General features: G+C 40.5%; 16 non-coding genes across 16 annotated transcripts; all 16 read left to right on the top strand.

The window, feature by feature from the left end:
• The first annotated feature begins 1,572 nt into the window (after positions 1-1,572).
• Positions 1,573-1,645, top strand: TRNAF-GAA (transfer RNA phenylalanine (anticodon GAA)). Its single transcript has one exon. It is a non-coding gene; the product is annotated as a tRNA-Phe (tRNA).
• Positions 1,646-3,316: 1,671 nt separating this feature from the next.
• Positions 3,317-3,389, top strand: TRNAF-GAA (transfer RNA phenylalanine (anticodon GAA)). The gene has a single exon. It is a non-coding gene; the product is annotated as a tRNA-Phe (tRNA).
• Positions 3,390-3,899: 510 nt separating this feature from the next.
• TRNAF-GAA (transfer RNA phenylalanine (anticodon GAA)) lies at positions 3,900-3,972 on the top strand. Its single transcript has one exon. It is a non-coding gene; the product is annotated as a tRNA-Phe (tRNA).
• Positions 3,973-5,647: 1,675 nt separating this feature from the next.
• Positions 5,648-5,720, top strand: TRNAF-GAA (transfer RNA phenylalanine (anticodon GAA)). Its single transcript has one exon. It is a non-coding gene; the product is annotated as a tRNA-Phe (tRNA).
• A 3,415-nt stretch (positions 5,721-9,135) lies between these two features.
• Positions 9,136-9,208, top strand: TRNAF-GAA (transfer RNA phenylalanine (anticodon GAA)). The gene has a single exon. It is a non-coding gene; the product is annotated as a tRNA-Phe (tRNA).
• Positions 9,209-10,879: 1,671 nt separating this feature from the next.
• TRNAF-GAA (transfer RNA phenylalanine (anticodon GAA)) lies at positions 10,880-10,952 on the top strand. Its single transcript has one exon. It is a non-coding gene; the product is annotated as a tRNA-Phe (tRNA).
• A 510-nt stretch (positions 10,953-11,462) lies between these two features.
• Positions 11,463-11,535, top strand: TRNAF-GAA (transfer RNA phenylalanine (anticodon GAA)). Its single transcript has one exon. It is a non-coding gene; the product is annotated as a tRNA-Phe (tRNA).
• A 1,091-nt stretch (positions 11,536-12,626) lies between these two features.
• Positions 12,627-12,699, top strand: TRNAF-GAA (transfer RNA phenylalanine (anticodon GAA)). The gene has a single exon. It is a non-coding gene; the product is annotated as a tRNA-Phe (tRNA).
• A 1,672-nt stretch (positions 12,700-14,371) lies between these two features.
• TRNAF-GAA (transfer RNA phenylalanine (anticodon GAA)) lies at positions 14,372-14,444 on the top strand. The gene has a single exon. It is a non-coding gene; the product is annotated as a tRNA-Phe (tRNA).
• Positions 14,445-21,928: 7,484 nt separating this feature from the next.
• On the top strand, positions 21,929-22,001 carry TRNAF-GAA (transfer RNA phenylalanine (anticodon GAA)). The gene has a single exon. It is a non-coding gene; the product is annotated as a tRNA-Phe (tRNA).
• Positions 22,002-24,832: 2,831 nt separating this feature from the next.
• TRNAF-GAA (transfer RNA phenylalanine (anticodon GAA)) lies at positions 24,833-24,905 on the top strand. Its single transcript has one exon. It is a non-coding gene; the product is annotated as a tRNA-Phe (tRNA).
• A 1,670-nt stretch (positions 24,906-26,575) lies between these two features.
• Positions 26,576-26,648, top strand: TRNAF-GAA (transfer RNA phenylalanine (anticodon GAA)). The gene has a single exon. It is a non-coding gene; the product is annotated as a tRNA-Phe (tRNA).
• Positions 26,649-27,739: 1,091 nt separating this feature from the next.
• TRNAF-GAA (transfer RNA phenylalanine (anticodon GAA)) lies at positions 27,740-27,812 on the top strand. The gene has a single exon. It is a non-coding gene; the product is annotated as a tRNA-Phe (tRNA).
• A 2,250-nt stretch (positions 27,813-30,062) lies between these two features.
• On the top strand, positions 30,063-30,135 carry TRNAF-GAA (transfer RNA phenylalanine (anticodon GAA)). The gene has a single exon. It is a non-coding gene; the product is annotated as a tRNA-Phe (tRNA).
• A 2,834-nt stretch (positions 30,136-32,969) lies between these two features.
• Positions 32,970-33,042, top strand: TRNAF-GAA (transfer RNA phenylalanine (anticodon GAA)). The gene has a single exon. It is a non-coding gene; the product is annotated as a tRNA-Phe (tRNA).
• A 5,551-nt stretch (positions 33,043-38,593) lies between these two features.
• On the top strand, positions 38,594-38,666 carry TRNAF-GAA (transfer RNA phenylalanine (anticodon GAA)). Its single transcript has one exon. It is a non-coding gene; the product is annotated as a tRNA-Phe (tRNA).
• Positions 38,667-60,948: the final 22,282 nt, after the last annotated feature.

Genomic DNA, 60,948 nt, shown 5'->3' with positions numbered 1-60,948 from the left:
CAATTCAACATAGACTTTGCTTTCTGTCCTCCTTTTAAACTTTCTTCCACCTATCTTGCCTTCAGGTTTGACAATGAATGTTTCCCATTTCGTCCTTTTTTGTAAAGTAAACTCTTGTCTGCATCACATTCCACTTCCCCTTGAACACAGATGTCAGTAGTCAGATGACATTGCTTACCTACTCATGCCAAATATATCTAGGTAATATAGTGCTAGTCCATTTCGAGTTAAAAAAACAACTACCTAACCTGGATCCCAAAAATGCTATTTACCCATTGCACCAGTTAACTGGGGAATGATACAGGACTCCTTAAAACATATCTCTACCATATGAGGTTAAAAATCCAGGTCCTGCATCTATTTTGTTAAATGGTTTAAATTAAAGTATGAAGACCACAGCTATAAGCAGGCCGCAATAGCTCAGTTGGGAGAGCGTTAGACTGAAGATCTAAAGGTCCCTGGTTAAATCCTGGGTTTCGGCACAGTTGAGAGGTGTCTTGCTTCTAACAAAATAGGTCTTGGAATCAGCTGTAGTACTTTTTTCTCTATCAACATTTTTATCAACTGATCTACAAAATGATCAATTCAACATAGACTTTGCTTTCTGTCCTCCTTTTAAACTTTCTTCCACCTATCTTGCCTTCAGGTTTGACAATGAATGTTTCCCATTTCGTCCTTTTTTGTAAAGTAAACTCTTGTCTGCATCACATTCCACTTCCCCTTGAACACAGATGTCAGTAGTCAGATGACATTGCTTACCTACTCATGCCAAATATATCTAGGTAATATAGTGCTAGTCCATTCAGAGTTAAAAAAACAACTACCTAACCTGGATCCCAAAAATGCTATTTACCCATTGCACCAGTTAACTGGGGAATGATACAGGACTCCTTAAAACATATCTCTACCATATGAGGTTAAAAATCCAGGTCCTGCATCTATTTTGTTAAATGGTTTAAATTAAAGTATGAAGACCCCAGCTATCAGAAGGCCGAAATAGCTCAGTTGGGAGAGCGTTAGACTGAAGATCTAAAGGTCCCTGGTTCAATCCTGGGTTTCGGCACAGTTGAGAGGTTCCTTGCTTCTAACAAAATAGGTCTTGGAATCAGCTGTAGTTCTTTTTCTCTATTCATCAAATTTTTTCCAACTGATCTACAACACAATCAATTTAACATAGACTTTGCTTTATGTCCTCCTTCTAAACTTGCTTCCACCTCTCTTACCTTCAGGTTTGACAATGAATATTTCCCATTTCATTTTTTTTGTAAAGTAAACTCTTGTCTGCATTACCTTCCACTTCCCCTTGAACACAGATGTCAGTAGTCAGATGACATTGCTTACCTACTCATGCCAAATATATCTGGGTAATATAGTGCTAGTCCATTCAGAGTTAAAAAAACAACTACCTAACCTGGATCCCAAAAATGCTATTTACCCATTGCACCAGTTAATTGCGGAATGATACAGGACTCCTTAAAACATATCTCTACCATATGAGGTTAAAAATCCAGGTCCTGCATCTATTTTGTTAAATGGTTTAAATTAAAGTATGAAGACCACAGCTATAAGCAGGCCGAAATAGCTCAGTTGGGAGAGTGTTAGACTGAAGATCTAAAGGTCCCTGGTTCAATCCCAGGTTTCGGCACAGTTGAGAGGTTCCTTGCTTCTAACAAAATAGGTCTTGGAATCAGCTGTAGTACTGTTTCTCTATTCATCAAATTTTTTCCAACTGATCTACAACACAATCAATTTAACATAGACTTTGCTTTATGTCCTCCTTCTAAACTTGCTTCCACCTCTCTTACCTTCAGGTTTGACAATGAATATTTCCCATTTCATGCTTTTTTGTAAAGTAAACTCTTGTCTGCATTACCTTCCACTTCCCCTTGAACACAGATGTCAGTAGTCAGCTGACATTGCTTACCTACTCATGCATAATATATCTGGGAAATTTAGTGCTAGCCCATTCAGAGTTAAAAAAACAACTACCTAACCTGGATCCCAAAAATGCTGTTTACCCATTGCACCAGTTAATTGGGAATGATACAGGACTCATTAAAACATATCTCTACCATATGAGGTTAAAAATCCAGGTCCTGCATCTATTTTGTTAAATGGTTTATTAAAGCATGAAGACCACAGCTATAAGCAGGCCGAAATAGCTCAGTTGGGAGAGCGACAGACTGAAGATCTAAAGGTCCCTGGTTCAATCCCGGGTTTCGGCACAGTTGAGAGGTTCCTTGCTTCTAACAAAATAGGTTTTGGAATCAGCTGTAGTACTTTTTCTCTATTCATCAAATTTTTTCCAACTGATCTACAAGACAATCAATTTAACATAGACTTTGCTTTATGTCCTCCTTCTAAACCTGCTTCCACCTCTCTTACCTTCAGGTTTGACAATGAATATTTCCCATTTCATGCTTTTTTGTAAAGTAAACTCTTGTCTGCATTACCTTCCACTTCCCCTTGAACACAGATGTCAGTAGTCAGATGACATTGCTTACCTACTCATGCCAAATATATCTGGGTAATATAGTGCTAGTCCATTCAGAGTTAAAAAAACAACTACCTAACCTGGATCCCAAAAATGCTATTTGCTCATTGCACCAGTTAATTGCGGAATGATACAGGACTCCATAAAACATATCTCTACCATATGAGGTTAAAAATCCAGGTCCTGCATCTATTTTGTTAAATGGTTTAAATTAAAGTATGAAGACCACAGCTATAAGAAGGGCTCAATAGCTCAGTTGGGAGAGCGTTAGACTGAAGATCTAAAGGTCCCTGGTTCAATCCCGGGTTTCGGCACAGTTGAGAGGTTCCTTGCTTCTAACAAAATAGGTCTTGGAATCAGCTGTAGTACTTTTTTCTCTATCAACATTTTTATCAACTGATCTACAAATGATCAATTCAACATAGACTTTGCTTTCTGTCCTCCTTTTAAACTTTCTTCCACCTATCTTGCCTTCAGGTTTGACAATGAATGTTTCCCATTTCGTCCTTTTTTGTGAAGTAAACTCTTGTCTGCATCACATTCCACTTCCCCTTGAACACAGATGTCAGTAGTCAGATGACATTGCTTACCTACTCATGCCAAATATATCTAGGTAATATAGTGCTAGTCCATTCAGAGTTAAAAAACACAACTACCTAACCTGGATCCCAAAAATGCTATTTACCCATTGCACCAGTTAACTGGGGAATGATACAGGACTCCTTAAAACATATCTCTACCATATGAGGTTAAAAATCCAGGTCCTGCATCTATTTTGTTAAATGGTTCAAATTAAAGTATGAAGACCCCAGCTATCAGAAGGCCGAAATAGCTCAGTTGGGAGAGCGTTAGACTGAAGATCTAAAGGTCCCTGGTTCAATCCCGGGTTTCGGCACAGTTGAGAGGTTCCTTGCTTCTAACAAAATAGGTCTTGGAATCAGCTGTAGTACTTTTTCTCTATTCATCAAATTTTTTCCAACTGATCTACAACACAATCAATTTAACATAGACTTTGCTTTATGTCCTCCTTCTAAACTTGCTTCCACCTCTCTTACCTTCAGGTTTGACAATGAATATTTCCCATTTCATGCTTTTTTGTAAAGTAAACTCTTGTCTGCATTACCTTCCACTTCCCCTTGAACACAGATGTCAGTAGTCAGATGACATTGCTTACCTACTCATGCCAAATATATCTGGGTAATATAGTGCTAGTCCATTCACAGTTAAAAAAACAACTACCTAACCTGGATCCAAAAAATGCTATTTACCCATTGTACCAGTTAATTGCGGAATGATACGGGACTCCTTAAAACATATCTCTACCATATGAGGTTACAAATCCAGGTCCTGCATCTATTTTGTTAAATGGTTTAAATTAAAGTATGAAGACCACAGCTATAAGCAGGCCGAAATAGCTCAGTTGGGAGAGCGTTAGACTGAAGATCTAAAGGTCCCCGGTTCAATCCCGGGTTTCGGCACAGTTGAGAGGTTCCTTGCTTCTAACAAAATAGGTCTTGGAATCAGCTGTAGTACTTTTTCTCTATTCATCAAATTTTTTCTAACTGATCTACAACACAATCAATTTAACATAGACTTTGCTTTATGTCCTCCTTCTAAACTTGCTTCCACCTCTCTTACCTTCAGGTTTGACAATGAATATTTCCCATTTCATGCTTTTTTGTAAAGTAAACTCTTGTCTGCATTACCTTCCACTTCCCCTTGAACACAGATGTCAGTAGTCAGATGACATTGCTTACCTACTCATGCCAAATATATCTGGGTAATATAGTGCTAGTCCATTCAGAGTTAAAAAAAACAACTACCTAACCTGGATCCCAAAAATGCTATTTGCTCATTGCACCAGTTAATTGCGGAATGATACAGGACTCCTTAAAACATATCTCTACCATATGAGGTTAAAAATCCAGGTCCTGCATCTATTTTGTTAAATGGTTTAAATTAAAGTATGAAGACCACAGCTATAAGCAGGCAGAAATAGCTAAGTTGGGAGAGCGTTAGACTGAAGATCTAAAGGTCCCTGGTTCAATCCTGGGTTTCGGCACAGTTGAGAGGTTCCTTGCTTCTAACAAAATAGGTCTTGGAATCAGCTGTAGTACTTTTTTCTCTATCAACATTTTTGTCAACTGATCTACAAAATGATCAATTCAACATAGACTTTGCTTTCTGTCCTCCTTTTAAACTTTCTTCCACCTATCTTGCCTTCAGGTTTGACTATGAATGTTTTCCATTTCGTCCTTTTTTGTAAAGTAAACTCTTGTCTGCATCACATTCCACTTCCCCTTGAACACAGATGTCAGTAGTCAGATGACATTGCTTACCTACTCATGCCAAATATATCTGGGTAATATAGTGCTAGTCCATTCAGAGTTAAAAAAACAACTACCTAACCTGGATCCCAAAAATGCTATTTGCCCATTGCACCAGCTAACTGGGGAATGATACAGGACTCCTCAAAACATATCTCTACCATATGAGGTTAAAAATCCAGGTCCTGCATCTATTTTGTCAAATGCTTCAAATTAAAGTATGAAGACCCCAGCTATCAGAAGGCCGAAATAGCTCAGTTGTAGGAGCGTTAGACTGAAGATCTAAAGGCCCCTGGTTCAATCCTGGGTTTCGGCACAGTTGAGAGGTTCCTTGCTTCTAACAAAATAGGTCTTGGAATCAGCTGTAGTTCTTTTTCTCTATTCATCAAATTTTTTCCAACTGATCTACAACACAATCAATTTAACATAGACTTTGCTTTATGTCCTCCTTCTAAACTTGCTTCCACCTCTCTTACCTTCAGGTTTGACAATGAATATTTCCCATTTCATGCTTTTTTGTAAAGTAAACTCTTGTCTGCATTACCTTCCACTTCCCCTTGAACACAGATGTCAGTAGTCAGATGACATTGCTTACCTACTCATGCCAAATATATCTGGGTAATATAGTGCTAGTCCATTCAGAGTTAAAAAAACAACTACCTAACCTGGATCCCAAAAATGCTATTTACCCATTGTACCAGTTAATTGCGGAATGATACAGGACTCCTTAAAACATATCTCTACCATATGAGGTTAAAAATCCAGGTCCTGCATCTATTTTGTTAAATGGTTTAAATTAAAGTATGAAGACCACAGCTATAAGCAGGCCGAAATAGCTCAGTTGGGAGAGCGTTAGACTGAAGATCTAAAGGTCCCTGGTTCAATCCCAGGTTTCGGCACAGTTGAGAGGTTCCTTGCTTCTAACAAAATAGGTCTTGGAATCAGCTTTAGTACTGTTTCTCTATTCATCAAATTTTTTCCAACTGATCTACAACACAATCAATTTAACATAGACTTTGCTTTATGTCCTCCTTCTAAACTTGCTTCCACCTCTCTTACCTTCAGGTTTGACAATGAATATTTCCCATTTCATGCTTTTTTGTAAAGTAAACTCTTGTCTGCATTACCTTCCACTTCCCCTTGAACACAGATGTCAGTAGTCAGCTGACATTGCTTACCTACTCATGCATAATATATCTGGGAAATTTAGTGCTAGCCCATTCAGAGTTAAAAAAACAACTACCTAACCTGGATCCCAAAAATGCTGTTTACCCATTGCACCAGTTAATTGGGAATGATACAGGACTCATTAAAACATATCTCTACCATATGAGGTTAAAAATCCAGGTCCTGCATCTATTTTGTTAAATGGTTTATTAAAGCATGAAGACCACAACTACAAGCAGGCCGAAATAGCTCAGTTGGGAGAGCGTTAGACTGAAGATCTAAAGGTCCCTGTTTCAATCCCGGGTTTCGGCACAGTTGAGAGGTTCCTTGCTTCTAACAAAATAGGTCTTGGAATCAGCTGTAGTACTTTTTTCTCTATCAACATTTTTATCAACTGATCTACAAAATGATCAATTCAACATAGACTTTGCTTTCTGTCCTCCTTTTAAACTTTCTTCCACCTATCTTGCCTTCAGGTTTGACTATGAATGTTTCCCATTTCGTCCTTTTTTGTAAAGTAAACTCTTGTCTGCATCACATTCCACTTCCCCTTGAACACATATGTCAGTAGTCAGATGACATTGCTTACCTACTCATGCCAAATATATCTGGGTAATATACTGCTAGTCCATTCAGAGTTAAAAAAACAACTACCTAACCTGGATCCCAAAAATGCTATTTACCCATTGCACCAGTTAACTGGGGAATGATACAGGACTCCTTAAAACATATCTCTACCATATGAGGTTAAAAATCCAGGTCCTGCATCTAGTTTGTTAAATGGTTCAAATTAAAGTATGAAGACCACAGACATCAGCATTCCGAAATAGCTCATTTGGGAGAGTGTTAGACTGAAGATCTAAAGGTCCCTGGTTCAATCCCGGGTTTCGGCACTGTTGAGAGGTTCTTTGCTTCTAACAAAATAGGTCTTGGAATCAGCTGTAGTCCTTTTTCTGTATTCATCAAATGTTTTCCAACTGATCTACAACACAATCAATTTAACATAGACTTTGCTTTCTGTCCTCCTTCTAGACTTGCTTCCACCTCTCTTGCCTTCAGGTTTGACTATGAATGTTTCCCATGTCATGCTTTTTTGTAAAGTAAACTCTGGTCTGCATTACCTTCCACTTCCCCTTGAACACAGATGTCAGTGGTCCGATGACATTGCTTACCTACTCAGGCAAAATACGTCTGGGTAATATAGTGCTAGTCCATTCGGAGTTAAAAAAAAAATGACCTAACCTGGATCCCAAAAATAGTATTTACCCATTGCACCAGTTAACTGCTGAATGATACAGGACTCCTTAAAACATATCTCTAACCTATAAGGTCAAATATCCAGGTCATGCATCTATTTTGTTAAATGGTTCAAATCAAAGTATGAAGACTACAGCTAGCAGGAGGCCAAAATAGCTCAGTTGGGAGAGCGTTAGACTGAAGATCTAAAGGTCCCTGGTTCAATCCCGGGTTTCGGCACAGTTCAGAGGTTCCTTGCTTCTAACAAAATAGGTCTTGGAATCAGCTCTAGTACTTTTTTCTCTATTAACATTTTTATCAACTGATCTACAAAATGATCAATTCAACATAGACTTTGCTTTCTGTCCTCCTTTTAAACTTTCTTCCACCTATCTTGCCTTCAGGTTTGACAATGAATGTTTCCCATTTCGTCCTTTTTTGTAAAGTAAACTCTTGTCTGCATCACATTCCACTTCCCCTTGAACACAGATGTCAGTAGTCAGATGACATTGCTTACCTACTCATGCCAAATATATCTAGGTAATATAGTGCTAGTCCATTTCGAGTTAAAAAAACAACTACCTAACCTGGATCCCAAAAATGCTATTTACCCATTGCACCAGTTAACTGGGGAATGATACAGGACTCCTTAAAACATATCTCTACCATATGAGGTTAAAAATCCAGGTCCTGCATCTATTTTGTTAAATGGTTTAAATTAAAGTATGAAGACCACAGCTATAAGCAGGCCGCAATAGCTCAGTTGGGAGAGCGTTAGACTGAAGATCTAAAGGTCCCTGGTTAAATCCTGGGTTTCGGCACAGTTGAGAGGTGTCTTGCTTCTAACAAAATAGGTCTTGGAATCAGCTGTAGTACTTTTTTCTCTATCAACATTTTTATCAACTGATCTACAAAATGATCAATTCAACATAGACTTTGCTTTCTGTCCTCCTTTTAAACTTTCTTCCACCTATCTTGCCTTCAGGTTTGACAATGAATGTTTCCCATTTCGTCCTTTTTTGTAAAGTAAACTCTTGTCTGCATCACATTCCACTTCCCCTTGAACACAGATGTCAGTAGTCAGATGACATTGCTTACCTACTCATGCCAAATATATCTAGGTAATATAGTGCTAGTCCATTCAGAGTTAAAAAAACAACTACCTAACCTGGATCCCAAAAATGCTATTTACCCATTGCACCAGTTAACTGGGGAATGATACAGGACTCCTTAAAACATATCTCTACCATATGAGGTTAAAAATCCAGGTCCTGCATCTATTTTGTTAAATGGTTTAAATTAAAGTATGAAGACCCCAGCTATCAGAAGGCCGAAATAGCTCAGTTGGGAGAGCGTTAGACTGAAGATCTAAAGGTCCCTGGTTCAATCCTGGGTTTCGGCACAGTTGAGAGGTTCCTTGCTTCTAACAAAATAGGTCTTGGAATCAGCTGTAGTTCTTTTTCTCTATTCATCAAATTTTTTCCAACTGATCTACAACACAATCAATTTAACATAGACTTTGCTTTATGTCCTCCTTCTAAACTTGCTTCCACCTCTCTTACCTTCAGGTTTGACAATGAATATTTCCCATTTCATTTTTTTTGTAAAGTAAACTCTTGTCTGCATTACCTTCCACTTCCCCTTGAACACAGATGTCAGTAGTCAGATGACATTGCTTACCTACTCATGCCAAATATATCTGGGTAATATAGTGCTAGTCCATTCAGAGTTAAAAAAACAACTACCTAACCTGGATCCCAAAAATGCTATTTACCCATTGCACCAGTTAATTGCGGAATGATACAGGACTCCTTAAAACATATCTCTACCATATGAGGTTAAAAATCCAGGTCCTGCATCTATTTTGTTAAATGGTTTAAATTAAAGTATGAAGACCACAGCTATAAGCAGGCCGAAATAGCTCAGTTGGGAGAGTGTTAGACTGAAGATCTAAAGGTCCCTGGTTCAATCCCAGGTTTCGGCACAGTTGAGAGGTTCCTTGCTTCTAACAAAATAGGTCTTGGAATCAGCTGTAGTACTGTTTCTCTATTCATCAAATTTTTTCCAACTGATCTACAACACAATCAATTTAACATAGACTTTGCTTTATGTCCTCCTTCTAAACTTGCTTCCACCTCTCTTACCTTCAGGTTTGACAATGAATATTTCCCATTTCATGCTTTTTTGTAAAGTAAACTCTTGTCTGCATTACCTTCCACTTCCCCTTGAACACAGATGTCAGTAGTCAGCTGACATTGCTTACCTACTCATGCATAATATATCTGGGAAATTTAGTGCTAGCCCATTCAGAGTTAAAAAAACAACTACCTAACCTGGATCCCAAAAATGCTGTTTACCCATTGCACCAGTTAATTGGGAATGATACAGGACTCATTAAAACATATCTCTACCATATGAGGTTAAAAATCCAGGTCCTGCATCTATTTTGTTAAATGGTTTATTAAAGCATGAAGACCACAGCTATAAGCAGGCCGAAATAGCTCAGTTGGGAGAGCGACAGACTGAAGATCTAAAGGTCCCTGGTTCAATCCCGGGTTTCGGCACAGTTGAGAGGTTCCTTGCTTCTAACAAAATAGGTTTTGGAATCAGCTGTAGTACTTTTTCTCTATTCATCAAATTTTTTCCAACTGATCTACAAGACAATCAATTTAACATAGACTTTGCTTTATGTCCTCCTTCTAAACCTGCTTCCACCTCTCTTACCTTTAGGTTTGACAATGAATATTTCCCATTTCATGCTTTTTTGTAAAGTAAACTCTTGTCTGCATTACCTTCCACTTCCCCTTGAACACAGATGTCAGTAGTCAGATGACATTGCTTACCTACTCATGCCAAATATATCTGGGTAATATAGTGCTAGTCCATTCAGAGTTAAAAAAACAACTACCTAACCTGGATCCCAAAAATGCTATTTGCTCATTGCACCAGTTAATTGCGGAATGATACAGGACTCCATAAAACATATCTCTACCATATGAGGTTAAAAATCCAGGTCCTGCATCTATTTTGTTAAATGGTTTAAATTAAAGTATGAAGACCACAGCTATAAGAAGGGCTCAATAGCTCAGTTGGGAGAGCGTTAGACTGAAGATCTAAAGGTCCCTGGTTCAATCCCGGGTTTCGGCACAGTTGAGAGGTTCCTTGCTTCTAACAAAATAGGTCTTGGAATCAGCTGTAGTACTTTTTTCTCTATCAACATTTTTATCAACTGATCTACAAATGATCAATTCAACATAGACTTTGCTTTCTGTCCTCCTTTTAAACTTTCTTCCACCTATCTTGCCTTCAGGTTTGACAATGAATGTTTCCCATTTCGTCCTTTTTTGTGAAGTAAACTCTTGTCTGCATCACATTCCACTTCACCTTGAACACAGATGTCAGTAGTCAGATGACATTGCTTACCTACTCATGCCAAATATATCTAGGTAATATAGTGCTAGTCCATTCAGAGTTAAAAAACACAACTACCTAACCTGGATCCCAAAAATGCTATTTACCCATTGCACCAGTTAACTGGGGAATGATACAGGACTCCTTAAAACATATCTCTACCATATGAGGTTAAAAATCCAGGTCCTGCATCTATTTTGTTAAATGGTTCAAATTAAAGTATGAAGACCCCAGCTATCAGAAGGCCGAAATAGCTCAGTTGGGAGAGCGTTAGACTGAAGATCTAAAGGTCCCTGGTTCAATCCCGGGTTTCGGCACAGTTGAGAGGTTCCTTGCTTCTAACAAAATAGGTCTTGGAATCAGCTGTAGTACTTTTTCTCTATTCATCAAATTTTTTCCAACTGATCTACAACACAATCAATTTAACATAGACTTTGCTTTATGTCCTCCTTCTAAACTTGCTTCCACCTCTCTTACCTTCAGGTTTGACAATGAATATTTCCCATTTCATGCTTTTTTGTAAAGTAAACTCTTGTCTGCATTACCTTCCACTTCCCCTTGAACACAGATGTCAGTAGTCAGATGACATTGCTTACCTACTCATGCCAAATATATCTGGGTAATATAGTGCTAGTCCATTCACAGTTAAAAAAACAACTACCTAACCTGGATCCAAAAAATGCTATTTACCCATTGTACCAGTTAATTGCGGAATGATACGGGACTCCTTAAAACATATCTCTACCATATGAGGTTACAAATCCAGGTCCTGCATCTATTTTGTTAAATGGTTTAAATTAAAGTATGAAGACCACAGCTATAAGCAGGCCGAAATAGCTCAGTTGGGAGAGCGTTAGACTGAAGATCTAAAGGTCCCCGGTTCAATCCCGGGTTTCGGCACAGTTGAGAGGTTCCTTGCTTCTAACAAAATAGGTCTTGGAATCAGCTGTAGTACTTTTTCTCTATTCATCAAATTTTTTCTAACTGATCTACAACACAATCAATTTAACATAGACTTTGCTTTATGTCCTCCTTCTAAACTTGCTTCCACCTCTCTTACCTTCAGGTTTGACAATGAATATTTCCCATTTCATGCTTTTTTGTAAAGTAAACTCTTGTCTGCATTACCTTCCACTTCCCCTTGAACACAGATGTCAGTAGTCAGATGACATTGCTTACCTACTCATGCCAAATATATCTGGGTAATATAGTGCTAGTCCATTCAGAGTTAAAAAAACAACTACCTAACCTGGATCCCAAAAATGCTATTTGCTCATTGCACCAGTTAATTGCGGAATGATACAGGACTCCTTAAAACATATCTCTACCATATGAGGTTAAAAATCCAGGTCCTGCATCTATTTTGTTAAATGGTTTAAATTAAAGTATGAAGACCACAGCTATACGCAGGCCGCAATAGCTCAGTTGGGAGAGCGTTAGACTGAAGATCTAAAGGTCCCTCGTTCAATCCCGGGTTTCGGCACAGTTGAGAGGTTCCTTGCTTCTAACAAAATAGGTCTTGGAATCAGCTGTAGTACTTTTTTCTCTATCAACATTTTTATCAACTGATCTACAAAATGATCAACTCAACATAGACTTTGCTTTCTGTCCTCCTTTTAAACTTTCTTCCACCTATCTTGCCTTCAGGTTTGACAATGAATGTTTCCCATTTCGTCCTTTTTTGTAAAGTAAACTCTTGTCTGCATCACACTCCACTTCCCCTTGAACACAGATGTCAGTAGTCAGATGACATTGCTTACCTACTCATGCCAAATATATCTAGGTAATATAGTGCTAGTCCATTCAGAGTTAAAAAAACAACTACCTAACCTGGATCCCAAAAATGCTATTTACCCATTGCACCAGTTAACTGGGGAATGATACAGGACTCCTTAAAACATATCTCTACCATATGAGGTTAAAAATCCAGGTCCTGCATCTATTTTGTTAAATGGTTCAAATAAAAGTATGAAGACCCCAGCTGTCAGAAGGCCGAAATAGCTCAGTTGGGAGAGCGTTAGACTGAAGATCTAAAGGTCCCTGGTTCAATCCCGGGTTTCGGCACAGTTGAGAGGTTCCTTGCTTCTAACAAAATAGGTCTTGGAATCAGCTGTAGTACTTTTTCTCTATTCATCAAATTTTTTCCAACTGATCTACAACACAATCAATTTAACATAGACTTTGCTTTATATCCTCCTTCTAAACTTGCTTCCACCTCTCTTACCTTCAGGTTTGACAATGAATATTTCCCATTTCATGCTTTTTTGTAAAGTAAACTCTTGTCTGCATTACCTTCCAATTCCCCTTGAACACAGATGTCAGTAGTCAGATGACATTGCTAACCTACTCATGCCAAATATATCTGGGTAATATAGTGCTAGTCCATTCAGAGTTAAAAAAACAACTACCTAACCTGGATCCAAAAATGCTATTTACCTATTGCACCAGTTAATTGCAGAATGATACAGGACTCCTTAAAACATATCTCACCATATGAGGTTAAAAATCCAGGTCCTGCATCTATTTTGTTAAATGGTTTAAATTAAAGTATGAAGACCACAGCTATAAGCAGGCAGAAATAGCTAAGTTGGGAGAGCGTTAGACTGAAGATCTAAAGGTCCCTGGTTCAATCCTGGGTTTCGGCACAGTTGAGAGGTTCCTTGCTTCTAACAAAATAGGTCTTGGAATCAGCTGTAGTACTTTTTTCTCTATCAACATTTTTGTCAACTGATCTACAAAATGATCAATTCAACATAGACTTTGCTTTCTGTCCTCCTTTTAAACTTTCTTCCACCTATCTTGCCTTCAGGTTTGACTATGAATGTTTTCCATTTCGTCCTTTTTTGTAAAGTAAACTCTTGTCTGCATCACATTCCACTTCCCCTTGAACACAGATGTCAGTAGTCAGATGACATTGCTTACCTACTCATGCCAAATATATCTGGGTAATATAGTGCTAGTCCATTCAGAGTTAAAAAAACAACTACCTAACCTGGATCCCAAAAATGCTATTTGCCCATTGCACCAGCTAACTGGGGAATGATACAGGACTCCTCAAAACATATCTCTACCATATGAGGTTAAAAATCCAGGTCCTGCATCTATTTTGTCAAATGCTTCAAATTAAAGTATGAAGACCCCAGCTATCAGAAGGCCGAAATAGCTCAGTTGTAGGAGCGTTAGACTGAAGATCTAAAGGCCCCTGGTTCAATCCTGGGTTTCGGCACAGTTGAGAGGTTCCTTGCTTCTAACAAAATAGGTCTTGGAATCAGCTGTAGTTCTTTTTCTCTATTCATCAAATTTTTTCCAACTGATCTACAACACAATCAATTTAACATAGACTTTGCTTTATGTCCTCCTTCTAAACTTGCTTCCACCTCTCTTACCTTCAGGTTTGACAATGAATATTTCCCATTTCATGCTTTTTTGTAAAGTAAACTCTTGTCTGCATTACCTTCCACTTCCCCTTGAACACAGATGTCAGTAGTCAGATGACATTGCTTACCTACTCATGCCAAATATATCTGGGTAATATAGTGCTAGTCCATTCAGAGTTAAAAAAACAACTACCTAACCTGGATCCCAAAAATGCTATTTACCCATTGTACCAGTTAATTGCGGAATGATACAGGACTCCTTAAAACATATCTCTACCATATGAGGTTAAAAATCCAGGTCCTGCATCTATTTTGTTAAATGGTTTAAATTAAAGTATGAAGACCACAGCTATAAGCAGGCCGAAATAGCTCAGTTGGGAGAGCGTTAGACTGAAGATCTAAAGGTCCCTGGTTCAATCCCAGGTTTCGGCACAGTTGAGAGGTTCCTTGCTTCTAACAAAATAGGTCTTGGAATCAGCTTTAGTACTGTTTCTCTATTCATCAAATTTTTTCCAACTGATCTACAACACAATCAATTTAACATAGACTTTGCTTTATGTCCTCCTTCTAAACTTGCTTCCACCTCTCTTACCTTCAGGTTTGACAATGAATATTTCCCATTTCATGCTTTTTTGTAAAGTAAACTCTTGTCTGCATTACCTTCCACTTCCCCTTGAACACAGATGTCAGTAGTCAGCTGACATTGCTTACCTACTCATGCATAATATATCTGGGAAATTTAGTGCTAGCCCATTCAGAGTTAAAAAAACAACTACCTAACCTGGATCCCAAAAATGCTGTTTACCCATTGCACCAGTTAATTGGGAATGATACAGGACTCATTAAAACATATCTCTACCATATGAGGTTAAAAATCCAGGTCCTGCATCTATTTTGTTAAATGGTTTATTAAAGCATGAAGACCACAACTACAAGCAGGCCGAAATAGCTCAGTTGGGAGAGCGTTAGACTGAAGATCTAAAGGTCCCTGTTTCAATCCCGGGTTTCGGCACAGTTGAGAGGTTCCTTGCTTCTAACAAAATAGGTCTTGGAATCAGCTGTAGTACTTTTTTCTCTATCAACATTTTTATCAACTGATCTACAAAATGATCAATTCAACATAGACTTTGCTTTCTGTCCTCCTTTTAAACTTTCTTCCACCTATCTTGCCTTCAGGTTTGACTATGAATGTTTCCCATTTCGTCCTTTTTTGTAAAGTAAACTCTTGTCTGCATCACATTCCACTTCCCCTTGAACACATATGTCAGTAGTCAGATGACATTGCTTACCTACTCATGCCAAATATATCTGGGTAATATACTGCTAGTCCATTCAGAGTTAAAAAAACAACTACCTAACCTGGATCCCAAAAATGCTATTTACCCATTGCACCAGTTAACTGGGGAATGATACAGGACTCCTTAAAACATATCTCTACCATATGAGGTTAAAAATCCAGGTCCTGCATCTAGTTTGTTAAATGGTTCAAATTAAAGTATGAAGACCACAGACATCAGCATTCCGAAATAGCTCATTTGGGAGAGTGTTAGACTGAAGATCTAAAGGTCCCTGGTTCAATCCCGGGTTTCGGCACTGTTGAGAGGTTCTTTGCTTCTAACAAAATAGGTCTTGGAATCAGCTGTAGTCCTTTTTCTGTATTCATCAAATGTTTTCCAACTGATCTACAACACAATCAATTTAACATAGACTTTGCTTTCTGTCCTCCTTCTAGACTTGCTTCCACCTCTCTTGCCTTCAGGTTTGACTATGAATGTTTCCCATGTCATGCTTTTTTGTAAAGTAAACTCTGGTCTGCATTACCTTCCACTTCCCCTTGAACACAGATGTCAGTGGTCCGATGACATTGCTTACCTACTCAGGCAAAATACGTCTGGGTAATATAGTGCTAGTCCATTCGGAGTTAAAAAAAAAATGACCTAACCTGGATCCCAAAAATAGTATTTACCCATTGCACCAGTTAACTGCTGAATGATACAGGACTCCTTAAAACATATCTCTAACCTATAAGGTCAAATATCCAGGTCATGCATCTATTTTGTTAAATGGTTCAAATCAAAGTATGAAGACTACAGCTAGCAGGAGGCCAAAATAGCTCAGTTGGGAGAGCGTTAGACTGAAGATCTAAAGGTCCCTGGTTCAATCCCGGGTGTCGGCACTGTTGAGAGGTTCCTTGCTTCTCACAAAATAAGTCTTGGAATCAGCTGTAGTTCTTTTTTCTCTATCAACATTTTTATCAACTGATCTACAAAATGATCAATTCAACATAGACTTTGCTTTCTGTCCTCCTTTTAAACTTTCTTCCACCTATCTTGCCTTCAGGTTTGACTATGAATGTTTCCCATTTCGTCCTTTTTTGTAAAGTAAACTCTTGTCTGCATCACATTCCACTTCCCCTTGAACACAGATGTCAGTAGTCAGATGACATTGCTTACCTACTCATGCCAAATATATCTGGGTAATATAGTGCTAGTCCATTCAGAGTTAAAAAAACAACTACCTAACCTGGATCCCAAAAATGCTATTTGCTCATTGCACCAGTTAATTGCGGAATGATACAGGACTCCTTAAAACATATCTCTACCATATGAGGTTAAAAATCCAGGTCCTGCATCTATTTTGTTAAATGGTTTATTAAAGTATGAAGACCACAGCTACAAGCAGGCCGAAATAGCTCAGTTGGGAGAGCGTTAGACTGAAGATCTAAAGGTCCCTGTTTCAATCCCGGGTTTCGGCACAGTTGAGAGGTTCCTTGCTTCTAACAAAATAGGTCTTGGAATCAGCTGTAGTACTTTTTTCTCTATCAACATTTTTATCAACTGATCTACAAAATGATCAATTCAACATAGACTTTGCTTTCTGTCCTCCTTTTAAACTTTCTTCCACCTATCTTGCCTTCAGGTTTGACTATGAATGTTTCCCATTTCGTCCTTTTTTGTAAAGTAAACTCTTGTCTGCATCACATTCCACTTCCCCTTGAACACAGATGTCAGTAGTCAGATGACATTGCTTACCTACTCATGCCAAATATATCTGGGTAATATACTGCTAGTCCATTCAGAGTTAAAAAAACAACTACCTAACCTGGATCCCAAAAATGCTATTTACCCATTGCACCAGTTAACTGGGGAATGATACAGGACTCCTTAAAACATATCTCTACCATATGAGGTTAAAAATCCAGGTCCTGCATCTAGTTTGTTAAATGGTTCAAATTAAAGTATGAAGACCACAGACATCAGCAGGCCGAAATAGCTCATTTGGGAGAGTGTTAGACTGAAGATCTAAAGGTCCCTGGTTCAATCCTGGGTTTCGGCACTGTTGAGAGGTTCTTTGCTTCTAACAAAATAGGTCTTGGAATCAGCTGTAGTCCTTTTTCTGTATTCATCAAATTTTATCCAACTGATCTACAACACAATCAATTTAACATAGACTTTGCTTTCTGTCCTCCTTCTAGACTTGCTTCCACCTCTCTTGCCTTCAGGTTTGACTATGAATGTTTCCCATGTCATGCTTTTTTGTAAAGTAAACTCTGGTCTGCATTACCTTCCACTTCCCCTTGAACACAGATGTCAGTGGTCAGATGACATTGCTTACCTACTCAGGCAAAATACGTCTGGGTAATATAGTGCTAGTCCATTCGGAGTTAAAAAAAAAATGACCTAACCTGGATCCCAAAAATAGTATTTACCCATTGCACCAGTTAACTGCTGAATGATACAGGACTCCTTAAAACATATCTCTAACCTATAAGGTCAAATATCCAGGTCATGCATCTATTTTGTTAAATGGTTCAAATCAAAGTATGAAGACTACAGCTAGCAGGAGGCTGAAATAGCTCAGTTGGGAGAGCGTTAGACTGAAGATCTAAAGTTACCTGGTTCAATCCGGGTTTCGGCACTGTTGAGAGGTTCCTTGCTTCTCACAAAATAAGTCTTGGAATCAGCTGTAGTTCTTTTTTCTCTATCAACATTTTTATCAACTGATCTACAAAATGATCAATTCAACATAGACTTTGCTTTCTGTCCTCCTTTTAAACTTTCTTCCACCTATCTTGCCTTCAGGTTTGACTATGAATGTTTCCCATTTCGTCCTTTTTTGTAAAGTAAACTCTTGTCTGCATCACATTCCACTTCCCCTTGAACACAGATGTCAGTAGTCAGATGACATTGCTTACCTACTCATGCCAAATATATCTGGGTAATATAGTGCTAGTCCATTCAGAGTTAAAAAAACAACTACCTAACCTGGATCCCAAAAATGCTATTTGCTCATTGCACCAATTAATTGCGGAATGATACAGGACTCCTTAAAACATATCTCTACCATATGAGGTTAAAAATCCAGGTCCTGCATCTATTTTGTTAAATGGTTTATTAAAGTATGAAGACCACAGCTACAAGCAGGCCGAAATAGCTCAGTTGGGAGAGCGTTAGACTGAAGATCTAAAGGTCCCTGTTTCAATCCCGGTTTTCGGCACAGTTGAGAGGTTCCTTGCTTCTAACAAAATAGGTCTTGGAATCAGCTGTAGTACTTTTTTCTCTATCAACATTTTTATCAACTGATCTACAAAATGATCAATTCAACATAGACTTTGCTTTCTGTCCTCCTTTTAAACTTTCTTCCACCTATCTTGCCTTCAGGTTTGACTATGAATGTTTCCCATTTCGTCCTTTTTTGTAAAGTAAACTCTTGTCTGCATCACATTCCACTTCCCCTTGAACACAGATGTCAGTAGTCAGATGACATTGCTTACCTACTCATGCCAAATATATCTGGGTAATATACTGCTAGTCCATTCAGAGTTAAAAAAACAACTACCTAACCTGGATCCCAAAAATGCTATTTACCCATTGCACCAGTTAACTGGGGAATGATACAGGACTCCTTAAAACAGATCTCTACCATATGAGGTTAAAAATCCAGGTCCTGCATCTAGTTTGTTAAATGGTTCAAATTAAAGTATGAAGACCACAGACATCAGCAGGCCGAAATAGCTCATTTGGGAGAGTGTTAGACTGAAGATCTAAAGGTCCCTGGTTCAATCCCGGGTTTCGGCACTGTTGAGAGGTTCTTTGCTTCTAACAAAATAGGTCTTGGAATCAGCTGTAGTCCTTTTTCTGTATTCATCAAATTTTTTCCAACTGATCTACAACACAATCAATTTAACATAGACTTTGCTTTCTGTCCTCCTTCTAGACTTGCTTCCACCTCTCTTGCCTTCAGGTTTGACTATGAATGTTTCCCATGTCATGCTTTTTTGTAAAGTAAACTCTGGTCTGCATTACCTTCCACTTCCCCTTGAACACAGATGTCAGTGGTCAGATGACATTGCTTACCTACTCAGGCAAAATACGTCTGGGTAATATAGTGCTAGTCCATTCGGAGTTAAAAAAAAATGACCTAACCTGGATCCCAAAAATAGTATTTACCCATTGCACCAGTTAACTGCTGAATGATACAGGACTCCTTAAAACATATCTCTAACCTATAAGGTCAAATATCCAGGTCATGCATTTATTTTGTTAAATGGTTCAAATCAAAGTATGAAGACTACAGCTAGCAGGAGGCCGAAATAGCTCAGTTGGGAGAGCGTTAGGCTGAAGATGTAAAGGTCCCTGGTTCAATCCCGGGTTTCGGCACTGTTGAGAGGTTCCTTGCTTCTCACAAAATAAGTCTTGGAATCAGCTGTAGTTCTTTTTTCTCTATCAACATTTTTATCAACTGATCTACAAAATGATCAATTCAACATAGACTTTGCTTTCTGTCCTCCTTTTAAACTTTCTTCCACCTATCTTGCCTTCAGGTTTGACTATGAATGTTTCCCATTTCGTCCTTTTTTGTAAAGTAAACTCTTGTCTGCATCACATTCCACTTCCCCTTGAACACAGATGTCAGTAGTCAGATGACATTGCTTACCTACTCATGCCAAATATATCTGGGTAATATAGTGCTAGTCCATTCAGAGTTAAAAAAACAACTACCTAACCTGGATCCCAAAAATGCTATTTACCCATTGCACCAGTTAATTGCGGAATGATACAGGACTCCTTAAAACATATCTCTACCATATGAGGTTAAAAATCCAGGTCCTGCATCTATTTTGTTAAATGGTTTAAATTAAAGTATGAAGACCACAGCTATAAGCAGGCCGAAATAGCTCAGTTGGGAGAGCATTAGACTGAAGATCTAAAAGTCACTGGTTCAATCCCGGGTTTCGGCACAGTTGAGAGGTTCCTTGCTTCTAACAAAATAGGTCTTGGAATCAGCTGTAGTACTTTTTCTCTATTCATCAATTTTTTTCCAACTGATCTACAACACAATCAATTTAACATAGACTTTGCTTTATGTCCTCCTTCTAAACTTGCTTCCACCTCTCTTACCTTCAGGTTTGACAATGAATATTTCCCATTTCATGCTTTTTTGTAAAGTAAACTCTTGTCTGCATTACCTTCCACTTCCCCTTGAACACAGATGTCAGTAGTCAGATGACATTGCTTACCTACTCATGCCAAATATATCTGGGTAATATAGTGCTAGTCCATTCACAGTTAAAAAAACAACTACCTAACCTGGATCCCAAAAATGCTATTTGCTCATTGCACCAGTTAATTGCGGAATGATACAGGACTCCTTAAAACATATCTCTACCATATGAGGTTAAAAATCCAGGTCCTGCATCTATTTTGTTAAATGGTTTAAATTAAAGTATGAAGACCACAGCTATAAGCAGGCCGCAATAGCTCAGTTGGGAGAGCGTTAGACTGAAGATCTAAAGGTCCCTGGTTCAATCCCGGGTTTCGGCACAGTTGAGAGGTGCCTTGCTTCTAACAAAATAGGTCTTGGAATCAGCTGTTTGTACTTTTTTCTCTATCAACATTTTTATCAACTGATCTACAAAATGATCAATTTAACATAGACTTTGCTTTCTGTCCTCCTTTTAAACTTTCTTCCACCTATCTTGCCTTCAGGTTTGACAATGAATGTTTCCCATTTCGTCCTTTTTTGTAAAGTAAACTCTTGTCTGCATCACATTCCACTTCCCCTTGAACACAGATGTCAGTAGTCAGATGACATTGCTTACCTACTCATGCCAAATATATCTAGGTAATATAGTGCTAGTCCATTCAGAGTTAAAAAAACAACTACCTAACCTGGATCCCAACAATGCTATTCACCCATTGCACCAGTTAACTGGGGAATGATACAGGACTCCTTAAAACATATCTCTACCATATGAGGTTAAAAATCCAGGTCCTGCATCTATTTTGTTAAATGGTTCAAATTAAAGTATGAAGACCACAGACATCAGCATTCCGAAATAGCTCATTTGGGAGAGTGTTAGACTGAAGATCTAAAGGTCCCTGGTTCAATCCCGGGTTTCGGCACTGTTGAGAGGTTCTTTGCTTCTAACAAAATAGGTCTTGGAATCAGCTGTAGTCCTTTTTCTGTATTCATCAAATTTTTTCCAACTGATCTACAACACAATCAATTTAACATAGACTTTGCTTTCTGTCCTCCTTCTAGACTTGCTTCCACCTCTCTTGCCTTCAGGTTTGACTATGAATGTTTCCCATGTCATGCTTTTTTGTAAAGTAAACTCTGGTCTGCATTACCTTCCACTTCCCCTTGAACACAGATGTCAGTGGTCCGATGACATTGCTTACCTACTCAGGCAAAATACGTCTGGGTAATATAGTGCTAGTCCATTCGGAGTTAAAAAAAAAATGACCTAACCTGGATCCCAAAAATAGTATTTACCCATTGCACCAGTTAACTGCTGAATGATACAGGACTCCTTAAAACATATCTCTAACCTATAAGGTCAAATATCCAGGTCATGCATCTATTTTGTTAAATGGTTCAAATCAAAGTATGAAGACTACAGCTAGCAGGAGGCCGAAATAGCTCAGTTGGGAGAGCGTTAGACTGAAGATCTAAAGGTCCCTGGTTCAATCCCGGGTTTCGGCACTGTTGAGAGGTTCCTTGCTTCTCACAAAATAAGTCTTGGAATCAGCTGTAGTTCTTTTTTCTATATCAACATTTTTATCAACTGATCTACAAAATGATCAATTCAACATAGACTTTGCTTTCTGTCCTCCTTTTAAACTTTCTTCCACCTATCTTGCCTTCAGGTTTGACTATGAATGTTTCCCATTTCGTCCTTTTTTGTAAAGTAAACTCTTGTCTGCATCACATTCCACTTCCCCTTGAACACAGATGTCAGTAGTCAGATGACATTGCTTACCTACTCATGCCAAATATATCTGGGTAATATAGTGCTAGTCCATTCAGAGTTAAAAAAACAACTACCTAACCTGGATCCCAAAAATGCTATTTGCTCATTGCACCAGTTAATTGCGGAATGATACAGGACTCCTTAAAACATATCTCTACCATATGAGGTTAAAAATCCAGGTCCTGCATCTATTTTGTTAAATGGTTTATTAAAGTATGAAGACCACAGCTACAAGCAGGCCGAAATAGCTCAGTTGGGAGAGCGTTAGACTGAAGATCTAAAGGTCCCTGTTTCAATCCCGGTTTTCGGCACAGTTGAGAGGTTCCTTGCTTCTAACAAAATAGGTCTTGGAATCAGCTGTAGTACTTTTTTCTCTATCAACATTTTTATCAACTGATCTACAAAATGATCAATTCAACATAGACTTTGCTTTCTGTCCTCCTTTTAAACTTTCTTCCACCTATCTTGCCTTCAGGTTTGACTATGAATGTTTCCCATTTCGTCCTTTTTTGTAAAGTAAACTCTTGTCTGCATCACATTCCACTTCCCCTTGAACACAGATGTCAGTAGTCAGATGACATTGCTTACCTACTCATGCCAAATATATCTGGGTAATATACTGCTAGTCCATTCAGAGTTAAAAAAACAACTACCTAACCTGGATCCCAAAAATGCTATTTACCCATTGCACCAGTTAACTGGGGAATGATACAGGACTCCTTAAAACAGATCTCTACCATATGAGGTTAAAAATCCAGGTCCTGCATCTAGTTTGTTAAATGGTTCAAATTAAAGTATGAAGACCACAGACATCAGCAGGCCGAAATAGCTCATTTGGGAGAGTGTTAGACTGAAGATCTAAAGGTCCCTGGTTCAATCCCGGGTTTCGGCACTGTTGAGAGGTTCTTTGCTTCTAACAAAATAGGTCTTGGAATCAGCTGTAGTCCTTTTTCTGTATTCATCAAATTTTTTCCAACTGATCTACAACACAATCAATTTAACATAGACTTTGCTTTCTGTCCTCCTTCTAGACTTGCTTCCACCTCTCTTGCCTTCAGGTTTGACTATGAATGTTTCCCATGTCATGCTTTTTTGTAAAGTAAACTCTGGTCTGCATTACCTTCCACTTCCCCTTGAACACAGATGTCAGTGGTCAGATGACATTGCTTACCTACTCAGGCAAACTACGTCTGGGTAATATAGTGCTAGTCCATTCGGAGTTAAAAAAAAATGACCTAACCTGGATCCCAAAAATAGTATTTACCCATTGCACCAGTTAACTGCTGAATGATACAGGACTCCTTAAAACATATCTCTAACCTATAAGGTCAAATATCCAGGTCATGCATCTATTTTGTTAAATGGTTCAAATCAAAGTATGAAGACTACAGCTAGCAGGAGGCCGAAATAGCTCAGTTGGGAGAGCGTTAGACTGAAGATGTAAAGGTCCCTGGTTCAATCCCGGGTTTCGGCACTGTTGAGAGGTTCCTTGCTTCTCACAAAATAAGTCTTGGAATCAGCTGTAGTTCTTTTTTCTCTATCAACATTTTTATCAACTGATCTACAAAATGATCAATTCAACATAGACTTTGCTTTCTGTCCTCCTTTTAAACTTTCTTCCACCTATCTTGCCTTCAGGTTTGACTATGAATGTTTCCCATTTCGTCCTTTTTTGTAAAGTAAACTCTTGTCTGCATCACATTCCACTTCCCCTTGAACACAGATGTCAGTAGTCAGATGACATTGCTTACCTACTCATGCCAAATATATCTGGGTAATATAGTGCTAGTCCATTCACAGTTAAAAAAACAACTACCTAACCTGGATCCCAACAATGCTATTTGCTCATTGCACCAGTTAATTGCGGAATGATACAGGACTCCTTAAAACATATCTCTACCATATGAGGTTAAAAATCCAGGTCCTGCATCTATTTTGTTAAATGGTTTAAATTAAAGTATGAAGACCACAGCTATAAGCAGGCCGCAATAGCTCAGTTGGGAGAGCGTTAGACTGAAGATCTAAAGGTCCCTGGTTCAATCCCGTGTTTCGGCACAGTTGAGAGGTGCCTTGCTTCTAACAAAATAGGTCTTGGAATCAGCTGTAGTACTTTTTTCTCTATCAACATTTTTATCAACTGATCTACAAAATGATCAATTCAACATAGACTTTGCTTTCTGTCCTCCTTTTAAACTTTCTTCCACCTATCTTGCCTTCAGGTTTGACAATGAATGTTTCCCATTTCGTCCTTTTTTGTAAAGTAAACTCTTGTCTGCATCACATTCCACTTCCCCTTGAACACAGATGTCAGTAGTCAGATGACATTGCTTACCTACTCATGCCAAATATATCTAGGTAATATAGTGCTAGTCCATTCAGAGTTAAAAAAACAACTACCTAACCTGGATCCCAACAATGCTATTTACCCATTGCACCAGTTAACTGGGGAATGATACAGGACTCCTTAAAACATATCTCTACCATATGAGGTTAAAAATCCAGGTCCTGCATCTATTTTGTTAAATGGTTCAAATTAAAGTATGAAGACCCCAGCTATCAGAAGGCCGAAATAGCTCAGTTGGGAGAGCGTTAGACTGAAGATCTAAAGGTCCCTGGTTCAATCCCGGGTTTCGGCACAGTTGAGAGGTTCCTTGCTTCTAACAAAATAGGTCTTGGAATCAGCTGTAGTACTGTTTCTCTATTCATCAAATTTTTTCCAACTGATCTACAACACAATCAATTTAACATAGACTTTGCTTTATGTCCTCCTTCTAAACTTGCTTCCACCTCTCTTACCTTCAGGTTTGACAATGAATATTTCCCATTTCATGCTTTTTTGTAAAGTAAACTCTTGTCTGCATTACCTTCCACTTCCCCTTGAACACAGATCTCAGTAGTCAGCTGACATTGCTTACCTACTCATGCATAATATATCTGGGTAATATAGTGCTAGCCCATTCATAGTTAAAAAAACAACTACCTAACCTGGATCCCAAAAATGCTGTTTACCCATTGCACCAGTTAATTGGGAATGATACAGGACTCATTAAAACATATCTCTACCATATGAGGTTAAAAATCCAGGTCCTGCATCTATTTTGTTAAATGGTTTATTAAAGTATGAAGACCACAGCTACAAGCAGGCCGAAATAGCTCAGTTGGGAGAGCGTTAGACTGAAGATCTAAAGGTCCCTGTTTCAATCCCGGGTTTCTGCACGATTGAGAGGTACCTTGCTTCTAACAAAATAGGTCTTGGAATCAGCTGTAGTACTTTTTTCTCTATCAACATTTTTATCAACTGATCTACAAAATGATCAATTCAACATAGACTTTGCTTTCTGTCCTCCTTTTAAACTTTCTTCCACCTATCTTGCCTTCAGGTTTGACTATGAATGTTTCCCATTTCGTCCTTTTTTGTAAAGTAAACTCTTGTCTGCATCACATTCCACTTCCCCTTGAAAACAGATGTCAGTAGTCAGATGACATTGCTTACCTACTCATGCCAAATATATCTGGGTAATATACTGCTAGTCCATTCAGAGTTAAAAAAACAACTACCTAACCTGGATCCCAAAAATGCTATTTACCCATTGCACCAGTTAACTGGGGAATGATACAGGACTCCTTAAACATATCTCTACCATATGAGGTTAAAAATCCAGGTCCTGCATCTAGTTTGTTAAATGGTTCAAATTAAAGTATGAAGACCACAGACATCAGCAGGCCGAAATAGCTCATTTGGGAGAGTGTTAGACTGAAGATCTAAAGGTCCCTGGTTCAATCCCGGGTTTCGGCACTGTTGAGAGGTTCTTTGCTTCTAACAAAATAGGTCTTGGAATCAGCTGTAGTCCTTTTTCTGTATTCATCAAATTTTTTCCAACTGATCTACAACACAATCAATTTAACATAGACTTTGCTTTCTGTCCTCCTTCTAGACTTGCTTCCACCTCTCTTGCCTTCAGGTTTGACTATGAATGTTTCCCATGTCATGCTTTTTTGTAAAGTAAACTCTGGTCTGCATTACCTTCCACATCCCCTTGAACACAGATGTCAGTGGTCAGATGACATTGCTTACCTACTCAGGCAAAATACGTCTGGGTAATATAGTGCTAGTCCATTCGGAGTTAAAAAAAAAATGACCTAACCTGGATCCCAAAAATAGTATTTACCCATTGCACCAGTTAACTGCTGAATGATACAGGACTCCTTAAAACATATCTCTAACCTATAAGGTCAAATATCCAGGTCATGCATCTATTTTGTTAAATGGTTCAAATCAAAGTATGAAGACTACAGCTAGCAGGAGGCCGAAATAGCTCAGTTGGGAGAGCGTTAGACTGAAGATCTAAAGGTCCCTGGTTCAATCCCGGGTTTCGGCACTGTAGAGAGGTTCCTTGCTTCTCACAGAATAAGTCTTGGAATCAGCTGTAGTTCTTTTTTCTCTATCAACATTTTTATCAACTGATCTACAAAATGATCAATTCAACATAGACTTTGCTTTCTGTCCTCCTTTTAAACTTTCTTCCACCTATCTTGCCTTCAGGTTTGACTATGAATGTTTCCCATTTCGTCCTTTTTTGTAAAGTAAACTCTTGTCTGCATCACATTCCACTTCCCCTTGAACACAGATGTCAGTAGTCAGATGACATTGCTTACCTACTCATGCCAAATATATCTGGGTAATATAGTGCTAGTCCATTCAGAGTTAAAAAAACAACTACCTAACCTGGATCCCAAAAATGCTATTTGCTCATTGCACCAGTTAATTGCGGAATGATACAGGACTCCTTAAAACATATCTCTACCATATGAGGTTAAAAAGCCAGGTCCTGCATCTAGTTTGTTAAATGGTTCAAATTAAAGTATGAAGACAACAGACATCAGCAGGCCGAAATAGCTCATTTGGGAGAGTGTTAGACTGAAGATCTAAAGGTCCCTGGTTCAATCCCGGGTTTCGGCACTGTTGAGAGGTTCTTTGCTTCTAACAAAATAGGTCTTGGAATCAGCTGTAGTACTTTTTCTGTATTCATCAAATTTTTTCCAACTGATCTACAACACAATCAATTTAACATAGACTTTGCTTTCTGTCCTCCTTCTAGACTTGCTTCCACCTCTCTTGCCTTCAGGTTTGACTATGAATGTTTCCCATGTCATGCTTTTTTGTAAAGTAAACTCTGGTCTGCATTACCTTCCACTTCCCCTTGAACACAGATGTCAGTGGTTAGATGACATTGCTTACCTACTCAGGCAAAATACGTCTGGGTAATATAGTGCTAGTCCATTCGGAGTTAAAAAAAAAATGACCTAACCTGGATCCCAAAAATAGTATTTACCCATTGCACCAGTTAACTGCTGAATGATACAGGACTCCTTAAAACATATCTCTAACCTATAAGGTCAAATATCCAGGTCATGCATCTATTTTGTTAAATGGTTCAAATCAAAGTATGAAGACTACAGCTAGCAGGAGGCCGAAATAGCTCAGTTGGGAGAGCGTTAGACTGAAGATCTAAAGGTCCCTGGTTCAATCCCGGGTTTCGGCACTGTTGAGAGGTTCCTTGCTTCTCACAAAATAAGTCTTGGAATCAGCTGTAGTTCTTTTTTCTCTATCAACATTTTTATCAACTGATCTACAAAATGATCAATTCAACATAGACTTTGCTTTCTGTCCTCCTTTTAAACTTTCTTCCACCTATCTTGCCTTCAGGTTTGACTATGAATGTTTCCCATTTCGTCCTTTTTTGTAAAGTAAACTCTTGTCTGCATCACATTCCACTTCCCCTTGAACACAGATGTCAGTAGTCAGATGACATTGCTTACCTACTCATGCCAAATATATCTGGGTAATATAGTGCTAGTCCATTCAGAGTTAAAAAAACAACTACCTAACCTGGATCCCAAAAATGCTATTTGCTCATTGCACCAGTTAATTGCGGAATGATACAGGACTCCTTAAAACATATCTCTACCATATGAGGTTAAAAATCCAGGTCCTGCATCTATTTTGTTAAATGGTTTATTAAAGTATGAAGACCACAGCTACAAGCAGGCCGAAATAGCTCAGTTGGGAGAGCGTTAGACTGAAGATCTAAAGGTCCCTGTTTCAATCCCGGTTTTCGGCACAGTTGAGAGGTTCCTTGCTTCTAACAAAATAGGTCTTGGAATCAGCTGTAGTACTTTTTTCTCTATCAACATTTTTATCAACTGATCTACAAAATGATCAATTCAACATAGACTTTGCTTTCTGTCCTCCTTTTAAACTTTCTTCCACCTATCTTGCCTTCAGGTTTGACTATGAATGTTTCCCATTTCGTCCTTTTTTGTAAAGTAAACTCTTGTCTGCATCACATTCCACTTCCCCTTGAACACAGATGTCAGTAGTCAGATGACATTGCTTACCTACTCATGCCAAATATATCTGGGTAATATACTGCTAGTCCATTCAGAGTTAAAAAAACAACTACCTAACCTGGATCCCAAAAATGCTATTTACCCATTGCACCAGTTAACTGGGGAATGATACAGGACTCCTTAAAACAGATCTCTACCATATGAGGTTAAAAATCCAGGTCCTGCATCTAGTTTGTTAAATGGTTCAAATTAAAGTATGAAGACCACAGACATCAGCAGGCCGAAATAGCTCATTTGGGAGAGTGTTAGACTGAAGATCTAAAGGTCCCTGGTTCAATCCCGGGTTTCGGCACTGTTGAGAGGTTCTTTGCTTCTAACAAAATAGGTCTTGGAATCAGCTGTAGTCCTTTTTCTGTATTCATCAAATTTTTTCCAACTGATCTACAACACAATCAATTTAACATAGACTTTGCTTTCTGTCCTCCTTCTAGACTTGCTTCCACCTCTCTTGCCTTCAGGTTTGACTATGAATGTTTCCCATGTCATGCTTTTTTGTAAAGTAAACTCTGGTCTGCATTACCTTCCACTTCCCCTTGAACACAGATGTCAGTGGTCAGATGACATTGCTTACCTACTCAGGCAAAATACGTCTGGGTAATATAGTGCTAGTCCATTCGGAGTTAAAAAAAAATGACCTAACCTGGATCCCAAAAATAGTATTTACCCATTGCACCAGTTAACTGCTGAATGATACAGGACTCCTTAAAACATATCTCTAACCTATAAGGTCAAATATCCAGGTCATGCATCTATTTTGTTAAATGGTTCAAATCAAAGTATGAAGACTACAGCTAGCTGGAGGCCGAAATAGCTCAGTTGGGAGAGCGTTAGACTGAAGATGTAAAGGTCCCTGGTTCAATCCCGGGTTTCGGCACTGTTGAGAGGTTCCTTGCTTCTCACAAAATAAGTCTTGGAATCAGCTGTAGTTCTTTTTTCTCTATCAACATTTTTATCAACTGATCTACAAAATGATCAATTCAACATAGACTTTGCTTTCTGTCCTCCTTTTAAACTTTCTTCCACCTATCTTGCCTTCAGGTTTGACTATGAATGTTTCCCATTTCGTCCTTTTTTGTAAAGTAAACTCTTGTCTGCATCACATTCCACTTCCCCTTGAACACAGATGTCAGTAGTCAGATGACATTGCTTACCTACTCATGCCAAATATATCTGGGTAATATAGTGCTAGTCCATTCAGAGTTAAAAAAACAACTACCTAACCTGGATCCCAAAAATGCTATTTACCCATTGCACCAGTTAATTGCGGAATGATACAGGACTCCTTAAAACATATCTCTACCATATGAGGTTAAAAATCCAGGTCCTGCATCTATTTTGTTAAATGGTTTAAATTAAAGTATGAAGACCACAGCTATAAGCAGGCCGAAATAGCTCAGTTGGGAGAGCATTAGACTGAAGATCTAAAGGTCCCTGGTTCAATCCCGGGTTTCGGCACAGTTGAGAGGTTCCTTGCTTCTAACAAAATAGGTCTTGGAATCAGCTGTAGTACTTTTTCTCTATTCATCAATTTTTTTCCAACTGATCTACAACACAATCAATTTAACATAGACTTTGCTTTATGTCCTCCTTCTAAACTTGCTTCCACCTCTCTTACCTTCAGGTTTGACAATGAATATTTCCCATTTCATGCTTTTTTGTAAAGTAAACTCTTGTCTGCATTACCTTCCACTTCCCCTTGAACACAGATGTCAGTAGTCAGATGACATTGCTTACCTACTCATGCCAAATATATCTGGGTAATATAGTGCTAGTCCATTCACAGTTAAAAAAACAACTACCTAACCTGGATCCCAACAATGCTATTTGCTCATTGCACCAGTTAATTGCGGAATGATACAGGACTCCTTAAAACATATCTCTACCATATGAGGTTAAAAATCCAGGTCCTGCATCTATTTTGTTAAATGGTTTAAATTAAAGTATGAAGACCACAGCTATAAGCAGGCCGCAATAGCTCAGTTGGGAGAGCGTTAGACTGAAGATCTAAAGGTCCCTGGTTCAATCCCGGGTTTCGGCACAGTTGAGAGGTGCCTTGCTTCTAACAAAATAGGTCTTGGAATCAGCTGTAGTACTTTTTTCTCTATCAACATTTTTATCAACTGATCTACAAAATGATCAATTCAACATAGACTTTGCTTTCTGTCCTCCTTTTAAACTTTCTTCCACCTATCTTGCCTTCAGGTTTGACAATGAATGTTTCCCATTTCGTCCTTTTTTGTAAAGTAAACTCTTGTCTGCATCACATTCCACTTCCCCTTGAACACAGATGTCAGTAGTCAGATGACATTGCTTACCTACTCATGCCAAATATATCTAGGTAATATAGTGCTAGTCCATTCAGAGTTAAAAAAACAACTACCTAACCTGGATCCCAATAATGCTATTTACCCATTGCACCAGTTAACTGGGGAATGATACAGGACTCCTTAAAACATATCTCTACCATATGAGGTTAAAAATCCAGGTCCTGCATCTATTTTGTTAAATGGTTCAAATTAAAGTATGAAGACCCCAGCTATCAGAAGGCTGAAATAGCTCAGTTGGGAGAGCGTTAGACTGAAGATCTAAAGGTCCCTGGTTCAATCCCGGGTTTCGGCACAGTTGAGAGGTTCCTTGCTTCTAACAAAATAGGTCTTGGAATCAGCTGTAGTACTGTTTCTCTATTCATCAAATTTTTTCCAACTGATCTACAACACAATCAATTTAACATAGACTTTGCTTTATGTCCTCCTTCTAAACTTGCTTCCACCTCTCTTACCTTCAGGTTTGACAATGAATATTTCCCATTTCATGCTTTTTTGTAAAGTAAACTCTTGTCTGCATTACCTTCCACTTCCCCTTGAACACAGATCTCAGTAGTCAGCTGACATTGCTTACCTACTCATGCATAATATATCTGGGTAATATAGTGCTAGCCCATTCAGAGTTAAAAAAACAACTACCTAACCTGGATCCCAAAAATGCTGTTTACCCATTGCACCAGTTAATTGGGAATGATACAGGACTCATTAAAACATATCTCTACCATATGAGGTTAAAAATCCAGGTCCTGCATCTATTTTGTTAAATGGTTTATTAAAGTATGAAGACCACAGCTACAAGCAGGCCGAAATAGCTCAGTTGGGAGAGCGTTAGACTGAAGATCTAAAGGTCCCTGTTTCAATCCCGGGTTTCTGCACGATTGAGAGGTACCTTGCTTCTAACAAAATAGGTCTTGGAATCAGCTGTAGTACTTTTTTCTCTATCAACATTTTTATCAACTGATCTACAAAATGATCAATTCAACATAGACTTTGCTTTCTGTCCTCCTTTTAAACTTTCTTCCACCTATCTTGCCTTCAGGTTTGACTATGAATGTTTCCCATTTCGTCCTTTTTTGTAAAGTAAACTCTTGTCTGCATCACATTCCACTTCCCCTTGAAAACAGATGTCAGTAGTCAGATGACATTGCTTACCTACTCATGCCAAATATATCTGGGTAATATACTGCTAGTCCATTCAGAGTTAAAAAAACAACTACCTAACCTGGATCCCAAAAATGCTATTTACCCATTGCACCAGTTAACTGGGGAATGATACAGGACTCCTTAAAACATATCTCTACCATATGAGGTTAAAAATCCAGGTCCTGCATCTAGTTTGTTAAATGGTTCAAATTAAAGTATGAAGACCACAGACATCAGCAGGCCGAAATAGCTCATTTGGGAGAGTGTTAGACTGAAGATCTAAAGGTCCCTGGTTCAATCCCGGGTTTCGGCACTGTTGAGAGGTTCTTTGCTTCTAACAAAATAGGTCTTGGAATCAGCTGTAGTCCTTTTTCTGTATTCATCAAATTTTTTCCAACTGATCTACAACACAATCAATTTAACATAGACTTTGCTTTCTGTCCTCCTTCTAGACTTGCTTCCACCTCTCTTGCCTTCAGGTTTGACTATGAATGTTTCCCATGTCATGCTTTTTTGTAAAGTAAACTCTGGTCTGCATTACCTTCCACATCCCCTTGAACACAGATGTCAGTGGTCAGATGACATTGCTTACCTACTCAGGCAAAATACGTCTGGGTAATATAGTGCTAGTCCATTCGGAGTTAAAAAAAAATGACCTAACCTGGATCCCAAAAATAGTATTTACCCATTGCACCAGTTAACTGCTGAATGATACAGGACTCCTTAAAACATATCTCTAACCTATAAGGTCAAATATCCAGGTCATGCATCTATTTTGTTAAATGGTTCAAATCAAAGTATGAAGACTACAGCTAGCAGGAGGCCGAAATAGCTCAGTTGGGAGAGCGTTAGACTGAAGATCTAAAGGTCCCTGGTTCAATCCCGGGTTTCGGCACTGTTGAGAGGTTCCTTGCTTCTCACAAAATAAGTCTTGGAATCAGCTGTAGTTCTTTTTTCTCTATCAACATTTTTATCAACTGATCTACAAAATGATCAATTCAACATAGACTTTGCTTTCTGTCCTCCTTTTAAACTTTCTTCCACCTATCTTGCCTTCAGGTTTGACTATGAATGTTTCCCATTTCGTCCTTTTTTGTAAAGTAAACTCTTGTCTGCATCACATTCCACTTCCCCTTGAACACAGATGTCAGTAGTCAGATGACATTGCTTACCTACTCATGCCAAATATATCTGGGTAATATAGTGCTAGTCCATTCAGAGTTAAAAAAACAACTACCTAACCTGGATCCCAAAAATGCTATTTGCTCATTGCACCAGTTAATTGCGGAATGATACAGGACTCCTTAAAACATATCTCTACCATATGAGGTTAAAAATCCAGGTCCTGCATCTAGTTTGTTAAATGGTTCAAATTAAAGTATGAAGACAACAGACATCAGCAGGCCGAAATAGCTCATTTGGGAGAGTGTTAGACTGAAGATCTAAAGGTCCCTGGTTCAATCCCGGGTTTCGGCACTGTTGAGAGGTTCTTTGCTTCTAACAAAATAGGTCTTGGAATCAGCTGTAGTCCTTTTTCTGTATTCATCAAATTTTTTCCAACTGATCTACAACACAATCAATTTAACATAGACTTTGCTTTCTGTCCTCCTTCTAGACTTGATTCCACCTCTCTTGCCTTCAGGTTTGACTATGAATGTTTCCCATGTCATGCTTTTCTGTAAAGTAAACTCTGGTCTGCATTACCTTCCACTTCCCCTTGAACACAGATGTCAGTGGTCAGATGACATTGCTTACCTACTCAGGCAAAATACGTCTGGGTAATATAGTGTTAGTCCATTCGGAGTTAAAAAAAAATTACCTAACCTGGATCCCAAAAATAGTATTTACCCATTGCACCAGTTAACTGCTGAATGATACAGGACTCCTTAAAACATATCTCTAACCTATAAGGTCAAATATCCAGGTCATGCATCTATTTTGTTAAATGGTTCAAATCAAAGTATGAAGACTACAACTAGCAGGAGGCCGAAATAGCTCAGTTGGGAGAGCGTTAGACTGAAGATGTAAAGGTCTCTGGTTCAATCCTGGGTTTCGGCACTGTTGAGAGGTTCCTTGCTTCTCACAAAATAAGTCTTGGAATCAGCTGTAGTTCTTTTTTCTCTATCAACATTTTTATCAACTGATCTACAAAATGATCAATTCAACATAGACTTTGCTTTCTGTCCTCCTTTTAAACTTTCTTCCACCTATCTTGCCTTCAGGTTTGACTATGAATGTTTCCCATTTCGTCCTTTTTTGTAAAGTAAACTCTTGTCTGCATCACATTCCACTTCCCCTTGAACACAGATGTCAGTAGTCAGATGACATTGCTTACCTACTCATGCCAAATATATTTGGGTAATATAGTGCTAGTCCATTCAGAGTTAAAAAAACAACTACCTAACCTGGATCCTAAAAATGCTATTTACCCATTGCACCAGTTAATTGCGGAATGATACAGGACTCCTTAAAACATATCTCTACCATATGAGGTTAAAAATCCAGGTCCTGCATCTATTTTGTTAAATGGTTTAAATTAAAGTATGAAGACCACAGTTTAAGCAGGCTGAAATAGCTCAGTTGGGAGAGCGTTAGACTGAAGATCTAAAGGTCCCTGGTTCAATCCCGGGTTTCGGCACAGTTGAGAGGTTCCTTGCTTCTAACAAAATAGGTCTTGGAATCAGCTGTAGTACTTTTTCTCTATTCATCAATTTTTTTCCAACTGATCTACAACACAATCAATTTAACATAGACTTTGCTTTATGTCCTCCTTCTAAACTTGCTTCCACCTCTCTTACCTTCAGGTTTGACAATGAATATTTCCCATTTCATGCTTTTTTGTAAAGTAAACTCTTGTCTGCATTACCTTCCACTTCCCCTTGAACACAGATGTCAGAAGTCAGATGACATTGCTTACCTACTCATGCCAAATATATCTGGGTAATATAGTGCTAGTCCATTCACAGTTAAAAAAACAACTACCTAACCTGGATCCCAAAAATGCTATTTGCTCATTGCACCAGTTAATTGCGGAATGATACAGGACTCCTTAAAACATATCTCTACCGAACAACTACGGAAACTAAACTATTTAACAGAAGTGATGCACCCTATACCTCATTTACTGTACACCGACCTTAACATAGGACCTCATAAATGCCCATGCTGCATCTCCCCTAAGCACTCCTCTACCCCCACTCCTAAAATCGCAGGAGCACTTATTAATGTTCGTTCAGTCCCCAAACATAAAACTGAGATTCTGGAATTCATCGAGTCATATCATTTAGACCTCCTTTTCATCACCGAAACATGGGGTAACGACTCTTCGGGCCCAGATTTCAAAGCAGCCATTCCTGATAATTACTGCGTTTGTAGACTTGATAGGAAGAAACATAAAGGTGGAGGAATTGCCATAATATATAAAAACCACTTCAAAGTCAAATTCCTTGATTTAAATGAAAGCACCTGTGAGGCTGCTTCCTTCTCCATCACTATTTCTGATATTCAATCATTTTCAGGGATCCTACTCTATCGCCCTCCGGGGTCTAGAACGAAATTTCTTAACAATCTAAACAACTTAATCGAGCTCTCCGCAGGAGTACCGCATTTCAACATACTGGGTGATTTTAATTTTCATCTCGAGGCCTTATCCGACTCTGACACCTGGACGCTTACTAACGACTTAGCCGCTGTCGGCTTACAGCAAATTGTCACGCTGCCCACTCATACAGCCGGTCATACTCTTGACGGGCTATTCACTACTAATCCTCTTATAACTTTATCAAATGTGACCCCTCTTCTATGGACGGACCATTCAGCTGTCTGTTTTTCTTTAAAACTGACTTCTTTGCCTTCACGTCTATCATCTCACTCTCCTACTACGATAAGAAATTGGAAAAATGTCGATCCTTCTCAACTCTCAGCTTTGCTGCTTGACAGTATCACTACCACTGAACAGGATCCCTCTTTAGCTTCCGTTAATTATTTGAACAGCCTAAACAAGGCCTGTCATACCCTAGCTCCCCCTAAAACTTGCCATCACACCAGACTTTCTCCTTCAGCTCCATGGTTTACAGAATCCCTTCGACTGCAGCGTCAAGTGTGTAGAAACCTCGAGAGACGATGGCGCCGCCATTATAACGAATCTGAAAAAGCCAACTACAGAAGCGCTCTCACGAGATACAAAGATCTCATTACTATGGAAAAATCATCCTACTACACTTCTCAGATTACCCAGGCAAAAAATTCAGCTAAAGAACTATTTCAGGTAGTCACTCATCTCTCCAACCCACCTTCCCCCAGCTTCAATGGAACCCAATCCCTTTGCGATTCGCTCGCAATTTTTTTCAAGAAAAAAGTTACTGATATCTTCTCAGCTTTCTCCCTTACACCCCCCATCATTTCAACCATTCCCCCTTCTAATAATGATACTCCTTCCCTACCATTTTTCGAAGCAGTTACGGAGGAACAAGTCCACCGACTGATTTTAAGCACAAAATCAGGATCACCTCTAGATCCTTGCCCCCCTGCCATCATCAATCGAATTCCTGAAGCCATTTCCCCTATCTTAACGTCAATTTGCAATTCTATGTTCTCAACCGGTATTTATCCCTCAGTACGGAAAGAGGCTATTATCAAGCCGCTTCTAAAGAAAGCGACCCTCGACCCTCTTCTCCCTGCCAGCTACCGTCCCATCGCCTGTCTTCCTTTTCCAGCAAAGATTTTTGAAAAGGCGATGAATCTGCAATTATCTAATTTTATAGATGATAACAACTTATTAGATGAGACCCAATTCGGCTTCAGACGAGGTCATGGAACCGAAACCGCGCTACTTAAAGCAGCAGACGAAATCAGAATAACTCTGGATAAGGGAGGAGCGGCTGTACTCATACTGCTGGATCTTTCTGCAGCATTTGACACGGTCGATCATGATCGACCGTGTCTCAGCCATAGGAGTCAAGAATAAAGCAAAAGATCTTCTGGCTTCCTTCCTAGCCGATCGTCATCAAACTATTAAACTGGCCAACTTTACTTCCCAAACATTCACTCTCCCATGTGGTGTCCCACAGGGCTCCTCGCTAAGTCCGACACTTTTTAACATTTATGTTTCGGACTTAGCGAGAGTAATAAAATCATATGGTATTGCCCTGACAACTTATGCTGATGACACCCAACTTGTGCTTTCTGTACACAATAACGGGACATCAGTAGCTGCAAACTTCCAAACGGGAATGAAGGCCATCAGCTCCTGGATGTCATCTAATTGTCTCAAGCTAAACTCTGACAAAACAGAGGTGATGACATTCGGGAGGTTGGACCCCATTTGGTCCGCCCACTGGTGGCCTTCAGAGCTAGGAGATCCACCTCAACCTGTCTCCAAGGTTCGCAACCTTGGAGTCATATTTGATGATAAATTGACATTTCAGCATCATGTCAATTCAGTGGTCTCCTCATCTTTTTATGTTTTAAAAAGAATTAAAAAACTGCTCCCTTACCTTCCATCATCAGCCGGCAAAACCTTGGTTAGCACCTTGGTTTTTTCAAAAACCGATTATTGTAATGCCCTTCTGCTGAACGCTCAGAAAAAAGTTATCAATCAACTTCAATTAGTCCAGAACGCTTCGGCCAGAGTCCTTTTAAACATCCCCAAATCCAAATCCATCTCCTCTCACATCCGTCAATTGCACTGGCTTCCGGTCAGGAACCGAATAATGTTCAAAGCCTTGTGCATCACTTACAAGGCAGTCAATGAAGTGGGCCCACAGTTCCTCAGAGCAGCTCTCTGCCCGCTTGATCATCCCAGAACTCTCCGTTCTTCAACTGCGCATATGCTGAAAGTCCCGCGAACAAAAAAGGTCAACTGGCTGAAATAGCTCAGTTGGGAGAGCGTTAGACTGAAGATCTAAAGGTCCCTGGTTCAATCCCGGGTTTCGGCACATTTGAGAGGTTCCTTGCTTCTAACAAAATAGGTCTTGGAATCAGCTGTAGTACTTTTTCTCTATTCATCAAATTTTTTCCAACTGATCTACAACACAATCAATTTAACATAGACTTTGCTTTATGTCCTCCTTCTAAACTTGCTTCCACCTCTCTTACCTTCAGGTTTGACAATGAATATTTCCCATTTCATGCTTTTTTGTAAAGTAAACTCTTGTCTGCATTACCTTCCACTTCCCCTTGAACACAGATGTCAGTAGTCAGATGACATTGCTTACCTACTCATGCCAAATATATCTGGGTAATATAGTGCTAGTCCATTCAGAGTTAAAAAAACAACTACCTAACCTGGATCCAAAAAATGCTATTTACCCATTGTACCAGTTAATTGCGGAATGATACAGGACTCCTTAAAACATATCTCTACCATATGAGGTTAAAAATCCAGGTCCTGCATCTATTTTGTTAAATGGTTTAAATTAAAGTATGAAGACCACAGCTATGAGCAGGCCGAAATAGCTCAGTTGGGAGAGCGTTAGACTGAAGATCTAAAGGTCCCTGGTTCAATCCCGGGTTTCGGCACAGTTGAGAGGTTCCTTGCTTCTAACAAAATAGGTCTTGGAATCAGCTGTAGTACTTTTTCTCTATTCATCAAATTTTTTCCAACTGATCTAGAACACAATCAATTTAACTTAGACTTTGCTTTATGTCCTCCTTCTAAACTTGCTTCCACCTCTTTTACCTTCAGGTTTGACAATTAATATTTCCCATTTCATGCTTTTTTGTGAAGTAAACTCTTGTCTGCATTACCTTCCACTTCCCCTTGAACACAGATGTCAGTAGTCAGATGACATTGCTTACCTACTCATGCCAAATATATCTGGGTAATATAGTGCTAGTCCATTCAGAGTTAAAAAAACAACTACCTAACCTGGATCCCAAAAATGCTATTTACCCATTGCACCAGTTAACTGGGGAATGATACAGGACTCCTTAAAACATATCTCTACCATATGAGGTTAAAAATCCAGGTCCTGCATCTATTTTGTTAAATGGTTCAAATTAAAGTATGAAGACCCCAGCTATCAGAAGGCCGAAATAGCTCAGTTCGGAAAGCGTTAGACTGAAGATCTAAAGGTCCCTGGTTCAATCCCGGGTTTCGGCACAGTTGAGAGGTTCCTTGCTACTAACAAAATAGGTCTTGGAATCAGCTGTAGTACTTTTTCTCTATTCATCAAATTTTTTCCAACTGATCTACAACACAATCAATTTAACATAGACTTTGCTTTATATCCTCCTTCTAAACTTGCTTCCACCTCTCTTACCTTCAGGTTTGACAATGAATATTTCCCATTTCATGCTTTTTTGTAAAGTAAACTCGTGTCTGCATTACCTTCCAATTCCCCTTGAACACAGATATCAGTAGTCAGATGACATTGCTAACCTACTCATGCCAAATATATCTGGGTAATATAGTGCTAGTCCATTCAGAGTTAAAAAAACAACTACCTAACCTGGATCTAAAAATGCTATTTACCCATTGCACTAGTTAATTGCAGAATGAGACAGGACTCCTTAAAACATATCTCACCATATGAGGTTAAAAATCCAGGTCCTGCATCTATTTTGTTAAATGGTTTAAATTAAAGTATGAAGACCACAGCTATAAGCAGGCAGAAATAGCTAAGTTGGGAGAGCGTTAGACTGAAGATCTAAAGGTCCCTGGTTCAATCCTGGGTTTCGGCACAGTTGAGAGGTTCCTTGCTTCTAACAAAATAGGTCTTGGAATCAGCTGTAGTACTTTTTTCTCTATCAACATTTTTATCAACTGATCTACAAAATGATCAATTCAACATAGACTTTGCTTTCTGTCCTCCTTTTAAACTTTCTTCCACCTATCTTGCCTTCAGGTTTGACTATGAATGTTTTCCATTTCGTCCTTTTTTGTAAAGTAAACTCTTGTCTGCATCACATTCCACTTCCCCTTGAACACAGATGTCAGTAGTCAGATGACATTGCTTACCTACTCATGCCAAATATATCTGGGTAATATAGTGCTAGTCCATTCAGAGTTAAAAAAAACAACTACCTAACCTGGATCCCAAAAATGCTATTTACCCATTGCACCAGTTAACTGGGGAATGATACAGGACTCCTTAAAACATATCTCTACCATATGAGGTTAAAAATCCAGGTCCTGCATCTATTTTGTTAAATGGTTTAAATTAAAGTATGAAGAACACAGCTATAAGCAGGCCGAAATAGCTCAGTTGGGAGAGCGTCAGACTGAAGATCTAAAGGTCCCTGGTTCAATCCCGGGTTTCGGCACAGTTGAGAGGTTCCTTGCTTCTAACAAAATAGGTCTTGGAATCAGCTGTAGTACTTTTTCTCTATTCATCAAATTTTTTCCAACTGATCTACAACACAATCAATTTAACATAGACTTTGTTTTATGTCCTCCTTCTAAACTTGCTTCCACCTCTCTTACCTTCAGGTTTGACAATGAATATTTCCCATTTCATGCTTTTTTGTAAAGTAAACTCTTGTCTGCATTACCTTCCACTTCCCCTTGAACACAGATGTCAGTAGTCAGATGACATTGCTTACCTACTCATGCCAAATATATCTGGGTAATATAGTGCTAGTCCATTCAGAGTTAAAAAAACAACTACCTAACCTGGATCCAAAAAATGCTATTTACCCATTGTACCAGTTAATTGCGGAATGATACGGGACTCCTTAAAACATATCTCTACCATATGAGGTTAAAAATCCAGGTCCTGCATCTATTTTGTTAAATGGTTTAAATTAAAGTATGAAGACCACAGCTATAAGCAGGCCGAAATAGCTCAGGTGGGAGAGCGTTAGACTGAAGATCTAAAGGTCCCCGGTTCAATCCCGGGTTTCGGCACAGTTGAGAGGTTCCTTGCTTCTAACAAAATAGGTCTTGGAATCAGCTGTAGTACTTTTTCTCTATTCATCAAATTTTTTCCAACTGATCTACAACACAATCAATTTAACATAGACTTTGCTTTATGTCCTCCTTCTAAACTTGCTTCCACCTCTCTTACCTTCAGGTTTGATAATGAATATTTCCCATTTCATGCTTTTTTGTAAAGTAAACTCTTGTCTGCATTACCTTCCACTTCCCCTTGAACACAGATGTCAGTAGTCAGCTGACATTGCTTACCTACTCATGCATAATATATCTGGGTAATATAGTGCTAGCCCATTCAGAGTTAAAAAAACAACTACCTAACCTGGATCCCAAAAATGCTGTTTACCCATTGCACCAGTTAATTGGGAATGATACAGGACTCATTAAAACATATCTCTACCATATGAGGTTAAAAATCCAGGTCCTGCATCTATTTTGTTAAATGGTTTAAATTAAAGTATGAAGACCACAGCTATAAGCAGGCCGAAATAGCTCAGTTGGGAGAGCGTCAGACTGAAGATCTAAAGGTCCCTGGTTCAATCCCGGGTTTCGGCACAGTTGAGAGGTTCCTTGCTTCTAACAAAATAGGTCTTGGAATCAGCTGTAGTACTTTTTCTCTATTCATCAAATTTTTTCCAACTGATCTACAACACAATCAATTTAACATAGACTTTGCTTTATGTCCTCCTTCTAAACTTGCTTCCACCTCTCTTACCTTCAGGTTTGACAATGAATATTTCCCATTTCATGCTTTTTTGTAAAGTAAACTCTTGTCTGCATTACCTTCCACTTCCCCTTGAACACAGATGTCAGTAGTCAGATGACATTGCTTACCTACTCATGCCAAATATATCTGGGTAATATAGTGCTAGTCCATTCAGAGTTAAAAAAACAACTACCTAACCTGGATCCAAAAAATGCTATTTACCCATTGTACCAGTTAATTGCGGAATGATACGGGACTCCTTAAAACATATCTCTACCATATGAGGTTAAAAATCCAGGTCCTGCATCTATTTTGTTAAATGGTTTAAATTAAAGTATGAAGACCACAGCTATAAGCAGGCCGAAATAGCTCAGGTGGGAGAGCGTTAGACTGAAGATCTAAAGGTCCCCGGTTCAATCCCGGGTTTCGGCACAGTTGAGAGGTTCCTTGCTTCTAACAAAATAGGTCTTGGAATCAGCTGTAGTACTTTTTCTCTATTCATCAAATTTTTTCCAACTGATCTACAACACAATCAATTTAACATAGACTTTGCTTTATGTCCTCCTTCTAAACTTGCTTCCACCTCTCTTACCTTCAGGTTTGACAATGAATATTTCCCATTTCATGCTTTTTTGTAAAGTAAACTCTTGTCTGCATTACCTTCCACTTCCCCTTGAACACAGATGTCAGTAGTCAGATGACATTGCTTACCTACTCATGCCAAATATATCTGGGTAATATAGTGCTAGTCCATTCAGAGTTAAAAAAACAACTACCTAACCTGGATCCAAAAAATGCTATTTACCCATTGTACCAGTTAATTGCGGAATGATACGGGACTCCTTAAAACATATCTCTACCATATGAGGTTAAAAATCCAGGTCCTGCATCTATTGTGTTAAATGGTTTAAATTAAAGTATGAAGACCACAGCTATATGCAGGCCGCAATAGCTCAGTTGGGAGAGCGTTAGACTGAAGATCTAAAGGTCCCTCGTTCAATCCCGTGTTTCGGCACAGTTGAGAGGTTCCTTGCTTCTAACAAAATAGGTCTTGGAATCAGCTGTAGTACTTTTTTCTCTATCAACATTTTTATCAACTGATCTACAAAATGATCAATTCAACATAGACTTTGCTTTCTGTCCTCCTTTTAAACTTTCTTCCACCTATCTTGCCTTCAGGTTTGACAATGAATGTTTCCCATTTCGTCCTTTTTTGTAAAGTAAACTCTTGTCTGCATCACATTCCACTTCCCCTTGAACACAGATGTCAGTAGTCAGATGACATTGCTTACCTACTCATGCCAAATATATCTGGGTAATATAGTGCTAGTCCATTCAGAGTTAAAAAAAACAACTACCTAACCTGGATCCCAAAAATGCTATTTACCCATTGCACCAGTTAACTGGGGAATGATACAGGACTCCTTAAAACATATCTCTACCATATGAGGTTAAAAATCCAGGTCCTGCATCTATTTTGTTAAATGGTTTAAATTAAAGTATGAAGACCACAGCTATAAGCAGGCCGAAATAGCTCAGTTGGGAGAGCGTCAGACTGAAGATCTAAAGGTCCCTGGTTCAATCCCGGGTTTCGGCACAGTTGAGAGGTTCCTTGCTTCTAACAAAATAGGTCTTGGAATCAGCTGTAGTACTTTTTCTCTATTCATCAAATTTTTTCCAACTGATCTACAACACAATCAATTTAACATAGACTTTGCTTTATGTCCTCCTTCTAAACTTGCTTCCACCTCTCTTACCTTCAGGTTTGACAATGAATATTTCCCATTTCATGCTTTTTTGTAAAGTAAACTCTTGTCTGCATTACCTTCCACTTCCCCTTGAACACAGATGTCAGTAGTCAGATGACATTGCTTACCTACTCATGCCAAATATATCTGGGTAATATAGTGCTAGTCCATTCAGAGTTAAAAAAACAACTACCTAACCTGGATCCAAAAAATGCTATTTACCCATTGTACCAGTTAATTGCGGAATGATACGGGACTCCTTAAAACATATCTCTACCATATGAGGTTAAAAATCCAGGTCCTGCATCTATTTTGTTAAATGGTTTAAATTAAAGTATGAAGACCACAGCTATAAGCAGGCCGAAATAGCTCAGGTGGGAGAGCGTTAGACTGAAGATCTAAAGGTCCCCGGTTCAATCCCGGGTTTCGGCACAGTTGAGAGGTTCCTTGCTTCTAACAAAATAGGTCTTGGAATCAGCTGTAGTACTTTTTCTCTATTCATCAAATTTTTTCCAACTGATCTACAACACAATCAATTTAACATAGACTTTGCTTTATGTCCTCCTTCTAAACTTGCTTCCACCTCTCTTACCTTCAGGTTTGATAATGAATATTTCCCATTTCATGCTTTTTTGTAAAGTAAACTCTTGTCTGCATTACCTTCCACTTCCCCTTGAACACAGATGTCAGTAGTCAGCTGACATTGCTTACCTACTCATGCATAATATATCTGGGTAATATAGTGCTAGCCCATTCAGAGTTAAAAAAACAACTACCTAACCTGGATCCCAAAAATGCTGTTTACCCATTGCACCAGTTAATTGGGAATGATACAGGACTCATTAAAACATATCTCTACCATATGAGGTTAAAAATCCAGGTCCTGCATCTATTTTGTTAAATGGTTTAAATTAAAGTATGAAGACCACAGCTATAAGCAGGCCGAAATAGCTCAGTTGGGAGAGCGTCAGACTGAAGATCTAAAGGTCCCTGGTTCAATCCCGGGTTTCGGCACAGTTGAGAGGTTCCTTGCTTCTAACAAAATAGGTCTTGGAATCAGCTGTAGTACTTTTTCTCTATTCATCAAATTTTTTCCAACTGATCTACAACACAATCAATTTAACATAGACTTTGCTTTATGTCCTCCTTCTAAACTTGCTTCCACCTCTCTTACCTTCAGGTTTGACAATGAATATTTCCCATTTCATGCTTTTTTGTAAAGTAAACTCTTGTCTGCATTACCTTCCACTTCCCCTTGAACACAGATGTCAGTAGTCAGATGACATTGCTTACCTACTCATGCCAAATATATCTGGGTAATATAGTGCTAGTCCATTCAGAGTTAAAAAAACAACTACCTAACCTGGATCCAAAAAATGCTATTTACCCATTGTACCAGTTAATTGCGGAATGATACGGGACTCCTTAAAACATATCTCTACCATATGAGGTTAAAAATCCAGGTCCTGCATCTATTTTGTTAAATGGTTTAAATTAAAGTGTGAGAAGTTGGCCTGGTATATAATGCTCACTAATTCTAGTGATCACTTTGTACCATGCCAAGCAACCCTTATGATGATGGTTGTAATTCAACCTTGTAGACCAGTTATCCTAGTGGTAACGTGGACAAAGCAGTCTTAGGCTAAACTCTGAAAGGCATGTGAAGCCAGCTGTTATACCATACACAACCCCCTTGAATACCAAATGAAAGGGACACCACACAGATATATATTGAAAATATATATTGATTTATTAACTATTAAAATCCCCTGGACTCTTTATGAGCACAGAAGCACAAGCGTAAAATCACAAGACAGTTTAAAATACACAAAAGTTGCACAATATGGATGAGCCCTAGGGGCCACCTAAACCATATACTAAATAAGTGGTATAAGGGATACCAGGAGGAAAGTGAAGAGGCCTAGGGCCTTGGGAATCGCTGGAGCTATTCGAGACTGGAGTTAACTAAGTCGGGAAAGGCCCACAGGACTCGGGTGCAGTGTTCAAAGTGCACGCACTTCTCAATACAAAGTCTATGGTGCGTAAAAAGCACAAAGTTAGAAAGTTAGGAACCTTCCGAGTGACCTACGGAGCTGAAACTTAAAACACAGGCCCTTGGGATGTGTACCAGTGCAGGAGCACCGGCGGAGCTGAGTTACCTCACCCACAGGAAGCGGGTGCACAGGGTCGAAGATGTGTCGGGTTTCGTCACGCTGGTCGATGGTGCTTGGAGCTGAAGATGCTGCAGGCGGCTCGATGAGAAGAGTTCCGGTGGATCCAAGGGTGGATCTGTAGATGTGAAGACCTGAAAGCAGAGGGGACAGTGTTCAAAGTCACTAGCCAGTGACTGCCGTGGAACCAGAGTGGAACCAGGTGATGTCGGGTGCAAACAGGCGTTGTCGGGTAGCTTCTTTCTGCAGCCACGTGGATACCCGGGGTCGAGGACGTCCAGGAGTCGGTCACGAGCTGTCCCACGTAGGCTTCTCGCTGTTGGCGGTGTCGGCGACCTGATCGGAGCAAACAGGCCTTGGCAAATGCAAGCCACGCAGAAGTTGAAAGATGCTGTTCACTCGGACCAGCAAGGTCAGAGCGGGTGCTCCTTTTCACAGGAGCTTGGGTAGGTCTGGAGCAACCAGACCTGCTGTTTAAATCTTCGGGTTCGTCGCCAAGATGGCCGCTGGCCGCTTGGCTAGTGGCCGGGATGGCGCGTCGAGTGGCACAATGCAAAAGGGCCCCACGCAGATCGTGGAGATGCTGGAGGGCTGATCTTCGGTGCAAGGGCTGCTCGGTGGTGGGGGTTCTCAATCCCCAAAGCACAACGTCGAGGATGCCTCAGAAGCTGCGCAGTCAGCTTTTCGGGTGTCTTTCAAGAGGTCCGGTCCCACGTCACTCGGTGCCTCCACGGGTCCCTTCTTTGCAGGGACTGTGGATCGGGCTCTGAGAGGTCTGGGAATCTGGTTCTTGTCGGGCTCTGGGCTCGGGCTCCGGCGGGAGGCGGCGGCAAAGCAGACGTCGAGTTGCTGGTTGGTACCTGTGTTCACAGGGTGGTCACTCCTTGGCCACAAGGGAGATTCTTCTTCAGTCTTCTGTGCAGCAGAATGTCGAAGTCCAGTCTTCTTCTTAGTTTAAGTTGATTTCGGGATGATCTGCTGTGCAATGGCACTGCTCCCCCTCTTATTCCAATCTAGGGGGTGGATCACCTACTAGGTCCCTCCTCTGGGAGGAACCAGGAAGGGGGGCGGTTACACCCCCTTTCCTTTGTCCAGCTCCGCGCCAGGACTGGGGCTGGAAGGCCCCAGAACCGGTTTGGGCTGGCCTATGCACGGGGACACCTTGTGTGCCCCGGGCATGTCTGATTCTATTCAGCCCTGTCCTACCTAATACACAAAATCCTGTCTGGGGTGGTGCTCGCACCTCCCAAGGCAGGAAACCCTTTGTCCAGGCCACCATCTGCCGAGTTTCGGTCAGCAGCAGGAGGCCAGACTTGTGTCTGTGGTGGCAGCGTCCATTTTGTGAAGCTGAGGCTCTGTTTAACTTTAACCGGGGTTAAGGCTACACACATGTCGTGTCCCTCTAGAAGGGTGGAATGCTATCCCCGTCGCCAGAATTGGCGAGGGGATAGTATTCCAATTCGTATGACACCTTACTCGACATGTTTTGATAAAGCCAAACCAAAGATAGCATTTAACCGCGAGGATTATAATGCACTTAAGAGTATATGGTATGGCAATATCCCGGAACAGCTTAGGGAGTGGTTCCCGACAGCTGCAGACAGGCTCAGCTCATGCTAGAGCACCATCTCACATATTTCCAAGCACTCTGCCTCCAGGATTGATGAGGCCTTCCATAGGAGTGGCTGATAGGAACATATGTGTCCAGTTTAGGGTTAGGCACAGACATACTGCACCTAAGTAAGAGGTGATTACACCAACTTACCCCAGCTGAGTGATCAGCCAGTTGTGTCAAATATGGAGGCCAGGCCAGGGGTGGCACAATACATGCTGCAGCCCCTGGCAGGCCTTGGCTACACCTATGCCCTGGGTACCTATGGTACACTGTTACAGGGGCCTATAAGGTGAACCAATTCCAATTGTGTTATGCACCTAAGGTACATGGAGTCCATTTTAAGGAGAGAGCAATCAGCCTGGGGCCCTGAATAGCAGGATCCCAGGCCAACTAAGTCAAAAACCAGCTAAACACCAGGCAAAAAGTTTGGGGGTAACCATAGTCAGATATCCACCTTCCTACATAACCCCCCCCCAAACGAAAGGAGATAAGGCTATCCTTGACCAGGTAAGCCTATATTGCCTAAGTGGCCATATAAGGAAGTACCAGCTCTGGCTTGGTAACCCCCTGTCTCATGGTCCACTAAGCAATCCCTCACCCTAAGGGTATCGGAGGGTCTCCACCATAGGGAATCTCTACCTGTGGTGTGTCTTTGCAAAGTCAAAGGCTGGTGTTGAGATGGAGTACTGAAGTGAGTTTCCTCTGTAGGGCTCAGCTTCCTCCAATCACTCTCCACCATGTGTGCCTTTCTTTCTCTGACTGAGTTGCACTGTGCTCTCAGGGTCAACCTCTGGCTACCTAAAGCTGGAGGCTGGGTCCCTCTGTTTGGCTTACTGGAGGGACAGGTCAGGTTTGGGCCCTTAGGGTCCCAGGTTTGGCTGTGCCCAACAATATCCATCTGGGGGAGGTCCCTAACTACTTTTAAGGGGGATCCCTCAGGAGTTTTTAAAGCTTGCACCTCACTAGGGCTACTAGTTTCGGTGCCCCTAATCTGCTGATGGGGGTGCTTTATTTGACAGGGGGCCCTTTGGGTCTCACTGTCCTTCTTGTCCTCTGCAGCCCTGGGCTGAGTAAGGCAAGGTAGAGAGGGGCAGGTTACCTGCTCCAGACTGGGTCCCACCTGAGAAGGGTCCACTGCCATCAGAGGCTCTGTTAGGCCAGGCCTAACAACCTCTGGGACAGTTCCTTCATCAGGGGTAAGATCAGTTCCCTGAGGAGGCTGATCCTTTCCTAAAGTCTGGTGGGAGGGAGATTTCTCTTCCTCCTCAATGCTCTCTGTTTGGGTGGAGTGATCCATCATTTCAGGCTTCACTACCCATGTATCAGTTTGAGTTTGGGCTGTGGCCATCACAGCCCCACCAACCTTTTCAGGAGGAGACTCAGTTTGGGTATGGGCTGTTATCAGTACAGCCCTGCTACTCTCTTCAGGAGGGAAGTTATCTAAAGATGGGGCTGAGGTTTGCTCAGCCCTCCCAACCTTTTCAGGAAGGACATCTTGAATTGGGGCTGTAGCCATTACAGCCCCACTAACCTTTCCATGGAGATTTACCATTCTAGAATGGGTTTGCTGTTCAACCTCAGCCCAGGCTGAGATTTCCAAATCATTACCCAGTAGGCAATCTACAGGCAAGTTTGCTGACACTGCCACTCTCTTTGGGCCAGTGACACCTCCCCAGCTAAGATTGACTACTGCCATGGGATGATTGGATTCTATGCCATCAATGTTTGTCACCTGATATTTGGCATCAGGTAAAAGTTGCCTTGAGGGGACTAGACATTCAGCCACCATGGTGATGCTAGCCCCTGTGTCTCTGAAGGCCTCAACTTTCAAGCCATTGATGAAGGGCTCCTGTCTATACTTGCTCAAAGTGTTTGGGCAAGCTGTGAAATTGGCAAACCCCATGCCAGTCTCATAGACAAGAGTATCTGAGTTAGGGGACCTGGATAGGCCAGAGTCCACCTGTCCTCCAAAAGTAAACCCACCCAAATTCTTGGGGGTGCTCCCACCACCTGGGGGACCACTGCTAACAGTGACAGGAGGTGTTGGAGCCTTACCTGGAGGTATATTCTCCTTATTGCCATTCTTGGGACAACAGCTATCTGTTTTGTAATGCCCCACCTGTTTACAGGTATGACAATAAGGCTTTTTCTGGGATGTAGAAGTGTCTTGGGACCCACCCCCATTCTTGGAGTTTTGGGGCCCTGGGGAAGTCTTTTCCTTACTTTTATCCCCACCCTTCTCTTGAGGCTTGGTAGTCTCTTTCTTTTGGTCACCACCTTGGTTCTTAGGCCTGATCCTGGTTCTGACCCATTTGTCTGCCCTCCTACCCAATTCTTGTGGGGAGGTCAGATCAGAGTCAACCAGGTGCTGATGTAGAAGCTGATTTTGACAATTACTTAAGATTTGCTCTCTCATAATTAAATTATACAATCCTGTATAGTCAGTAACCTTACTTCCCAGCAACCAGCCCTCCAGAGCCTTAGTGGCACACTCAACAAATTCAGACCAGTCCTGAGTCTGTGTCTTCTGGGTATCTCTGAACATTAACCTGTACTGTTCAGTGGTTAAGCCTAACCCATCAATCAGAGCACTCTTCAGGACCATGTAGTTTCTAGAATCCTCATCACTAACTGTGAGGAGTCTGTCTCTGCCTCTACCTTCAAAGGAGAGCCACAAGATTGCTGCCCACTGCTCCTGAGGGATCTGCTGTACCATGCAGGCTCTCTCAAGTGCAGTCATCCATTTGTGGATATCATCCCCAGCTTTGTAGGGGGGCACAATCTTACTCAGGTTTCTTGTATCAAAGGACCTGTCTTTATCCTTCTGGATATTGCTGCCACCAGTGGATCCTAATCCACTCTCTCTAGGCTGTCTTGCTCTAGCAAGTTTCTCCTTGGCCAGGGCAACCTCTAACTCTTGCCTCTGGATCCTAAGCTCAGCCTCTCTCATCTTGGCCTCATGTTCCCTTCTCTGAGGGCTAGTCATCTCCTTTCTGGAGTGACCATGAGAGCCTCTAGAGACATGGGAGGTATTGGATTCACCTGAGTGATGCCTCCTCCTCCTATGGCCCTGGTTAAGTCCACCTGGGGGTCTGAATGGGTTGTTACCTGATTCATTCCCAAGTTGACTTAAGTTAGCCTGGTTCAGTCTACTGACCAGCACCTGACTATCTCTGTCATCATCTGACTCACTGCTTTCCACCTCCTCTCCCTCTTCTTCTTCCTCTTCCTCTACATCTACTTGAGGAGCTCCAGTGGTGGAGGCTTCCTCATCTACTAGGATGATAGGGGCAGGGGTGTCTACAGTGTCATCCTCTGAAGGATGGCCTCCTTCAGCATTCCCTGTGGGGTTTGCTTTAGAGGTCTTTAGAGCTTCAGACTGATCCAAGAGCTCTCTTAGGTGGTCTGCAGTAGGGGTAGGCCCTGTCTTCAGACCCCTTAAGACACAAAGCTGTCTTAATTCCTTAAAAGGAAAAATAGCAAACTGGGATGGTGCCCTTGGAGGGTCACTCTCAACAGGAGTAAGTCCACTGGACCCCTCTGTTCCAGACATTGCTCTAGTGTGGGTGGATGTGTTGCAATCTACCTACACTGGTGTTTACCTACTAAACCTATCTAGTAGTTGTAGCTAGGGTGTGCTACTCCCTTTGCTCTACAACAACTAAGTTCAGTAGAACTTAAGTATACTAGTCTTGTTTTATATGTACCTAGCAGGTACCTGTATGATCTTTCAAATGATAATCTCAAAGATTGTAATGGTAAAACAACAGCAAGCTCAGATCCCAATCCGCTGCTCACCAATGTGAGAAGTTGGCCTGGTATATAATGCTCACTAATTCTAGTGATCACTTTGTACCATGCCAAGCAACCCTTATGATGATGGTTGTAATTCAACCTTGTAGACCAGTTATCCTAGTGGTAACGTGGACAAAGCAGTCTTAGGCTAAACTCTGAAAGGCATGTGAAGCCAGCTGTTATACCATACACAACCCCCTTGAATACCAAATGAAAGGGACACCACACAGATATATATTGAAAATATATATTGATTTATTAACTATTAAAATCCCCTGGACTCTTTATGAGCACAGAAGCACAAGCGTAAAATCACAAGACAGTTTAAAATACACAAAAGTTGCACAATATGGATGAGCCCTAGGGGCCACCTAAACCATATACTAAATAAGTGGTATAAGGGATACCAGGAGGAAAGTGAAGAGGCCTAGGGCCTTGGGAATCGCTGGAGCTATTCGAGACTGGAGTTAACTAAGTCGGGAAAGGCCCACAGGACTCGGGTGCAGTGTTCAAAGTGCACGCACTTCTCAATACAAAGTCTATGGTGCGTAAAAAGCACAAAGTTAGAAAGTTAGGAACCTTCCGAGTGACCTACGGAGCTGAAACTTAAAACACAGGCCCTTGGGATGTGTACCAGTGCAGGAGCACCGGCGGAGCTGAGTTACCTCACCCACAGGAAGCGGGTGCACAGGGTCGAAGATGTGTCGGGTTTCGTCACGCTGGTCGATGGTGCTTGGAGCTGAAGATGCTGCAGGCGGCTCGATGAGAAGAGTTCCGGTGGATCCAAGGGTGGATCTGTAGATGTGAAGACCTGAAAGCAGAGGGGACAGTGTTCAAAGTCACTAGCCAGTGACTGCCGTGGAACCAGAGTGGAACCAGGTGATGTCGGGTGCAAACAGGCGTTGTCGGGTAGCTTCTTTCTGCAGCCACGTGGATACCCGGGGTCGAGGACGTCCAGGAGTCGGTCACGAGCTGTCCCACGTAGGCTTCTCGCTGTTGGCGGTGTCGGCGACCTGATCGGAGCAAACAGGCCTTGGCAAATGCAAGCCACGCAGAAGTTGAAAGATGCTGTTCACTCGGACCAGCAAGGTCAGAGCGGGTGCTCCTTTTCACAGGAGCTTGGGTAGGTCTGGAGCAACCAGACCTGCTGTTTAAATCTTCGGGTTCGTCGCCAAGATGGCCGCTGGCCGCTTGGCTAGTGGCCGGGATGGCGCGTCGAGTGGCACAATGCAAAAGGGCCCCACGCAGATCGTGGAGATGCTGGAGGGCTGATCTTCGGTGCAAGGGCTGCTCGGTGGTGGGGGTTCTCAATCCCCAAAGCACAACGTCGAGGATGCCTCAGAAGCTGCGCAGTCAGCTTTTCGGGTGTCTTTCAAGAGGTCCGGTCCCACGTCACTCGGTGCCTCCACGGGTCCCTTCTTTGCAGGGACTGTGGATCGGGCTCTGAGAGGTCTGGGAATCTGGTTCTTGTCGGGCTCTGGGCTCGGGCTCCGGCGGGAGGCGGCGGCAAAGCAGACGTCGAGTTGCTGGTTGGTACCTGTGTTCACAGGGTGGTCACTCCTTGGCCACAAGGGAGATTCTTCTTCAGTCTTCTGTGCAGCAGAATGTCGAAGTCCAGTCTTCTTCTTAGTTTAAGTTGATTTCGGGATGATCTGCTGTGCAATGGCACTGCTCCCCCTCTTATTCCAATCTAGGGGGTGGATCACCTACTAGGTCCCTCCTCTGGGAGGAACCAGGAAGGGGGGCGGTTACACCCCCTTTCCTTTGTCCAGCTCCGCGCCAGGACTGGGGCTGGAAGGCCCCAGAACCGGTTTGGGCTGGCCTATGCACGGGGACACCTTGTGTGCCCCGGGCATGTCTGATTCTATTCAGCCCTGTCCTACCTAATACACAAAATCCTGTCTGGGGTGGTGCTCGCACCTCCCAAGGCAGGAAACCCTTTGTCCAGGCCACCATCTGCCGAGTTTCGGTCAGCAGCAGGAGGCCAGACTTGTGTCTGTGGTGGCAGCGTCCATTTTGTGAAGCTGAGGCTCTGTTTAACTTTAACCGGGGTTAAGGCTACACACATGTCGTGTCCCTCTAGAAGGGTGGAATGCTATCCCCGTCGCCAGAATTGGCGAGGGGATAGTATTCCAATTCGTATGACACCTTACTCGACATGTTTTGATAAAGCCAAACCAAAGATAGCATTTAACCGCGAGGATTATAATGCACTTAAGAGTATATGGTATGGCAATATCCCGGAACAGCTTAGGGAGTGGTTCCCGACAGCTGCAGACAGGCTCAGCTCATGCTAGAGCACCATCTCACATATTTCCAAGCACTCTGCCTCCAGGATTGATGAGGCCTTCCATAGGAGTGGCTGATAGGAACATATGTGTCCAGTTTAGGGTTAGGCACAGACATACTGCACCTAAGTAAGAGGTGATTACACCAACTTACCCCAGCTGAGTGATCAGCCAGTTGTGTCAAATATGGAGGCCAGGCCAGGGGTGGCACAATACATGCTGCAGCCCCTGGCAGGCCTTGGCTACACCTATGCCCTGGGTACCTATGGTACACTGTTACAGGGGCCTATAAGGTGAACCAATTCCAATTGTGTTATGCACCTAAGGTACATGGAGTCCATTTTAAGGAGAGAGCAATCAGCCTGGGGCCCTGAATAGCAGGATCCCAGGCCAACTAAGTCAAAAACCAGCTAAACACCAGGCAAAAAGTTTGGGGGTAACCATAGTCAGATATCCACCTTCCTACATAAAGTATGAAGACCACAGCTATAAGCAGGCCGAAATAGCTCAGGTGGGAGAGCGTTAGACTGAAGATCTAAAGGTCCCCGGTTCAATCCCGGGTTTCGGCACAGTTGAGAGGTTCCTTGCTTCTAACAAAATAGGTCTTGGAATCAGCTGTAGTACTTTTTCTCTATTCATCAAATTTTTTCCAACTGATCTACAACACAATCAATTTAACATAGACTTTGCTTTATGTCCTCCTTCTAAACTTGCTTCCACCTCTCTTACCTTCAGGTTTGACAATGAATATTTCCCATTTCATGCTTTTTTGTAAAGTAAACTCTTGTCTGCATTACCTTCCACTTCCCCTTGAACACAGATGTCAGTAGTCAGATGACATTGCTTACCTACTCATGCCAAATATATCTGGGTAATATAGTGCTAGTCCATTCAGAGTTAAAAAAACAACTACCTAACCTGGATCCCAAAAATGCTATTTGCTCATTGCACCATTTAATTGCGGAATGATACAGGACTCCTTAAAACATATCTCTACCATATGAGGTTAAAAATCCAGGTCCTGCATCTATTTTGTTAAATGGTTTAAATTAAAGTATGGAGACCACAGCTATATGCAGGCCGCAATAGCTCAGTTGGGAGAGCGTTAGACTGAAGATCTAAAGGTCCCTCGTTCAATCCCGTGTTTCGGCACAGTTGAGAGGTTCCTTGCTTCTAACAAAATAGGTCTTGGAATCAGCTGTAGTACTTTTTTCTCTATCAACATTTTTATCAACTGATCTACAAAATGATCAATTCAACATAGACTTTGCTTTCTGTCCTCCTTTTAAACTTTCTTCCACCTATCTTGCCTTCAGGTTTGACAATGAATGTTTCCCATTTCGTCCTTTTTTGTAAAGTAAACTCTTGTCTGCATCACATTCCACTTCCCCTTGAACACAGATGTCAGTAGTCAGATGACATTGCTTACCTACTCATGCCAAATATATCTAGGTAATATAGTGCTAGTCCATTCAGAGTTAAAAAACACAACTACCTAACCTGGATCCCAAAAATGCTATTTACCCATTGCACCAGTTAACTGGGGAATGATACAGGACTCCTTAAAACATATCTCTACCATATGAGGTTAAAAATCCAGGTCCTGCATTTATTTTGTTAAATGGTTCAAATTAAAGTATGAAGACCCCAGCTATCAGAAGGCTGAAATAGCTCAGTTGGGAGAGCGTTAGACTGAAGATCTAAAGGTCCCTGGTTCAATCCCGGGTTTCGGCACAGTTGAGAGGTTCCTTGCTTCTAACAAAATAGGTCTTGGAATCAGCTGTAGTACTTTTTCTCTATTCATCAAATTTTTTCCAACTGATCTACAACACAATCAATTTAACATAGACTTTGCTTTATGTCCTCCTTCTAAACTTGCTTCCACCTCTCTTACCTTCAGGTTTGACAATGAATATTTCCCATTTCATGCTTTTTTGTAAAGTAAACTCTTGTCTGCATTACCTTCTACTTCCCCTTGAACACAGATGTCAGTAGTCAGATGACATTGCTTACCTACTCATGCCAAATATATCTGGGTAATATAGTGCTAGTCCATTCACAGTTAAAAAAACAACTACCTAACCTGGATCCAAAAAATGCTATTTACCCATTGTACCAGTTAATTGCGGAATGATACAGGACTCCTTAAAACATATCTCTACCATATGAGGTTAAATATCCAGGTCCTGCATCTATTTTGTTAAATGGTTTAAATTAAAGTATGAAGACCACAGCTATAAGCAGGACGAAATAGCTCAGTTGGGAGAGCGTTAGACTGAAGATCTAAAGGTCCCTGGTTCAATCCCGGGGTTCGGCACAGTTGAGAGGTTCCTTGCTTCTAACAAAATAGGTCTTGGAATCAGCTGTAGTACTTTTTCTCTATTCATCAACTTTTTTCCAACTGATCTACAACACAATCAATTTAACATAGACTTTGCTTTATGTCCTCCTTCTAAACTTGCTTCCACCTCTCTTACCTTCAGGTTTGACAATTAATATTTCCCATTTCATGCTTTTTTGTAAAGTAAACTCTTGTCTGCATTACCTTCCACTTCCCCTTGAACACAGATGTCAGTAGTCAGATGACATTGCTTACCTACTCATGCCAAATATATCTGGGTAATATAGTGCTAGTCCATTCAGAGTTAAAAAAACAACTACCTAACCTGGATCCCAAAAATGCTATTTGCCCATTGCACCAGTTAATTGCGGAATGATACAGGACTCCTTAAAACATATCTCTACCATATGAGGTTAAAAATCCAGGTCCTGCATCTATTTTGTTAAATGGTTTAAATTAAAGTATGAAGAACCCAGCTATAAGCAGGCCGCAATAGCTCAGTTGGGAGAGCGTTAGACTGAAGATCTAAAGGTCCCTGGTTCAATCCCGGGTTTCGGCACAGTTGAGAGGTTCCTTGCTTCTAACAAAATAGGTCTTGGAATCAGCTGTAGTACTTTTTTCTCTATCAACATTTTTATCAACTGATCTACAAAATGATCAACTCAACATAGACTTTGCTTTCTGTCCTCCTTTTAAACTTTCTTCCACCTATCTTGCCTTCAGGTTTGACAATGAATGTTTCCCATTTCGTCCTTTTTTGTAAAGTAAACTCTTGTCTGCATCACACTCCACTTCCCCTTGAACACAGATGTCAGTAGTCAGATGACATTGCTTACCTACTCATGCCAAATATATCTAGGTAATATAGTGCTAGTCCATTCAGAGTTAAAAAAACAACTACCTAACCTGGATCCCAAAAATGCTATTTACCCATTGCACCAGTTAACTGGGGAATGATACAGGACTCCTTAAAACATATCTCTACCATATGAGGTTAAAAATCCAGGTCCTGCATCTATTTTGTTAAATGGTTCAAATTAAAGTATGAAGACCCCAGCTATCAGAAGGGCGAAATAGCTCAGTTGGGAGAGCGTTAGACTGAAGATCTAAAGGTCCCTGGTTCAATCCCGGGTTTCGGCACAGTTGAGAGGTTCCTTGCTTCTAACAAAATAGGTCTTGGAATCAGCTGTAGTACTTTTTCTCTATTCATCAAATTTTTTCCAACTGATCTACAACACAATCAATTTAACATAGACTTTGCTTTATATCCTCCTTCTAAACTTGCTTCCACCTCTCTTACCTTCAGGTTTGACAATGAATATTTCCCATTTCATGCTTTTTTGTAAAGTAAACTCTTGTCTGCATTACCTTCCAATTCCCCTTGAACACAGATGTCAGTAGTCAGATGACATTGCTAACCTACTCATGCCAAATATATCTGGGTAATATAGTGCTAGTCCATTCAGAGTTAAAAAAACAACTACCTAACCTGGATCCAAAAATGCTATTTACCTATTGCACCAGTTAATTGCAGAATGATACAGGACTCCTTAAAACATATCTCACCATATGAGGTTAAAAATCCAGGTCCTGCATCTATTTTGTTAAATGGTTTAAATTAAAGTATGAAGACCACAGCTATAAGCAGGCAGAAATAGCTAAGTTGGGAGAGCGTTAGACTGAAGATCTAAAGGTCCCTGGTTCAATCCTGGGTTTCGGCACAGTTGAGAGGTTCCTTTCTTCTAACAAAATAGGTCTTGGAATCAGCTGTAGTACTTTTTTCTCTATCAACATTTTTATCAACTGATCTACAAAATGATCAATTCAACATAGACTTTGCTTTCTGTCCTCCTTTTAAACTTTCTTCCACCTATCTTGCCTTCAGGTTTGACTATGAATGTTTTCCATTTCGTCCTTTTTTGTAAAGTAAACTCTTGTCTGCATCACATTCCACTTCCCCTTGAACACAGATGTCAGTAGTCAGATGACATTGCTTACCTACTCATGCCAAATATATCTGGGTAATATAGTACTAGTCCATTCAGAGTTAAAAAAACAACTACCTAACCTGGATCCCAAAAATGCTATTTACCCATTGCACCAGTTAACTGGGGAATGATACAGGACTCCTTAAAACATATCTCTACCATATGAGGTTAAAAATCCAGGTCCTGCATCTATTTTGTCAAATGCTTCAAATTAAAGTATGAAGACCCCAGCTATCAGAAGGCCGAAATAGCTCAGTTGTAGGAGCGTTAGACTGAAGATCTAAAGGTCCCTGGTTCAATCCTGGGTTTCGGCACAGTTGAGAGGTTCCTTGCTTCTAACAAAATAGGTCTTGGAATCAGCTGTAGTTCTTTTTCTCTATTCATCAAATTTTTTCCAACTGATCTACAACACAATCAATTTAACATAGACTTTGCTTTATGTCCTCCTTCTAAACATGCTTCCACCTCTCTTACCTTCAGGTTTGACAATGAATATTTCCCATTTCATGCTTTTTTGTAAAGTAAACTCTTGTCTGCATTACCTTCCACTTCCCCTTGAACACAGATGTCAGTAGTCAGATGACATTGCTTACCTACTCATGCCAAATATATCTGGGTAATATAGTGCTAGTCCATTCAGAGTTAAAAAAACAACTACCTAACCTGGATCCAAAAAATGCTATTTACCCATTGTACCAGTTAATTGCGGAATGATACAGGACTCCTTAAAACATATCTCTACCATATGAGGTTAAAAATCCAGGTCCTGCATCTATTTTGTTAAATGGTTTAAATTAAAGTATGAAGACCACAGCTATAAGCAGGCCGAAATAGCTCAGTTGGGAGAGCATTAGACTGAAGATCTAAAGGTCCCTGGTTCAATCCCGGGTTTCGGAACAGTTGAGAGGTTCCTTGCTTCTAACAAAATAGGTCTTGGAATCAGCTGTAGTACTTTTTCTCTATTCATCAAATTTTTTCCAACTGATCTACAACACAATCAATTTAACATAGACTTTGCTTTATATCCTCCTTCTAAACTTGCTTCCACCTCTCTTACCTTCAGGTTTGACAATGAATATTTCCCATTTCATGCTTTTTTGTAAAGTAAACTCTTGTCTGCATTACCTTCCAATTCCCCTTGAACACAGATGTCAGTAGTCAGATGACATTGCTAACCTACTCATGCCAAATATATCTGGGTAATATAGTGCTAGTCCATTCAGAGTTAAAAAAACAACTACCTAACCTGGATCCAAAAAATGCTATTTACCCATTGCACCAGTTAATTGCAGAATGATACAGGACTCCTTAAAACATATCTCACCATATGAGGTTAAAAATCCAGGTCCTGCATCTATTTTGTTAAATGGTTTAAATTAAAGTATGAAGACCACAGCTATAAGCAGGCAGAAATAGCTAAGTTGGGAGAGCGTTAGACTGAAGATCTAAAGGTCCCTGGTTCAATCCTGGGTTTTGGCACAGTTGAGAGGTTCCTTGCTTCTAACAAAATAGGTCTTGGAATCAGCTGTAGTACTTTATTCTCTATCAACATTTTTATCAACTGATCTACAAAATGATCAATTCAACATAGACTTTGCTTTCTGTCCTCCTTTTAAACTTTCTTCCACCTATCTTGCCTTCAGGTTTGACTATGAATGTTTTCCATTTCGTCCTTTTTTGTAAAGTAAACTCTTGTCTGCATCACATTCCACTTCCCCTTGAACACAGATGTCAGTAGTCAGATGACATTGCTTACCTACTCATGCCAAATATATCTGGGTAATATAGTGCTAGTCCATTCAGAGTTAAAAAAACAACTACCTAACCTGGATCCCAAAAATGCTATTTACCCATTGCACCAGTTAACTGGGGAATGATACAGGACTCCTTAAAACATATCTCTACCATATGAGGTTAAAAATCCAGGTCCTGCATCTATTTTGTTAAATGCTTCAAATTAAAGTATGAAGACCCCAGCTATCAGAAGGCCGAAATAGCTCAGTTGGGAGAGCGTTAGACTGAAGATCTAAAGGTCCCTGGTTCAATCCTGGGTTTCGGCACAGTTGAGAGGTTCCTTGCTTCTAGCAAAATAGGTCTTGGAATCAGCTGTAGTTCTTTTTCTCTATTCATCAAATTTTTTCCAACTGATCTACAACACAATCAATTTAACATAGACTTTGCTTTATGTCCTCCTTCTAAACCTGCTTCCACCTCTCTTACCTTCAGGTTTGACAATGAATATTTCCCATTTCATGCTTTTTTGTAAAGTAAACTCTTGTCTGCATTACCTTCCACTTCCCCTTGAACACAGATGTCAGTAGTCAGATGACATTGCTTACCTACTCATGCCAAATATATCTGGGTAATTTAGTGCTAGTCCATTCAGAGTTAAAAAAACAACTACCTAACCTGGATCCCAAAAATGCTATTTACCCATTGCACCAGTTAATTGCGGAATGATACAGGACTCCTTAAAACATATCTCTACCATATGAGGTTAAAAATCCAGGTCCTGCATCTATTTTGTTAAATGGTTTAAATTAAAGTATGAAGACCATAGCTATAAGCAGGCCGAAATAGCTCAATTGGGAGAGCGTTAGACTGAAGATCAAAAGGTCCCTGGTTCAATCCCAGGTTTCGGCACAGTTGAGAGGTTCCTTGCTTCTAACAAAATAGGTCTTGGAATCAGCTGTAGTACTGTTTCTCTATTCATCAAATTTTTTCCAACTGATTTACAACACAATCAATTTAACATAGACTTTGCTTTATGTCCTCCTTCTAATCTTGCTTCCACCTCTCTTACCTTCAGGTTTGACAATGAATATTTCCCATTTCATGCTTTTTTGTAAAGTAAACTCTTGTCTGCATTACCTTCCACTTCCCCTTGAACACAGATGTCAGTAGTCGGCTGACATTGCTTACCTACTCATGCATAATATATCTGGGTAATATAGTGCTAGCCCATTCAGAGTTAAAAAAACAACTACCTAACCTGGATCCCAAAAATGCTGTTTACCCATTGCACCAGTTAATTGGGAATGATACAGGACTCATTAAAACATATCTCTACCATATGAGGTTAAAAATCCAGGTCCTGCATCTATTTTGTTAAATGGTTTATTAAAGTATGAAGACCACAGCTACAAGCAGGCTGAAATAGCTCAGTTGGGAGAGCGTTAGACTGAAGATCTAAAGGTCCCTGTTTCAATCCTGGGTTTCGGCACAGTTGAGAGGTTCCTTGCTTCTAACAAAATAGGTCTTGGAATCAGCTGTA

This window comes from Lissotriton vulgaris, chromosome 8 (assembly GCF_964263255.1).
Source record: "Lissotriton vulgaris chromosome 8, aLisVul1.2, whole genome shotgun sequence".
Taxonomy (NCBI): Eukaryota; Metazoa; Chordata; class Amphibia; order Caudata; family Salamandridae; genus Lissotriton; species Lissotriton vulgaris.
This window is presented reverse-complemented; position numbering and strand designations above follow the sequence as displayed.